Source organism: Arachis ipaensis, chromosome B9, assembly GCF_059453495.1.
Source record: "Arachis ipaensis isolate K30076 ecotype BB chromosome B9, ASM5945349v1, whole genome shotgun sequence".
Taxonomy (NCBI): domain Eukaryota; kingdom Viridiplantae; phylum Streptophyta; class Magnoliopsida; order Fabales; family Fabaceae; genus Arachis; species Arachis ipaensis.
Window position 1 is genome coordinate 37,324,980 of NC_142444.1, and position 72,089 is coordinate 37,397,068.

Genomic DNA, 72,089 nt, shown 5'->3' on the forward strand with positions numbered 1-72,089 from the left:
GACAAAGGATCAGCAGCATAGCCAGTCCAACAAGTCGGACACCACAGCTCCGGCCGCCACTCACTAGCCGGACACGTCAGCTCCGACCAAGTACAGAAGATATCGTTCGAAATCGACCTACAGTTTCAGGTAACCCTCGGAACAGAACCGCATGAGGAATTTTTGGGACAAGTCGTCGAAGCTAGTGACCGACCTTGGGGGGAGGCTGTCGAACCACTTCATCACTACTTTAGTAAGGGTTGTCGGGAAAGCCTTGCAGCGTGTAGCATCAGAAAGCGTCGGACAAGTACATCTGACTTTTAAAATTGCTTAAGTGATGCTTTGGATCAGTAGTTCCGTCGTAGAGGTCCATATCAGGGCTTTTAGGTAGCGTTTATTTTGAGGTATTGAGACTGAGACTGAGAGACTGAGACTCAGTATCGTGTTTGTTAGTTCAAAGACTGGTACTAAAATTTCTGTCTCTGTCTCTAAAATTTCAGTATTTCAGTTCCTCCAAAAAGTAGGGACACAGGGGACTGAAATTTTTAGAGATGGAGACTGAAACTTTAATAACATTTTATACCTAAAATACTTTCATTTCAATTAATTAATTCTAATTTTACCCTTTGTGCAAATTAAATTAGAGTTTCATTCTTGTTTCAATTCTTGTCTCCTATTTTGCACCAAACAGAATACTGAGATTTATTTCAATCCCTGTCTCTTAGTCTCTGTCTCTCAGTCTCAATCTTTTCGTCTCTGTCTTTCCACCAAACGCTACCTTAAAGTTCTTTGGAACTTTTGCCCTCATTATCTCCTTGCTGAACGGATCTGTGCCCCCCAGAGGTGAATCCTCTCGGTCGCTGCGAAAGCTTCGACCTTTGAGAAAAGATTCTAACTTCAGGAGCTTTTCTTCAAGCTCCTTTCATTGTTCTATCTCATTCGTCAAGTTTCTCTCCGCCTCCCGTTGTCGTTCCAGTTCTTGCTCCAGCTGCTCCAGGCGCCCTTGGTGGCCATTGAACAATCCCATGAAATCGGCTGCATGGGGTTGTCCTTCTTTTCCTGATTCGCGCCCTTCAGAAGAGTTTGCCTTTAGGTCTTTCAACCCAGAAGTACCCTCTCTATGCTGGTTGATCACCCCTTGGTGGGTGGCTATGTCTGCGTCGTTGTTCCCAATGCCTAGATTCTCTTGCTCAGAATCAGACGTCGCGTGGCCATCTTCGGGTGAATTGTCCGCCATTACTGGTTAATCTCTCGGGTCCCCGGCAATGGCGCCAATGATACGTTGGGTACCCAGATTTTACTGGGCTGGACTTGTAGAGTTGGCCCAATCGTATGAAAAAGGAGGATTTCGGACTTGGTACGTGTTCCGAGGGTTACCTGAAACTGTAGGTCGATCTCGGTCGAGATCTTCTGTATTGGTCAGAGATGACGTATCCGGCTGAGGGTAGCGGCCGAAGCTGTCGTGTCCGACTTGTTGGACTGGCTGCACTGCTGATCCTTTGTCACCGGAGGGTGGGGGGTACCTGCAAGAGACTCCGATGCTTAAGTTAGCATGGGTATTAAATAGGTTTTTAGTAGAATCAGAGTATGAGTTATACCTGGGTGCTCCAGTGTATTTATAATAGCGTGGGATGACCTTCTTAGATAGATAAGTTAGTTATCTTATCTTATCTTATCTTTTGGCGAGGTCAATTTATCTTCAATGAAACCGCCCTTATCTCTATAGGCTTGGGCTGCCTTTGGATCTGGGTCGTATTCCTTGAGTTGGGCCCTTTTTTGGGCTTTTCTGTCGATTTGGCCGACCTCTTTTAGGAAGAGGTCGGATAGTCTGACCTGAAGAGGTCGGTCGCTTTGTCGCCAATCATACCGGGTCGGATAGCTCGACCCAGGGTATGAACAGTACGCGTCTGGGGACCACTGTCTGACTTGTGTGTATAGATGAATGGGGGGTGGTACCTGCAAAGACACTCCGATGCCTAAGTCAGCAAAGGGTTTTAGCAGGTTTAGAGAGTATTGGAACTTAGAGATACTTGAGGGGTGTCAGTGTATTTATAGTGGTGAACCAATAACCACCGTTGGAGTAGTTTCACCTTTTAAGGAGGATAACCGTCCCTTTATCTTAGAGAAGTTGAGATATGGCTCCTGAAAGTGGGTTGAGATATTTTAGGGGGAGTTACTTATTCAAATTAGTGTTATCTGTCAGCTATCCATCAAGCCCGACTTCTTTGAGTGGAATTGGTGTCGACTCCGACCTCTTCTAGGGAGGTCGGTTACATGCGAGGGCCAACCTATGGGTTGGGCCTTTCCAGCTTATTTGGACCTGGGCCCTAGCATTGGGCCTGGGTATGAACACTTATAATACAAGGAAATTTTAAAATATAAATAGAAAAGAAAAAAGATGGGATAAATTGGATGACAAAAAGTCCATCAAATACTTTGAACTGAAACTCGAAGAAAGACGAAAATTAAATTAAGTCTTTGTCTCTCATAGGGATGTCAATGGAGCAGGGCGGGAGCGTGGGATGCCTCCCTTCTCCCCATCCCCGCCCCCAGATTTGCTCTCCGTTCCTGCCCCCATTCCCTGCCATGGGGAATATTGCTCCCCATAGAGCCCCATTTCCCGCGGGGACCACATTTCCTATCTATCTGATAGTTCTAACAAATTATTAATTTTTATATGAATAGAACTACAAGTATCCATCCTATACAAAAATAGTAAGATTTTATACAAAAAGTCTAAACAACAAGACAGACTTCTTTCGAAATGACGCAGTGGGGGGACGCAACGGCGAGTCAGAGGACAAAGCAATGGACGAGGTGGGATACGTGAGAATAGAAAGGAGAATGGACACAACGACAAAGTTACGAAAAGGAACACCACAAATAGAGAGCACGACGCAGTGAGGATGATGGCATGCTGAGGTGTGACAATGCGGCGAGGAGAGAGAGTGGTGAGGGGGTGGCTGCAGAGAGGTTGGATGGAGTATGGACAGCGGTAGGAATCTCTAAATTGAAAAAGGGTTATGCAAATGATAATTAGGATAATTTAACTATTAAGGGCAATTTATGAATTTCGGGGATTAACGGGGACGGAGCGGGGATCCCCGCTCGAGTCCCCACGCCTACCTTGGGGGAATTGTGTCCCCCGTCTCCATTCTCGCAGGAAAAATTCTCCACAGTCGGATCCCTATTCTGGACAGTCCCCGCAGGGATCCCTGTGTCCCGGAGAATTTTGCCATCCCTAGACTCTCTCAGTCTCTAAAGGGATTAACACGTACTTTTTATGTAAAAAGTTTTATTCACTTAGTTTTATTCTAAAAAGTTTTATTCTAAAGGGATTAACACGTATTTTTGCCTCAATTTTGCAGCTTTTGCTAGCGTATTGAGATATAATATTTTTGTAACTGAAACAAACTTTTGAAATTCCTTTTTCATAAGAAGTTTGGAGCTAAAGTTAATCAATGATTGAAAAAGGAGGCCATAAAATTTTACAACTAGGTGGAAAAATTCATCTATATTGATTTATTTAGTCTTATTTTTATTCTTTGTTAATTTTTATTTATTCATTATTTAAAATTAGTTATTATATATTTATGTATAAATACATATATTATTTAATAAGGGACTATCAACTTTAGATTCTCTGATTTAAAGATTTGATAAAAATAAATTTTTTGGTGAATCTTTTATCAATAAAGGAGTTAGGTTTACAAATTGCCTTCTATTTTAGTATTTCTGTTCTAATAATTTTCTGAATTATTCGTCGACATATATTCTCTCTTTATTTTTGAATGTTATATTATGGCAACTATTGGTTAAAGAATAATATATAGCATATGTGATGAAAAATGGTTCATCATTTTGTTCCATAAGATCTATTCTATGACATTTATAAACTAAACTTATTGATCTTCCTGTATTCTCTGTTGAAGTGGTATATCCGAGTTGGACATTAAATTTTACATTTATATTTGCTAAATTTTCATGAACAATTCCTATTATCTAGTCCATTGAATCTATAATTCTTTTATTACAAATTACTAAGTTTATTGGTGAATTAATATCTTTCATATATGTTATTTAATTAGTACTTGTATCATGTTAGTATGAATCCATCCAATTTTAGATATTTTTCTCAAGATCTTTGATTTTTTTAAATTTTTTTACTAATTTTTTTACTAATTTTTTAAGGATTTTTTCACTGAAATAAAATAAAAAATTTTATTATTATTATTATTATTTTTATCAAAGAAAGGATTTTATTGATTTGTTGAAATAAACAGTCCAAAATAGGACAACAAAAGATGGTTCCACCAATTACATTGATTAACATGAGAGAAAGTTAACTTTAAGAAAGAAATAACCAAATAGGAAATAACATTAAGGAAGAGGGAATTAGAAACGAGGGTTCCTGCTGTAGAAGAAATCCTCCATAAGCTTCCTGGCCTCTTTAACAACTTCAACACAGGGGATCGTTTTATGTTCGAAGACTTGCATGTTACGCGCCAACCAAATCTTCCATAAGGTGATTGCAGCAAGGCTCCATCGCTGTTTTTCATGGATTCCACCACCGCATCGGATTACTATCTCCCTCCACCATTTCCATAACTCTGTGGTATTTTCAAGTAAGCCAAAATTATTAATTTTTCTCCATACTTAGTCAGCCTGAGGGCAATAAATTAAACAATGAATAATTGATTCAGGTTCATTTGTGCATCTAGGACACTGGGGATCCACATTCGAAAACCTGGACTGCAGCTTGAGCTTAACTGGGAGTCCTCCATGAATAGCTTTCCACAAAAATATCTTCACCTTTGCTGGAGAATGTAAGGACCAGATCAATTGCCACACATCTTTTTACTTGAAGACTTTCGGGAGGAACTCTATTAGCGAGTGAAAAAATTGGAATGCAATTCGGTATCCTGAGTTCACTTTGTAAGAACCACTTCTGTCTTTTACCCAAATCAGTTTATCTTGTTGCTCTGTTCTTTGAGTCTGGGTAATCTGCTGAGCTATATTGGGGGAAAAATTATCGTTGATGAGTTGTATATTCTAATTCCCATATGAAACCAGCAATTGGTTCACCCAGTGTAGGTTGTGATTGGGATTAATTAATTGTGATCTCTGAATCTTTTCTTTGTTATCGCCCCAAGGCTCTTCAAAGATAGGAATTATACTGCCACTCCCCACTCGCCATTTAACACCCTTTTCAATAATCTTCCTGCCTTCTATCATACTTCTCCAGGCCCAAGAAGGGTTGTTACCTGGTAAGGCTTTTAAGAAATTGGAGAAAGGAAAATATCTACTTTTAAATACCTTGTAAACTAGAGAATTTGTCTTAGAGAGTAACCGCCAGCCTTGTTTGCCTAGCATAGCTAGATTGAAAGCTTTGAGATCTTTGAATCCCTAGTCCCCCATGACTTTTGTCTCAACATACAGTGTCCCAACTCAGCCATTGCGACTTTCTTTCTTCACCTCTTTGGCCCTACCAAAACAACATCATCTTTCTTTGAATATTCTCTAGGAGAGAGTCTGGCATCTTAAAGCAGCTTAATGTGTAAATAGGAATCGCAGTCTTCACTGCCTTAATCAGCACTTCCCTCCCACTCACTGATAATAGCGATCGTTTCCACAAGCTCAATTTCTTCGCAGTCTTATCTTCTATGTATTTAAATATTTCCCGTTTTGATCGTGACATAATTGCAGGTAGACCCAGATATTTATCTTGGGCTCCAACGTGTGGAACCTGAAGGAGTTGTGCAAGCTCTGCCCAGATCTGTTGAGGAGTATTTTGACTAAAAAAGACTGATGACTTATTCAGGTTAACATTCTGGCCTCTTACTCTGGTGTAGTCTTGTAGGATTTACATTAATCTTTGGCATGTTTGAACATTTGCTTTACTAAAGAGGATGGTGTCGTCTGTGAAAAAGAGATGACTGATTGTAGGGCACCTCCGGTTTAATTTAAGTCTAGAAAATTGTTGTCTCTGTTATCCTCTGTGGAGCAGATAAGATAAACCCTCTGCACAGACTAGGAATAGATAGGGGGGAAGAGGATCTCCTTGCCGGAGTCCCCTTGTTGGCTTAAACAAGCCGTGAGAGTGTCCTTCCACAGTAACAGAGTAAGAAACCGTCGTAACACATTCCTTCATCCAGTCTATCCATTTTTTGCAAAAACCAAGCCTCTTCACAACCTCCCACACAAAACTCTATTCAACCCGGTCATAGGCTTTGCTCATGTCAAGTTTAAGAGCTAAGTCGTACTCGCCGTACTTCTTATTCTTCAAGTAATGCATGTATTCGTGGGCTATTAATATATTATCACTAATTAATTGCCCTGTGATAAATGCACTTTGGTTCCCACTAATTACTTTATCCATCACTCTTTGCATCCGATGCACCAGAATTTTGGCTATTATCTTGTAAAATACCGTGCTCAAACTGATTGGTCTGATCTGCCCTATAGTATCTGCCCTGGAACCTTTGGAATCAAACAAATTTGGGTGTGATTGAGGGAGCACAGCATCTTTCCCTCTGAGAAAAAACTTCTGACAGCCATGTTTACATCTTCTTTAATAATACTCTAGTAAAATTGATAAAACTTCGCCGTGAACCCATCCTCTCCTGGTGCTGAGAATGGGTTAATAGAGAAGACTGCACGCTTGATTTCCATATCACAGATCGGCCTTGTGAGAATTCTGTTCTCCCTTCTATCCACTTTAACCTCTATACCTTCCAGAGTCTCCTCCAGGTCAATCGGATTCGAAGTTGTGAACAAATTTTCAAAGAATTCTTGGGCTATTCTGCCAATTTCTTCCGTCTCTGATTGGTACTGACCGCTTCTATCTTGGAGCTTTTCAATCTTGTTGTGTTTATTTCTTGAACAAAATTTAGAATGAAAAAATTTTGTATTTTGATCTTCCCATTGTAACCAGTTGACTCTAGATTTCTCCTTCCCAGAACTAAGAATAATTCCTCTCCCGAGTTGAGAATTTGGAGTAGCTTATCAAACTGTCCACTCCGTTGATTCTCTTTACTATGCAGGTGCACTGTGATCACATTCCAAAATTAGTTTCTGCTAGCATCCAGAACTTTGAAATGGATAAAGAAGTTTGCTGACTCCATGATATTAATCTGCACCTTAGTCCGCCATGCCAGCACCAAACCTCCAGCAACTCCTATAGGATTCACGCAAAAAATGTTCGGAAACCCCAACCTCTCACACTGCCTTGTAACAAACGAAGAGTTATTCTTTGTTTCACATAAGAACATCACTTCGGGGGAATGAGATATGTTGATCCCCTTGTATGTTGTGAATTGTAAGGGTCTTCTCCAAACCCCTACAATTCCAGATCAACATCTTCATTGACCCTTGGGTGCCAATTATGGGTTGGCACCCTCTCCCGTTTTAGCTACCTCAATATCCTCATGCTCTACCTCTGTTTCAATCTCGCTACTTCTCCTCTTAATTCCAACAACAGAACTCTTCCCCGGCTCCACTTTCCTAGCGAAGTGTTTCAGCTTTTGTTTTTTGTTGCCAAGTTTGTTGATATTAAACACCCCATCATCTTGGTTAGCTCTTATTTCTGTAACTGAAATTGTTGTCGTGTCTTTTGTTATAATAGCCTTCTCAATAGCATTAGTTGAATCTGAAGTAGCTTCTTTAACATTCTGCATTAATACCACACCCAATGTTTCTCCTTGACTCAATTGACTAGAATTCTCATTTTCTTCTATTGAAAGACCAGCGAAACTTCTCAGCAGACTAACTGGGGTTGGTTTTTTGCGCCAATCATTACTCTGCCAGCTGCCTTTTGTTGATTAAAATTGGTGTTCTCCTTCATTTCCTCTATCTTTCTCCCCACCTGGTCCGCCCTCAACCATTCCCCCCACTTCTCCTCCTTATCCCCCTCATAGTTATCCATACTTAGGTTACTTGAACAGTTCCTGAGTTCATGACCTAGATGGCCGCAAAGAAAACAGAAACTTCCAATTCTTTCATATTTCAGTGGAATCTCCATAATCTTCTTATTTGGCCCTGCAATTTTTATCACCTATTTTAGCTTCTTTGTAACGTCTAGATCGACTCTGACTTTAACAATTCTGGTCTCCCTTCCTCTCATCAGAAACAGCCCTACCTCTAGCACCTCTCCCATCAAGTCACCAATATTCCTTCCCAATTCTTTCATTTTATAATATTATGGTAGTCCCTATAATTGGATCCAAATCGGGACAATTAAGAAATCTTCTGTTGCAACTTCTATATCTGAATGCCACCATTTGATATTGAATATATAATTTTTGAACAACCAAGGAACCTCTTTCTCTATTCGGAGTAAGTGTTGTTCCTTCTCAAAAAAGAACTGAAAAACATTTTCACCATGATCTATCACTCTCATTCCCTCCGGCTGTCTCCATATAGCTGTCATGGAAGGTTCTATTGTACCAATAGTGAACAAACGATCCGCAAGCAATCTTTCCACTAGGCTTCTCCTACATTCCTCAAAACCCCCTTCAACATCGATCGAGTCAAATAGGATTACTCCCTCCCTCCGTAGCCTATCATTATCCTCCTCACTAGCCATCTCAATCACTTCCCCTCCCAACTATAATAACGATCCAAGAGATTTTCACTAAGATGAGAATTTTAAAATTCTCACAAAAACCTCAGTTGGCAGCCTAACACCCTAACAGAGTAGCTAAATCCTAGCAGAGCACTGAGATGAGGAATTTTAAATTCCCATTTATTAAGTTAAGGCCCACTAAAAATTTTTTTTATTATTTACTCAAACCCTACTTTTTAACTTTAATTCTCTAAATACGATTTTTTGTTGTGGATTTAGGGAGAGTTCGTCACACCTCCGACGAACTCTATAATTTTTGTCTGTGTATTTTTGTGTACTCCTATGTACTCTTGGATACCATGATAATGACTTAAAAATTTTAATTTCGTATATTTTGGAAATAATTGAAGTGGAGTTCGCCCGGGTTAGGCAAACTCTATAAAAATTATAGAGTTCACCGGGATGCGACGAACTCTCTCTAAATAAAAAAAAAATCGTATTTAGAAAATTAAAGTTGAAAAATAAGATCTGAGTAAATAATAAATTTTTTTATTTTATTTAGAAAGAAAAAACCAATTTTTTTACTATTTGTTAGTGTTATTTCTAACTCTTAATTAGCACATCGTATTTTTATAGGTATTTTTAACTGAATTTTTTCATAATATATTATGTTTTTTGTATTAAATAATTTTTTTAATAAAGTTTATTTATCAAATTTTTTCTTTTGCTTTTAAATCTAATTCAAATTTTAAAATTATTTGTTTTTATTGTCCATTAATACAATTATCTTGTAATAACCAAATTTTTTTGTTATCTCCAAATTTTCAAAATAATATTTAATATCATAGATATAAATTTAAAATAACAGAGATAAAGTTTTAGAATATCTTTTTTAAAAAAATTATTTTATTCTTTAAATATATCTTACATAAGGATGTTAAATAGGACTATTTATTTCTAGAAGGAAGATTCTATTTTATTATTTTCAAAAGGGAGATTCTTTTAAATATTTTTTCTCTAAAAAATTCTTGATTCAAACTATAAAATTGCTTCGACAATTTTCTCTATGCTTCTCGAAGTTTTTGAGTACTCTCTGCCTTTTTTCTTTTTTGTCTCTAAATGTTGGCTAAGGCCTTATTTATAATAGTTGGTTTTGATGAACAAATCTCATTCTTACCCTCTATTATTAATTTTATTATCATTATTTACATCATTTTTCGTTAATTTCATCGTCTACATTATTCGTGCTATATAACCTAAACACTTACATCATTTTATAATAATATTGAGTGATTCTGTGATGTGGGTGGACTCTCTTTTTTTTTTTTTTGCTTTTTTTAGACATTTTTACAATACATACTTGACATTTGTGGTCTTCTTTTTCTTTGTTAAAAAACAAATATTCTTTTTTATCCTTTCAAAGAGCTTTTTTAATAATCCAAAGATTGTTTCTAAGAAGAAATAAAATTGAAGAGAGATAAATATCCCCATTAATTTGAGTTAGTATTTTACAAATTTGTCTGGATTATTGCAAAAGCTTTCGAAGGAATTAAAAGGAATATTTGGTTTTTAATCAAAGAAAGAGAAAACCACAGATGTCAAGTATTATAAATTTTGGTTAATTAATAAATAATTAACTAATAAATTGGTATGAGCTAAAGGAATTAAGAAATTAAAATTTATATTTTGGAGAATTGAAAATAATTAGAATACGAATTAAAATCTAATCTTAAGAATTTTGATCTAAAATTGAGCCAACAGGTTAAAAAAGAGTGAATCGGGACCAAATTAGACCCAAAACCCACACTTATAACACTCTATTAGTTACACTTCAGCCACATCCCCCCTTCCATTAAAAAACATAAACTTGTCCTAGGAGAGAAGGGAGGAGAAGAGAAGCTTGTTCACTATTTATCACTATCTTTGAAACTCCCTAACTTTTGATCCAGAGCTCCGATTGATGAGTCATTTATAGCCACGTGTTCATTTCGGATCCTCTTCGATTCTATCTAAAAAAATTGGTTAGAAACTTGAAATTTCTCACCTAGTTTTTCTTCTATTCAATTTTACATTTTTGGTTTGGGATTTTGATGAAATCTTAAATTTTTTATGTTTACGAGAGGCTCAATTGTGAGTTCTAGCAGGATTTTGACCCAAGATTATGAAGAATAAGGTAAAGAATCTTTCTCCTTTGATTTTGCACAAATTTGGATTATGGACTTAGTATGAATTATGTGAAATATTATGATTAGATGGAATAGAGTTTATTTGGATTGATTTTGGGGTGAAGTGGAGTGATGAGCGGATAATTTATACGCTTTTTGGCACTGTTTTTAGTATGTTTTTAGTATATTTTAGTTAGTTTTTATTATATTTTTATTAGTTTTTATTTAAAATTCACTTTTCTGGACTTTACTATGAGTTTGTGTGTTTTTCTGTGATTTCAAGTATTTTCTGGCTGAAATTGAGGGACCTGAGCAAAAATCTGATTCAGAGGCTGAAAAAGGACTGCAGATGCTGTTGGATTCTGACCTCCTTGCACTCGAAGTGGATTTCCTGAAGCTACAGAAGCCCAATTGGTGCGCTCTCAACTGCGTTGGAAAGTAGACATCCTGGGCTTTCCAGCAATATATAATAGTCCATACTTTGCCCAAGATTTGATGGCCCAAACCAGCATTCCAAGTCAGCTTAAGAATTCTGGCGTTTAACGCCAGAACTGGCATAAAAGCTGGAGTTAAACGTCCAAACTGGCACAAAAGCTGGCGTTTAACTCCAAGAAAAGTCTCTACACATGAAAGCTTCAATGCTCAACCCAAGCACACACCAAGTGGGCCCCGGAAGTGGATTTTTTACACTAAACACCCTAGCTTACTCATTTTCTGTAACCCTAGGTCACTAGTTTACTATAAAAACTATTTTTAGTAATTCATCTTGTACCTCATGAAACTTTACACGTTTTATATTGTATCTTCTACGGCATGAGTCTCTGAATCCCGTTTTCGGGGGTGAGGAGCTCTGCTGTGTTTCGATGAATTAATACAATTACTACTGTTTTCCATTCTATCATGCTTGCTTCTATTCTAAGATATTCATTCGCACTTCAACCTGATGAATGTGATGATCCGTGACACTCATCATCATTCTAACCTATGAACGCGTGCCTGACAACCAATTCCGTTCTACATGCAATCAAGCTTGAATGTGTATCTCTTGGGTTTCTAATCTAAGATTGAAACCTTTGTGGTATAGGCTAGAATTATTGACGGTTATTCTTGAGATCCGGAAAGTCTAAACCTTGTCTGTGGTATTCCGAGTAGGATTTGGGAAGGGATGACTGTGACGAGCTTCAAACTCGCGATTGTTGGGCGTGTGACAGACGCAAAAGGATCAATGGATCCTATTCCAACATGATCGAGAACCGACAGATGATTAGCCGTGCGGTGACAGCGCATTTGGAACATTTTCACTAAGAGGACGGAAAGTAGCCATTGACAACAGTGATGCCCAACATAAAGCTTGCCATGGAAGGAGCCTTGCGTGTGAAAAGAAGAAGATAGTAGGAAAGCAGAGATTCAGGAGACGGAGCATCTCCAAAACCTCAACCTGTTATCCATTACTGCAAAACAAGTATTTATTTCATATTCTTTTACTTTTTACAATTAAATCTGAGAATTATTGATATCTTGACTAAGAGTTACAAGATAACTATAGCTTGCTTCAAGCCAACAATCTCCGTGGGATCAACCCTTACTCACGTAAGGTATTACTTGGACAACCCAGTGTACTTGCTGGTTAGTTGTGCAGAATTACAAAAGTGTGATTGTGATTTCGTGCACCATGGAGCTAGCTCGGTAAATTTTGGTGCGAAATTGACTTAAGGATCGTTTTGGTGGTGTTTGAGTGCAGATGAGAAGGATTTGGCAAATTGGAACCGCCATCTAAGAAGTGCAGATTTTAGTTTCAAGTAGGTATTATGTAAGATTATGTGAATGTCTAGGTTAATTGTCCCTAGGATAAGATTGGATGGAAATTGGTTGTTGTTGTAATTAGTTGGATGGATGTATGTATGAGTATGCATGATTTAAATTCTTGTGGTGTTCTTGATTATGATGGTGATTTAATTGCCTATTGAGGCATTGGTATGAAAATTGGGCCTGGGTCCGTGATAGGGTGAGGTATCCCCTATGAGGTAAGCTATGGTAAGTTGCATAATTATTATGTTGGGAATGATTGTGAAATGATGTAGTTTGGTTGAATGATTATATTGTTGATAATGGTTTGTTGGTGGAAGTTGGAAAGTTAGATTGTTGTGTTAAAGCTTGTTGGTTATGTGTTGAATGGATAGAGAGTGATGGATGAATGTTGAAAGGTTTAGAAAAGGCTTTGGAGAGGGTTGAAATTGAATTGGATTGAATTTTGGTGGAAATTGACAATTGGAAATTTTGATGGATTGTGATATATAAATTATAATTGGGTTGATTTGGTTTAGAATGATTATAGATTGGTAATAAGTTGTGGAGGAATATTTTGAGGGGCTATTTTGGTAGGAATTGGGTAAAGGAGTAGGGGAAATTGTTGATTTCATGAGAATTGGTAAAAATAGATTTTTAACTAACTTCGACGTGCCGTAACTTGGTTATTAGACCTTCAAATTTTATGAAACTTATTTCAAATGAAAATTGGGTTTAACTAGTTTATGACATTCAAAGAATGGACGGAAAATAATTTTTAACAAAAAAGTTATGTGCGTTTGAAGTTTAGGGTTAAAAACTAAATTCTGCAGAAGTTGCAGAAAATTGAGGTCATGCCATGCATATGCATGAGGGGTGTTACACAAGTGAAAGAGTTTTGTGCGCATATTATGCGCATGCACAAAAGCAAGGTCATGCGTACACATGATCCATGCATACACACAACTTGCATTTCCAAAATGAATCTTTTTCGTGCGCGTTTCGCGCGTACGCACAAAAGGGGAGTTCATGCGTACGCATGAGGCATGCGTATGCATGATTATCCTATTTTTCAAGAAATGCTATTTTCAACTGGTTTTGTCTATCCAGCCTACTCTTTTACCTCTGTAACTCATGTTTAAGGTCTGATAACTCATTTTAAGCTTGAGAATGAGTGTGAGCATAGTTAGGGAATGAATTTGATTAATGCGAAAAAGAATGTGAATTGGAGTGTCAAAGATAATGATGGGTTGATGAGAGCTTATGGATAATGAATTAACAGAATATGAAATTGACTTGAGAAATGATTGGCAATGTTTGGGTGATATGCCACTCATGATATGTTTGATCATGATTATTCTTGATCTTGACTATGTTAAAGATGAGTTTGAGGAGGATAATGATTATGACTGAAAAGTGTATCAGGCACTATATCTTAAGTGGGTACTATATCCCTGATAGATGGTGATTATGATATGGCGAGGTTGATTGAGGAATGATTATATTGCGTTGCGATTTTGCTCGTGATCTTGGTTGTGTATGATTTTTTTTCCTTTTGTTGCATTGTATTCTCTCTATTTGTAAAGTGTATCGGGCACTATAGCCCAAAAGTGTGGTGGACACTATATCCCAAGAGTGTGGGAGCACTTTGCCCTGAGAAGTGTGACGGACACTATATCCCATGAGTGTGATGGATACTTTATCCTAAGAGTGTGACAGACACTATATCCTAAGAGTGTGGGAGCATTTTTTTCTGGAAAATGCGGCGGGCACTATATCCCAAGAGTGTGGATGCATGTCAGAGAGATGATATCCGGGTTAGATACCGGATGTGTTGGGCTATGGTGATTTAACCGACACGTGAGCTCATTGCCAGTAGGACAGGTATGCATTGTTTGCATTTGTGTGTATTGATTGGTGTGCATCTTATTTGGTTTGCCTTCTTGATTAATTGTACTTATATGTTATTTGATCTACTTGCTATATATGTCCTCCTTATCTGTGTATTCCTTGTATTATTTTGTCTGTGCTTGAATAAGTGAGAGATCCCTCATGTAACACCCTAATATTCAAATCCTTATGCTCGAATCGTAAGTCAATTATAATAGGGTGGTACGACTCTCAAATTAGATTTATAACACACACACACACACACACACATATAATTAAAAGGAAGTATTAAACAAAAAGTCTGAAAAGGAGTAAAATAAAATCGTGAATCGAGAACACTCCCGTATCGATGAAAAGGAAAGATAAAGCGCATTCAGATGAATCACAACTCATTGCTGAGTACCAGAACTTGCATCTGAAAAATAAGATATATATACAGAATGAGAACCCCCGACCCATGGGTTCCTAGTACAATAAAAGTACCAAATAAATACGGCATAAGGCAACACGAACTCACTAAGAAATCTTAAACTCCATACCTCATCATATCCATCATAAGTTCTTACTAGTCCATATTTAGGCAACTATCATAAGGGAGTCTAATTCTAATTCAACATTTCTCATACTTCCACCACTCTCCAACAGAATAAATCCAAAACCAGAACCAGCCCTAAGATAATTCGACTTAGTAACCCTATCTCAACACATTAACTTTCCGCTCTTAGCAAGTGGAATCACTCCCCTGCATCAACCAAGGAGGCTCAATCATCCCATTCAATATTTACCTTTATTATTCAACCATTTTGTCATTCTATCTCAACAAGGACAGTCCTCAGCGTCAACCGACACTAGCATGAGGGACCTCTTAGTTATGCAGACACAAGCAATGCAAATAAGGACATATGTAAATGCTGTATGTCTGTCCTATGGCTGATGATACCATCTATCGTTTATATAGCCAAACCCGACATGTCCGGAGCAAGTGAAATCACTCCACTGCATCCACCTAGACAGGTATATCTGGCGAACGGAATCACTCTGCTGCGGTAAGTAAATCACTCCACTACAACTAAATCATTCTCATAGGCAAGTAGAATCACTCTACTGCTGATGCCAGGGCATTTTGGCCAGTTTTACTGACCTTTTCTTTACTGTTTTAGGGTAGTTTCATGTATTTTCTTAGTAAATAAGCAAGTTTTGGGTAGATATTCACTTACATCTTGATTCAAGCAATCATTGTGAACTTTACATGATTTTATGAGAATTATGCATGAATTGAATGATAAAATAGATGATGCATGATCTCATGATTTAGAACCAAGCTTTGATGCACTTTATTTGCTTGATTTCAGGATAAAGGAAGCAAGGAAGAGCCACGTTAGTAGCCACGTTAGTCTAACTAACGTGACCACTAACGTGGAATGGGAGCTAGCTTGCAATGTTAATGGAAAAAGTGATCACCAATAACGCCTTCGAAAGCCATCATAGCCCACGTTAATTACATTAACGTGGAAGCTAACATGGAGGAAAAGGGAAGCTCCAACGTTAGTGGTAAAAGTGAATACCACTAACATTCCAAAAGGGCACAATTGGCCACGTTAAGAGTCACGTTAATTATATTAACGTGAACTCTAACGTGGGAGGAGCAAGGAATCGCCAACGTTAGTGACACTCACCTTTGTCACTAACGTTGGACTAAGCCAATATGCCCACGTTAGTTGCCACATTAATTACATTAACGTGGAAGCTAACGTGTAGGAAAGAAATGATGGGCCAACGTTAGTGACACTCACCTTTGTCACTAACGTTGGAGATGGCAATCACCACCACGTTAGTAGTCACGTTAATGCAATTAACGTGAGGCACTAACGTGGGAAGAAGGGGCGTTTGAAACGTTAGTGACAAAGGTAAGTGTCACTAACGCTCTCGAAGCTTAGGCATGCCCACGTTAAGGGTCACGTTAGTTATACTAACGTGAACTCTAACATGGGGAAAATGGGAAATAAGCAACGTTATTGGAAAAGCTGAATGCCAATAACGTTTGTGAAGGACCAAGAGGCAACGTTAGTGGTCACGTTAGTGCCACTAACGTTGAAGTTAACGTGGATCATTTTTGGCTTGGAACGTTAGTGAAAAAGGTGATCGTCACTAACGTTCTCGAACCCACATTTTCACTTAAGGTTAACACCTCTAACGTCCTAACTAACGTCCATGCCTAACTCACACTTTTTCTGCAAGCAAAGCTGAGCCCACTGAAGACTGTAACTGCTTCAACTAAAGATCCAAAGGCCCATATCCAAGACCTGAAGAGCCAACTAGAAGATCAGAAGAGTAGTATATATAGGAGTAGTTTTGAACTAGTAGAGAGCTTTTGGGCATTTTGGAGAACTACACTCTGTATATTTTACTTTCTCTGCAACTTCTAGTTTTATTTTGAAAATGTACTTTTCATTTATGCTTTCCATTTCCAGAGCTATGAACAACTAAATCCTTTTCATTGGGTTAGGGAGCTCTGTTGTAATTTGATAGATCAATAATAGTTTTCATTATTCTTCTTCTTTCTTTTCTCTTGATTTTACTAGAAAGCTTTCAATCTTCATCCTATTGGGTAGTTGTCTTGGAAAAGAAGCTATTCATACTTGGATCTCTTTGGAACCTTGGAAGAGGAATGAAGAGATCATGCTAGAAATGCTTTCTCATGTTGGACCAAATTAGGGTTTGGATGGATATAGTGACATATAATCCTACCAACACTTTGATTTAGGAATACATGTGGTATAATCAGTGACCATACTTCATCTCTTTTCATGAGCAATTAGACCAAGGAATTGGCTATTGATCAAGATTTGAGAGATTGGGTTGCCAAGGAATTGGAATCCAATCACTTAAGATTGCCAAGGAGATGAATGAATGCATTGATTGAGGAAGAGATGAGAATGAACTTGATCCAGAGAATACAACATCTCCTGAGCCCAATGAATCCCTCATTTCTGATCTTACCCATTCTCTTTACTTTCTGCCATTTACTTTTATGTTCATTTCCCCAAATTCCCATTTAAGATTCTGTAATTTACTTTCTGCCATTTACATTTTGCTCTTTATTTCTAGCATTTACACTTTCTGTTATTTACTTTCCCGCCATTTATGTTTCTGTAAATATCAACTCAATTTCTGCTTAGCTCAACTAGAACATTCCTCTGATTAAAGTTGCTTGACCAATCAATCCCTAGGGATTCGACCTCACTCTATTGTGAGTTTTTACTTGACGACAATTCGGTATACTTGCCGAGGAAAATTTGTTGAGAGACAAGTTTCCATGCATCAACTGCAGCAAGTGGAATCACTCCACTACAAGTAAATCATTTTCACAGGCAACTAGAATCACTCTACTGTGACAAATAGAATCACTCTACTGCAATTCATAAGTAGGTAGAATCACTCTACTGCGGCAAGTAAAATCACTCCACTGTAATTCATAAGCAAGTAGAGTAACTCTACTACGGCAAATGGAATCACTCGACTGCAAGTAAATCATTTTCGTAGGCAAGTAGAATCCCTATATTGCAACAAGTGGAATCACTCCACTGTCAAGTAAATCATTTTCAAAAGCAAGTAGAATCACTCTACTGCAGCAAGTGGAATTACTCCACTGCAAGTGAATCATTTTCAAAATCATTCTCTTTATAGCTTAATCATAATCAATCGTTCATCACATTTTAATATCATAATCACTCCCATCATATCTTAATCAAATTCATTCATCCTCGTCTCTCAATATCGTTCAACCATTTACCATTCATCATCTTATTATCCCTTATCATCAATTACTTCACAATTTGTTCATCTCTTATCAATTCACCAACTCATCTCTTTAATTCTCATTTCTAACTCCTCTATCATAAAAATATATTTGCAAAATTTCCATCTCCGATGACCGAGTTACAGTCCACCGAAGTTGGCCGAAAATCAGTTTTAACTAAAAACAGCATTCGCCAACTTTTCCAAAAATTCATAAGTCAAAACAATTTTTAACATCAACAAAATGACCCCAAACCAAATCAATTCACATATTCACACTCAACCAAATCTCACAAAAAAGTTTCACAAGCTAATTGCATGTTCCTAATGTGTACCCAATATCACAACACTCTAATATACACAATTTCATACATACATCAACCTAGGGTTCATGAAACTTCATAAATCACAAGGGTTTGAGGATCTCTTACCTTAACTCATGGAAATAGTTGATGAAACTCACCAATAACTCATACTAGAGCACCCATAAACACCAAAAATCACAAGATTTTCTCAAAATCCAAACCAAAACATGAATTGAAAGGAAAAAAAACTAGGCAGAGGACTTCGAGATACTCACCACAATACCTAGATAGAATCGAAGAGCTCAACAAGAGCTTCGCGTGGCCGTAAATGGCTCATCAATCGGAGCTGCAGATCAAATGTTATGGAGCTTTGAAGATCAAAGGGGGTTAGGGTTTGTATTCTTCTTTTCTCTCTTCTCTCTCACCATTTTCTTCATTGAAAGGGGAAAAGAATGGTGTGTTTTGTGGACTTGGGCCACTTGGACCCGGTTCACTCGGTTTCACCCGTTGGCCAAATTTGGGGCCAAAACCTTTAATATTGGTATTTTAATTTGTATTTTAATTATTTTTACTTTTCCAAATTATCAATTCTACTTTCTTAATCTTTCTGGCTCATAATTTATTTTCTCACTCACAGTATCGGACATTCTAAGCCGGTACTACCAGTTAAATTTTCAATCCGCGTCCTAACACATTTTTTTGCAAAGAAATACATTTTTTCACTCGAAAAAATCTTTTGAATCCAAATATCACGTTTAAATTTTTAAATTATGATTCTAAATTTTTCCATCCCGTTGGTCTGTATTTAATTAATTATTTATTTACTTTTTGTTTAATCGGGGTTTTACATCCTACTCACCTAATTAGAAATTTTGTCCTCAAAATTTAGTTGCCCTAAATTCATTTTCAAGCCACGATGCATTTTTGTTGCTCATAGGATTAGTCAACAATCCACAACTGAGTTGATAGTTCTCTCTCCCATATCGTGCAATCTAAATTAGCTCAGTTTCCAACACCAAGTCTACCTCAAGATTACTCTCCCTCGCCATACGGATTGGGTCTAAACCTTATTTGTCATTTAATCAATTTAAATCTTTTGTATTCCTCTACACTACACATCATCAATATTGAATTCAACTACTCCCACACTACTTGTTATACCTTCCTTCAGCATTACTTCAAACGCCAATCTACACTCCTCATTCCTACTTACAATGTCATAACTTAAACCAAACTCAAGCCTACGCCATACTCATCGGTTTCACTCTTAGCTTTTTCTAGGTCTTTCTCAATAGCTACTCCGATATCAAGTTCACCTCACTTTTATAAAACTTTTCCAAAGACCGAAGTTCACCACCCTTCACGGGTTTCCTCAATTTAATCTTAACATGAACTCAGCATTTTAATTCAACATTTTTGAATTCATTGTTCAAAACCGATCGTTACTAATTTCAATCTAAACCAAATCCAGCATATTCAACACACACTTATCATACAATCCATTTAACTACCTACAATCAATTCCACAATCTATTCAAAATCAATCTAATCTTGCAGTCATAATCAAACTTAATTACCTAGAAATCACAGTTTACATTAAATGACTAAATCCTTCGAGTATTCAAACCTAAGATATTTCTAATCACCTCCTACTACTCCTCATTGCCATTATCCTATGTCAACGCTTCCACAAGCTTCTGCTGCGTCACTCTAATTCGTTTGTCTTTAAGAATTTAATTATTCGTCCATGCCAACCATAAATCTCCTTAAGCTTTGCCAGCTCTAACGGTAGTACTCTACACGGCACAATTTTGTTCGGTCCTAAGTTCGGCACTCTCGGTCCTAAATTCTCATCTTTGCCATAAACCACGAATAAACACAGTGCTCCCGTATCCTATATTGCAATTAGAGTTCATTTATCACCTTTGCAATTACCTCAACCTTGCTGTTGCAATTGATCAGTATCTAGAGTCCTTCCACATGGACAATCCTTGGACATATGCCCCGGTAAGCCACATCGATGACATAGACTTAACCCAACTCTGTGCGGCTCATCTGGAACAGTCTCATCATGACCTTCTAACGTCAAGGCCTACTTCATGGAACAATCTTCTACGAGCTAACTCTTACTAACTGACTCTGCCAAACTCCCTATCCTCTGTGGGTTCACATAGTTGAATATCTCCTTCTTAAATCCCCTTTTGTACTGGGCGCATGCCCATTCTTTATAATCAGCTGGATTGTCTTGGCAGGTCTTAGAGAAATGACACAACTATTAAATTTCTGGGTATATTCAGCAACAGACATATCCTTCTGCTTTATCTATATTAGCTTTAACCCCTTCGCCATCCGAATTGCTGAAAAGAAATATTTCTCGTAAAACTCCATCTTGAACTTATCCCAAAGAATATTAGTGACTTCCACTTGCAAGGTGTAACACACCTCTTACCACCAACGCTGAGCATCTTTCTTTTACATATGGGTCACTATCTCTACATACTGCACGTTGAGAACACATTGGGTTTGTAAAAATTTCTCCACATTGTGAAACCACCCATCAGCCTCCAAAGCATTAATAATTCCCTTAAATCGAGGCGGACCAACCTTAAGGAAGTCAACAAGAGCAATGGACCTATAGTTTTGAACCATTGGTATGCGAAATTGTTACTCAGGTTGTAAAATTTGTTGTTCGTTCTCTCCCTGGCAATGGCGCTAACAAACTGGTGCACAATACCATGGTCCAAACATAACTTCACAACTTCGCACAACTAACCAGCAAGTGCACTGGGTCGTCCAAGTAATAAACCTTACGTGAGTAAGGGTCGATCCCACGGAGATTGTCGGCTTGAAGCAAGCTATGGTCACCTTGTAAATCTCAGTCAGGCGGATATTAAATGGTTATGGAGTTTTCGAATAATAATAATAAATAAACAGAAAATAAAGATAAAGATACTTATGTATATCATTGGTGAGAATTTCAGATAATGTTATAGAGATGCTTTCGTTCCTCTAATCTCTGCTTTCCTGCTGTCTTCATCCAATCAGTCTTACTCCTTTCCATGGAAAGCTTTATGTAAGGGCATCACCGTTGTCAATGGCTACTTCCCATCCTCTCTGTGAAAAAGGTCCAAATACTCTGTCACGGCACGGCTAATCATCTGGAGGTTTTCGATCATATTGGAATAGGATTCACCCTCCTTTTACGTCTGTCACTACGCCCAGCATTCGCGAGTTTGAAGTTTGTCACAGCCATCCCTTCCCAGATCCTACTCGGAATACCACAGACAAGGTTTAGACTTTTCGGATCTCAGGAATGGCCATCCATGGGTTCTAACTTATACCACGAAGATACTAATAACTTGGACTCGGTCCCCTGTCTTAGATATCTAAGAGATATTCATTCTAGCTTGTTTGCATGTAGAACAGAAGTGTTTGTCAGGCACGCGTTCATGAGTGAGAATGATGATGAGCGTCACATAATCATCACATTCATCATGTTCTTGGGAACGAATGGATATCTTAGAAGCGGAATAAGTTGAATTGAATAGAAAAACAGTAGTACTTTGCATTAATTCATGAGGAACAGCAGAGCTCCACACCTTAATCTATGGAGTGTAGAAACTCTACCGTTGAAAATATATAAGTGATAATGGAGTTCATTGGTCTCGGCCCCAAAGGGGAACCGGAGTAACCAAGACTAAAAATGATCCGAAGATGTAACTCAGGATGTTAATACAATAGTAAAAAGTCCTATTTATACTAAACTAGCTACTAGGGTTTACAGAAGTAAGTAATTGATGCATAAATCCACTTCCGGGGCCCACTTGGTGTGTGCTTGGACTGAACTTGAAGTTTACACGTGCAGAGGCTTCTTCTGGAGTTGAACGCCAAGTTGTAACGTATTTTTGGCATTCAACTCTGGTTCGTGACGTGTTTCTGGCGTTTAACTCCAGACTGCAGCGTAGAACTGGCGTTCAATGCCCTTTTGCGTCATCTAAACTCGGCCAAAGTATGAACTATTATATATTGCTGGAAAGCCCTGGATGTCTACTTTCCAACGCAATTGAAAGCGCGCCATTTTGAGTTTTGTAGCTCCAGAAAATCTATTTTGAGTTTAGGGAGGTCAGAATCCAACAACATCAGCAGTCCTTCTTCAACCTCTTAATCTGATTTTTGCTCAAGTCCCTCAATTTCAGCCAGAAAATACCTGAAATCACAGAAAAACACAAAATTCATAGTAACGTCCAGAAATGTGAATTTAACATAAAAACTAATAAAAACATCCCTAAAAGTAACTAGATCCTACTAAAAACATACTAAAAATAATGCCAAAAAGCGTTTAAATTATCCGCTCATCACAATACCAAACTTAAATTGTTGCTTGTCCCCAAGCAACTAAAAATCAATTAGGATAAAAAGAAGAGAATATAATATAAATTCCAAACTATCAATGAAACATAGCTCCAATCAGATGAGCGGGACTTGTGGCTTTTTGCCTCTTGAATAGTTTTGGCATCTCACTTTATCCATTGAAGTTCAGAATGATTGGCATCTATAGGAACTTAGAGTTTAGATAGTGTTATTGATTCTCCTAGTTCAGTATGTTGATTCTTGAACACAGCTACTTTATGAGTCTTGGCCGTGGCCCTAAGCACTTTGTTTTTCAGTATTACCACCGGATACATAAATGCCACAGACACATAACTGGGTGAACCTTTTCAGATTGTGACTCAACTTTGCTAAGGTCCCCAATTAGAGGTGTCCAGGGTTCTTAAGCACACTCTTCTTTTGCTTTGGACCTTGACTTTAACCGCTCAGTCTCAAGTTTTCACTTGACACCTTCATGCCACAAGCACATGGTTAGGGACAGCTTGGTTTAGCCACTTAGGCCAGGATTTTATTCCATTAGGCCCTCCTATCCACTGATGCTCAAAGCCTTGGGATCCTTTTTATTTACCCTTGCCTTTTGGTTTTAAGGGTTATTGGCTTTTTTGCTCTTGCCTTTTGGTTTTAAGAGCTTTTGGCTTTTTCTGCTTGCTTTTTCTCCTTTTTTTTTCGCTATTTTTTTCTGCAAGCTTTGTATTCACTACTTTTTCTTACTTCAAGAATCATTTTTATGATTTTTCAGATTATCAAATAACATGTCTCCTGTTCATCATTCTTTCAAGAGCCAACATATTTAACATTCATAAACATCAACTTCAAAAGACATATGCACTGTTCAAGCATTCATTCAGAAAACAAAAAGTATTGTCACCACATCAATATAATTAAACTAAGTTCAAGGATAAATTCAAAACTCATGTATTTCTTGTTCTTTTGAATTAAAACATTTTTTATTTAAGAGAGGTGATGGATTCATAGGACATTCATAACTTTAAGACATAGTTACTAAATACTAATGATCATGTAATAAGACACAAACATAGATAAGCATTTAACATAAAGAAAACGAAAAACAGAAAATTTAAGAACAAGAAATGAGTCCACCTTAGTGATGGTGGTGTTTCCTTCTTGAGGAACCAATGATGTCCTTGAGCTCTTCTATGTCTCTTCCTTGTCTTTGTTGCTCCTCCCTCATTGCTCTTTGATCTTCTCTAATTTCATGGAGGATGATAGAGTGCTCTTGGTGCTCCTATCCTTAGTTGCTCCCAATAATTGTGTGGAGGAAAATGTATCCCCTGAGATATCTTAGGGATCTCTTGATTTGCAGTCAAATGTTCTACCACTGAGCTATAGACCCTTGATGGAAGCTTTTGTCTTCCCTTTCCTCTTTCTAGAGGTTTCTCTAGCCTTAGGTGCCATAAATGGTTATGGAAAAACAAAAAAGAACTATGCTTTTACCACACCAAACTTAGAATGTTGCTCGCCCTCGAGCAAAAGAAGAAAGAATAGAAGAAGAAGAAATGGATGTGAGTGGTGAAGGGGTGATGGGGAAGAGAGATATAGGATTATGAGGAGGGAAGGTAGGGATCCTGTGGGGTCCACAGATCCTGAGGTGTCAAGGATTTACATCTCTGCACTAATTAGGCATGTAAAATGCCTTTGCATGCAATTCTGGCGTTTAAACGCCGAATTGATGCTTGTTCTGGGCGTTCAGCGCCCAGATGCAGCATATTTCTGGCGTTGAACACCAGTTCTATGCTTGTTTCTGGCGTTCAGCGCCAGCTTTCCTCAGTGTGCATTCCTGGCGTCTGAACGCCAGGATGCTGCTTGTTTTGGGCGTTCAACGCCAAATCTATGCTCTGTTCTGGCGTTGAACGCCAGCCAGATGCTCCTTACTGGCGTTTAAACGCCAATAAGCCCTTCCTCCAGGGTGTGATTTTTCTTCTACTGTTTTTGATTTTGTTTTTAATTTTTTTGATTTATTTTATGACTCCACATGATCATGAACCTAATAAAACATGAAAGAACAATAAGAATGAAAATAAAATTAGATAAATAAAAATTGGGTTGCCTCCCAACAAGTGCTTCTTTAATGTCAATAGCTTGACAGTGGGCTCTCATGGAGCCTTACAGATGTTCAGAGCATTTTTGAGACTCCCCAACACCAAACTTAGAGTTTGGATATGGGAGTTCAACACCAAACTTAGAGTTTGGTTGTGGCCTCCCAACACCAAACTTAGAGTTTGACTGTGGGGGCTCTGTATGACTCTGTTTTGAGAGAAGCTTACTGTGCCTCTTTTCCATGTTTACAGAAGGAGAACCTTGAGTTTTAAACATAAGGGAGTCCTTATTCAATTAAAGGACTAGTTCACCTCTGTCAACATCAATCACAGCTCTTGCTATGGCTAGGAAGGGTCTTCCAAGGATGATGGATTCATCCTCATCCTTTCCAGTATCTAGGATTATGAAATCAGCAGGGATGTAAAGGCCTTCAACCTTTACTAACATGTCCTCTACTTGTCCATAAGCCTATTTTCTGGAATTGTCTGCCATCTCTAATGAGATTTTAGCAACTTGTACCTCAAAGATTCCCAGTTTCTCCATTACAGAGAGTGGCATGAGGTTTATTCCTGACCCAAGGTCACATAGAGCCTTCTCAAAGGTCATGGTGCCTATGGTACAAGATATTAGGAACTTTCCAGGATCTTGTTTCTTCTGAGGCAATCTCAGTTGATCCAATGCATTTAGTTCATTGGTGAACAGGGGAGGTTCATCTCCCCAAGTCTCTTTACCAAATAAATTGGCATTCAGCTTCATGATTGCACCAAGGAACTTGGCAACTTGCTCTTCAGTAACATCTTCATTCTCTTCAGAAGAAGAATACTCATCAGAGCTCATGAATGGCATAAGAAGGTTTAATGGAATCTCTATGGCCTCCAGATGAGCCTCAGATTCCTTTGGTTCCTCAGAGGGAAACTCCTTATTGATCACTGGACGTCCCAGGAAGTCTTCCTCCTTGGGATTCACGTCCTCCCCTTCCTCCTTGGATTCTGCCATGATGGTTATATCAATGGCCTTGCAATCTCTCTTTGGATTCTCTTCTGTATTGCTTGGGAGAGTACTAGGAGGGGTTTCAGTGATCTTCTTACTCAGCTGGCCTACTTGTGCTTCCAAATTTCTAATGGATGACCTTATTTCATTCATGAAACTCAGAGTGGCCTTAGATAGATCAGAGACTAAATTTGCTAAGCTAGATGGATTCTGCTCAGAAGTCTCTGTCTGTTGCTGAGTGGATGATGGAAAAGGTTTACTACTGTTAAACCTATTTTTTCCACCATTATTAAAGCCTTGTTGAGGCTTTTGTTGATCCTTCCATGAGAAATTTGGGTGATTTCTCCATGAGGGGTTATAGGCATTTCCATAAGGTTCACCCATGTAATTCACCTCTGCTATTGCAGGGTTCTCAGGATCATAAGCTTCTTCTTCAGAAGATGCCTCTTGAGTACTGTTGGATGCAGCTTGCATTCCATTCAGACTCTGAGAAATCATATTGACTTGCTGAGTCAATATTTTATTCTGAGCTAATATGGCATTCAGAGTATCAATTTCAAGAACTCCCTTCTTCTGAGGCGTCCCATTACTCACAGGATTCTTCTCAGAAGTGTACATGAACTGGTTATTAGCAACCATGTTAATGAGTTCTTGAGCTTCTGTAGGCATTTTCTTTAGGTGAATGGATCCACCTGCAGAAGTATCCAATGACATCTTAGCTAATTCAGACAGACCATCATAGAATATATCCAGGACGGTCCATTCTGAAAGCATGTCAGAAGGACACTTTTTGGTCAGTTGCTTATATCTCTCCCAAGCTTCATAGAGGGATTCACCTTCTTTCTGTCTGAAGGTTTGAACATCCACTCTAAGCTTGCTCAGCTTTTGAAGAGGAAAGAACTTGGCTAAGAAAGTCGTGACCAGCTTATCCCAAGAGTTCAGGCTTTCTTTGGGTTGAGAGTCCAACTACACTCTAGCTCTGTCTCTTACAGCAAACGGGAAAAGCATAAGCCTGTAGACCTCGGGATCAACCCCATTGGTCTTAACAGTATCACAGATCTGCAAGAATTCAGTTAAGAACTGAAAAAGATCTTCAGATGGAAGTCCATGAAACTTGCAGTTCTGCTGCATCAGAGAAACTAATTGAGGTTTCAGCTCAAAATTGTTTGCTCCAATGGCAGGAATGGAGATGCTTCTTCCATGTAAATTGGGATTAGGTGCAGTAAAGTCACCAAGCATCCTCCTTGCATTATTATTATTTTCGGCTGCCATCTTCTCTTCCTGTTCGAAAATTCCTGTAAGGTTGTCTCTGGATTGTTGTATTTTAGCTTCTCTTAGTTTCCTTTTCAGAGTCCTTTCAGGTTCAGGGTCTGATTCAACAAGAATATTCTTGTCCTTGCTCCTGCTCATATGACAAAGAAGGGAATAAACAGATAATAATAGGGATCCTCTTTGCCTCAGTAGAGAGAGGTTCCTTTGTGTGAGTAGAAGAAGAAAAGAATGTAATGTAAAGAAGGGAAGAGGGAAAACTCGAACACAGAGAGGGTGGTGGTGTTCGAATTTTTGGATGGAAGAGAAGTGTTAGTAGATGAATAAATAAATAGGAGGAGATGAGAGAGAGAATTTCGAATTTTAATTAAAATAAAAATTAAAATTGAAAGTCAAATTTCGAAAATTAAGTTTGAAATTAAATTAAAATTAAAATTTAAAACAATTAGTTAATTAAAAAGGAATTTTAAAAAAGAAGAGACGAAATTTTTCAAAATTAAGAGAGATATGATTAGTTAGGTAGTTTTGAAAAAGATATGATTGAAACAAAAAGATAAGATTGATTGAAAAAGAATTGAAATTTGTTTTTGAAAAAGATATGATTGAAATTTGAAAAGATATGATTGAAATTAGTTTTGAAAAAGATTTGAATTTTAAAATCAATATTAATGACTTGACTCACAAGTAATCACAAGATATGATTCTAGAACTTAAAGTTTGAATCTTTCTTAACAAGCAAGTGACAAACTTGGAATTTTTGAATCAAAACATTAATTGTTGATAATATTTTCGAAAATTATGAACTAAAATTAAGAAAAAGATTTTTGAAATTAATTTGAAAAATTTTCGAAAATATTAGAAAGGAATTTTGAAAAAGATTTGATTTTTGAAAAAGATTTTGAAAAAAGATAAGATTTTTAAATGGAAAATTTGATTTGACTCATAAGAAACAACTAGATTTTTTTTTAAAAATTTTTTTGAAAAAGTCAACTCAAATTTTCGAAAATTTATGAGTGAAAAAGGGAAAGATATTTTTTTTTATTTTTGAATTTTTAATGAAGAAAGAGAAAAACATGAAAAAGACTCATAACATAAAAATTATGAATCAAGACACACAATGCATGCAAGAACACTATGAATGTCAAGATGAACACTTTGAAGATCAAGATGAACATCAAGACTTATTTTTGAAAATTTTTTTAATGAAAGAAAAACATGCAAGACATCAAACTTAGAGATTTTCAATAATCAGACTCTAACAAGTTAAAAATGCATATGAAAAACAAGAAAAGACACAAAATAAGAAAATATCAAGATCAAACAAGAAGACTTACCAAGAACAACTTGAAGATCATGAAGAACACTATGAATGCATGATTTTTTTCGAAAAATGCAAGATGAGTATGCAATTGACACCAAACTTAAAATCTGACTCAAGACTCAAACAAAAAACACAAAAGTATTTTTTTTTTGATTTTATGATTTTATTAAGTTTTTTGGATTTTTGTAAATTACTTGAAAAAGAAAATAAGGATTTCAAAATTTTTAATATGAATTCCAGTAATCTTGCACTCTTAGTCTAAAGCTTCAGTCCAGGAATTAGACATGGCTCACTAGCCAGCCAAGCTTTCAGTGAAAGCTCCGGTCTAAAACACTAGACATGGCCAATAGCCAGCTAAGCTTCAGAATACAAATCAATCATACAACAACAAATTTTATTAGCAACAACTAGCTTGTTCTTGTGATGATGGTTTGGAAGCCTTAGTCCAAATGAATTTAGACATGGCTTTACAGCCAGCCAGGCTTCAACATGCTTCATGAAATACTAGAATTCATTCTTAAAAATTCTGAAGAAAAATATATTTTATTTAAATTTTTTTTCGAATATTAATTGAAAAAAAAACAAAAAAGAAGAAAATATTTTTGAAAACTTTTTGAAAACAAAATAAGAAGAAAATTACCTAATCTGAGCAACAGGATGAATCGTCAGTTGTCCAAACTCGAACAATCCCCGGCAACGGCGCCAAAAACTTGGTATGAGAAATTGTGATCCCTGGTTGTAAAATTTGTTGTTCGTTCTCTCCCTAGCAATGGCGCCAACAAACTGGTGCACAATACCATGGTCCAAACATAACTTCACAACTTTGCACAACTAACCAGCAAGTGCACTGGGTCGTCCAAGTAATAAACCTTACGTGAGTAAGGGTCGATCCCACGGAGATTGTCGGCTTGAAGCAAGCTATGGTCACCTTATAAATCTCAGTCAAGCAGATATTAAATGGTTATGGAGTTTTCGAATAATAATAATAAATAAATAAAAAATAAAGATAAAGATACTTATGTATATCATTGGTGAGAATTTCAGATAAACGTATAGAGATGCTTTCGTTCCTCTGATCTCTGCTTTCCTGCTGTCTTCATCCAATCAGTCTTACTCCTTTCCATGGCAAGCTTTATGTAAGGGCATCACCGTTGTCAATGGCTACTTCCCATCCTCTCTGTGAAAAAGGTCCAAATGCTCTGTCACGGCACGGCTAATCATCTGGAGGTTCTCGATCATACTGGAATAGGATTCACCCTCCTTTTGCGTCTGTCACTACGCCCAGCACTCGCAAGTTTGAAGTTTGTCACAGCCATCCCTTCCCAGATCCTACTCGGAATACCACAGACAAGGTTTAGACTTTCTGGATCTCAGGAATGGCCATCCATGGGTTCTAACTTATACCACGAAGATACTAATAACTCAGACTCGGTCCCCTGTATTAGATATCTAAGAGATATTCATTCTAGCTTGTTTGCATGTAGAACGGAAGTGTTTGTCAGGCACGCGTTCATGAGTGAGAATGATAATGAGCGTCACATAATCATCACATTCATTATGTTCTTGGGAACGAATGGATATCTTAGAATGGGAATAAGTTGAATTGAATAGAAAAACAGTAGTACTTTGCATTAATTCATGAGGAACAGTAGAGCTCCACACCTTAATCTATGGAGTGTAGAAACTCTACCGTTGAAAATAAATAAGTGATAATGGAGTTCATTGGTTTCAGCGCCAGAGGGGAACCGGAGTAACCAAGACTAAAAATGATCCAAAGATGTAACTCAGGATGTCAATACAATAGTAAAAAGTCCTATTTATACTAAACTAGCTACTAGGGTTTACAGAAGTAAGTAATTGATGCATAAATCCACTTCCGGGGCCCACTTGGTGTATGCTTGGGCTGAGCTTGAAGTTTACACTTGCAGAGGCTTCTTCTGGAGTTGAACGCCAAGTTGTAACGTGTTTTTGGCGTTCAACTCTGGTTCGTGACGTGTTTCTGGCGTTTAACTCCAGACTGCAGCGTAGAACTGGCGTTCAACGCCCTTTTGCATCCTCTAAACTCGGCCAAAGTATAAACTATTATATATTGATGGAAAGCCCTGGATGTCTACTTTCCAACGCAATTAGAAGCGTGCCGTTTTGAGTTTTGTAGCTCTAGAAAATCCATTTTGAGTGCAGGGAGGTCAGAATCCAATAGCATCAGCAGTCCTTCTTCAACCTCTGAATCTGATTTTTGCTCAAGTCCCTCAATTTCAGCCAGAAAATACCTGAAATCACAGAAAAACACACAAACTCATAGTAACATCCAGAAATATGAATTTAACATAAAAACTAATAAAAACATCCCTAAAAGTAACTAGATCATACTAAAAACATACTAAAAATAATGCCAAAAAGCGTATAAATTATCCGCTCATCAACCACGTTGCTTGTACCAATGCGAAGATTCTTATCTTGTCATCCTCGCATCGGTTCGTACATGGAAATTCCTCCCCGAGTACCTCGCTCATGTCCATGAGACGCCATTCAGGTCTTGTCCACACTAAATAAGCGATATCAAGGTGATCAGTCTCAATATCTCAAGTTAAGTGCTTCAATTTTCCAAAAGTATGCTCATAAACTTCATGCTAAACATATCTCTTAGATATCCTAAATAGCACAGGCACAAACTCAGAGTATGTATTAAAGCATAAGCAGTCCATCCTTCAGCCTCACGAAGACGAACTGCTGTGACACCATAATGTAACACCCCAATATTCAAATCTTTATGCTCAAGTCATAAGTCAATGATAATAGGGTGGTACAAATCTCAAGGTGGATTTATAATACATATATATAATTGAAAAAAAGTATTGAACATGAAGCCTGAAAAGGAGTAAAATAAATTTGCAAATAGGGAACACTCACGTACCGATCAAAAAGAAAAGATAAAGTGCGTTTGGAAAGCAATATTAAGTAAAACATTAAGGAATAATATAATAAAGACAAGATATATATATATATATATATATATATACACACACACACATAAGTATAATAGCCACTAGTCACGACCTGCGAAATTTATGCCAGCAAGGGTACAAAAATAAAATCAGTTGAGAATAGTATTTTCCCTATCTCTCCCAAACGATACATCAAGGCCTCTATAGGCAAGTTCCAAAAGAAATAAATACATACATACTATGAAGCACGGAAACTTTATTGAGTTGTCATGTCCACATGTCGGACACATTTTGGACACGACACTCACCGACACTCATCCGACAAGCGTGTCTGTGATGCATTTGCATCTTAGCTAGTTTAGTTAGCTAATTTTGTTAATTTATAGTTTAGTTTCATACTATTTTTAGTTTATAAATAAGTGATTTCATGGAATATCTCTGCATGTAATGGATCATCAAACGTGAATTAAAAATTGTGACTACTTCATGAAAATACAAGATTCAATTGATGCATTAAATGATGCTCAAAGAATGTATTGTTAAGAGGATTATGTTGCACTGAAATATGGTAATATATCTTGCATTAATTCATGAAATATCAAGCTTTGATGCATTTGATTTGTTTGATGATGGGTGAAGCAGAACATGTATGGAAGCTAACTTGGAGTGTTGGCAACGCCCATAACAAGGGGCGTTGCCTCATGGAATGCCAACCCCAAAGAAGCAGGGCATTGGCAACGCCTAATATAGGGGTGTTACTTCAAAACACGCCAACCCTAGAGGATGCTGGGCGTTGGCAATGCCTATTACAAGTGAGTTACTTTCAAACAAGGCCAACACCATATAGAGTCTCCCTAGAAGGAATTTTTGGGCGTTGGTAATGCCTAACATAATTGGCGTTACCTTCAAGTAATGCCTGCGATGTTGGATATGCAAGAATTAGCAAGTGCGCGTACGCCATAGTTATTAAAATCAGACCGGACCAGCCGGTTTGACCGAAAAACTGAACCTAATACCGGTTCGACCAAAAAACTGAACCTAATACCGGTTCGGTTCAAGCTTAAGATCGTTTAAGGTAGAGAACCGGTCAAACCTAGAGCAAACCGGCAAAAACCGTTGAAAACCGAACTAAACCGAGCCGCTCGGTCAAAGTTGAAGGTAAATCTACCACGGATCAGCGTTCTGGGAGTCCGCCATGCTCCATGTGCTCCAGCACTGCCAAGTGTCAAGAGTTGTAATTGTTGGAAAATTTTTCACACTGCATCACATGAGGTTCAAACTCCTTCCTCCAGGATGCAACAAGCATGGTTTTACCACCAGGCTGCAATGCTTCTCGTTAATATATATATGCAAATTATATTATATATATATAGCAATCTTTCTGGAAGTCCTTTTTTCAATTTATTTTAAGATGAAAGTCACTCATTTTTAAATTAGTTATATTTTATTTAACTATAAATTTTATTAAATATATACAAATGAAAAGATAAACAAAAAAAATTTATTAATCATAATTTATTTTTTTTCATGATTATATGATATCTATTCATATTATTTTTTTAATAAATACTTGTAATATATAATAATAGTTAAAACTCACATGCAATTGTCTTCATATGAAGTTGATAGTTGATAATCGCTAGATGATATTTAGTCAAACTTGTCAAATCATTTAACGAAATAACAGTTCTTAAATATCAACTTCACAGGAAAACAACTGTATGTGAGTTTTTACCTATAATAATATAATAATAAAATGAATATAAAATAATTAATAAATTATTAAAATTTAAAAATGATAATTATTTTTATAAAAAAAATACTAATAATAAAGAAAAATAATTAAATTTTATATAATTATCTAATTATAACGAGTTAACTGATTCGACCAATGACCCACCGGTTGAACCAGTGACCCAGTAATCTCACCGGTTCGATCACTGGTTCAGTTTTGACAACTATGGCGTACGCACACAAACGCACAGGTGAATTAGATGACATCAATATAAAAGGGGGCATGGGTAACACCCAACATAACTGGCGTCGTGTTTGGGTAACGCCAAAGACAACCCTAAAAGTTGAAGCTGGTGTTGGCAACGCTAGGTTGAACTGGTGCAGTCTTGGGATAACGCCTGCGAAATTGGGAAGTGAAGATTTAGCAGTCGTGCATACGCATGCGTGCCTTGCCTACGCATGGTGGGAGATTTTGTAGACTTGCCTATGCATGATAACAAGTGTGCGTACGCACATTTGAGTATGCGAACGCACGGGTGTACAAGTGACAACGCCCATTACAAGGGCGCCCAATCCAAATAACACCAGCTGGGCAGTGGCAACGCCAACATAAGGGGCGCCTAAAGCAAGAGTTCTGATCCAAGCCCAAAAAGAGTCCAATCTGGAAGCACACTTCGAAGGCACTTGGAGAGTAGAGAACTAGTATAAATGGGGGAGGGTTAGAAATAGAAGGGGGGGTTTTGGAAGCTTGACTCTACTTCACTTTTTGCTTGTACTTAACTTTGAGTTTATTTTTCTAGTCTTTACTTTTCCAGCTTTAGTTTGTATTTCAGAAAGCGATGAGTCACTAAACCCCTCATTATTAGGGGGAGGAGCTCTGTTTTGATTCCAATGAATTAATGCTATTATTTTTCTTCCTAATTCAAGTATTGTTTATCTAAGAAAGAGTCTTTGTACTTCAAAGATCTAATTCTATCGAGAGAGGGATTAGATCTATTTGAATTCTATGATGAGCTTGAGAAAGGATTTATAGAATTCAGTTTGAGACTCTTGTCTCACAACTCTCATGATTGATAATTCTTAGCTTGATATGTGACATGTAATCACTTTGAATTGAGATCTTGAAGGTTTTGTAGCTTGAGATTAGAAATTAAACTTCTCCTCTTCTCATGAGCAATAGATCAAGAGATTGACAATTGATTATGTTGAGTGAAATTGAATTACCAAGAGATTGGAATTCAATTACTTATAATCTTCCATGGATCTACTTTACATAATTGAGAAGGAATTGAGAATCATTAATTCAAAAAAAATTAAAACATCTCCAATCCCTAATGATTTCACCCATGATCATTTCTTCACTTATTTCAATTTTCCATTCTAATTGCTCACTTTAGTTTTCTCTCTAAATTACTAGTCTTTATTTGATGGCCATTATTACCAATTTCCTTTATATTCCAGCACTTTAAATTCATCGTCATTTATTCTTCCGCATTTATCTTCTTGCAATTTAAATTTATGCACTTTACATTTCTAGTTATTTACATTCTCGTTCTTACTTTCAGCCTTTTATTTCTTTGGCATTTAATTTTTTGTAATTTACTTTACTGTCAAGTAATCTAAAATTCAATCAACCTCATCAATTCGCTTGTTTAACTAGAATAGCTGATTGATTAAAATTGCTTAATCTATCAATCCTTGTGGGATCGACCTTACTCAGAATGAGTTATTACTTGATTACGACCCGGTGCACTTTTTGGTGGATATTGATTATCAAAATTTGTATCAAATTTTTGGAGTCGTTGACGGGGATTGATTATGATTGACAATGATTAAGTTAGTTGGCTACCTAGATTAAAAATTTTTCTTTTATTTTGTTACTTAGCTTAACTTTGGTTACATATTTTGTCCTTGCATTTGATATCATTCACCTGATCATTGTATATATATTCATTTTAGTTTTAGCATATTAACTGTTTGATACATTGCATTATCTAACTCTAATTACACTCTGTGATAGCGTGGCCCGTTCTACTTGTTTCTTTTGATTGTTTTTGCGTATGCTAGGTGGTAAAAGAGGTAAATCAACCTCCTTTGATTTAGAATCCAAGCGAACTTTCTTGAGATTGAGAAAAGAAGCAAGGGGCAAAAGAGTGGATGGAGAAGAGGAAGAAGAAGATTCAGACCCAGTCATGGAGGAAGAAATTTATAATCACAATGAAGAAGTTGGTAACAATCATGTTCACCCAATTAGAAGGACATTAGGGTCTTACATTAATGCCAATCCTGATAATTATGGGAGTACCATTTTGACTCTCAATATACATGCCAACAACTTTAAACTCAAACCCCAACTAATCACTCTGATCCAACAAAATTTCCAATATAGAGGAGGTACCTAAGAAGATCCCAATCAATATTTGTCAACTTTTCTGAGAATATGTGATACTGTCAAGACAAATAGGGTGCATCAAGACATTTACAGATTGCTTTTGTTCCCTTTCTCCCTAAGAGATAAAGCATATCAATGGCTAGAGACTTTTCCTAAGGAGAGCATCACCACTTGGGATGATTTGGTCAATAAGTTCTTGACTAAGTTCTTCCTCTCACAAAGAATCATCAAGCTTAGTATTCATACATCGGTTCAAGCTATAAAGGACCGGGTTGGCCGACTTCTTAGAAGGTTGGCCCATGACCGACCTCTTAGAAGGTTGGTGATGCACGGAAAACTTGTCTCATAACAAATTTCCTTCGGCAAGTGTACCGAATTTGTCGTCAAGTAAAAACTCACAATAGAGTGAGGTCGAATCCCACAGGGATTGATTGATCAAGCAACTTTAACTAGAGGAATGTTCTAGTTGAGAATCAGAATTTGAGTTGAGAATTGCAAAAAATTAAATGGCGGAAAAGTAAATAATAGAAAAGTAAATGCTGGAAATAAAGAGCTGAATGTAGATGACGGAAAGTAAATTGCAGAATCTTAAATGGGAATGGGGTAATTGCTCATAAAAGTAAATGATAGAAATTAAAGAGAATGGGTAAGATCAGAAATGGGGAGTTCATTGGGCTTAGGAGATGTTGCATTCTCCGGATCAATTTTATTTTCATCTCTTGCTCAATCAATGCACTCATTGATCTCCTTGGCAATCTTAAGTGATCGAATTACAATTCCTTGTAATTCAATCTCTCAAATCTTGATCAATAGCCAATTCCTTGGTCAATTGCTCATGAGAAGAGATGAAGTATGGTCACTGATTATACCACATGCATTTCCCAAATCAAGTGTTGAGAGGATTATAGTCACATATCCATCCAAACCCAATTTGGTCCAGCATGAGAAAGCATTTCTAGCATGATCTCTTCATTCCTCTTTCAAGGTTCAGAAGAGATCCAAGTTTGAATAGATTCTTTTCCAAGATAACTACCCAATTGGATGAAGATCGAAAGCTTTCAAGTAAAATCAAGAGAAAAGATAGAAGAAGAATAATGAAAACTAGTATTGATCCATCAAATTACAACAGAGCTCCCTAACCCAATGAAAGGGGTTTAGTTGTTCATAGCTCTGGAAAATGAAAACAAAGATGGAGAATACATTCTGATACTAGAAGTGCAGAGAAAGTAAAATACAGAGAGTAGTTCTATGCCAAGAGGCTCCCTATAATTTCCAACTCTCCTCTTTTCAATTCAAAGCTACTCCTATATATACTACTCTTCTGATCTTCTAGTTGGCTCTTCAAGTCTTGGGTATGGGCCTTTGGATCTTGAGTTTGAAGCAGTTATCTTCTTCATTGGGCTTGGCTTTACTTGCAGAGAGAAAGTGTGAAGTGGGCAGAGACTTTAGCTCAGGACGTTAGTGGTGTTAACGTTCAGTAAAAATATGGGTTCGAGAACGTTAGTGACAATTACCTTTTTCACTAACGTTCCTCACCAAAGTAAGAGCCACGTTAACTTCAATGTTAGTGGCACAAACGTTACCACTAACGTTGCCTCTATGTCCTTCGCACACGTTATTGGGACTCACCTTTCCCAGTAACGTTGAGAAGTCTCCCCCTTCCTTACGTTAGAGTCCACGTTAACTTAGTTAACGTGGCTCTTTTAACGTAGGCTTGCCAACCTTCGAGAACGTTAGTAACACTTACCTTTGTCACTAACGTTCCAATGTGCCCTTAGCTCCCACGTTAGAGTCCACGTTAACTAGGTTAACGTGGCCTCTAACGTGGCTGTGCTAGCCATCTCCAACGTTAGTGACAAAGGTGAATGTCACTAATGTTGGCTTATCATCTCTCCTCCTCACGTTAACTTCCTCACGTGGGAGTTAACGTGGCTCATTGTGGCTTGTGTGGGCTCCTTCCAACCTTAGTGACAATGTTAGGTGTCACTAACGTTGGCGATCACCTTCCTTCTTCACGTTAGCTTCCACGTTAACTAGGTTAACGTGGGAGTTAACATGGCTTATTGGGGCTTGTGTGGGTTAATCCCAATGTTAGTGACAATATGTTTGGTGTCACTAACATTGTCGACCACCTACTTTCTTCACGTTAGCTTTTAACGTGGGAGTTAACGTGGCTTATTGTGACTTGGCCAACGTTAGTGACAAAGTTGAATGTCACTAATGTTGGCTTCCCCTTTACTTCTTAACGTTAGAGGCCACGTTAACTAAGTTAACATGGCTCTTAACGTGGCCACTTATGAGCTTGGTCCAACGTTAGTGATAATGTTAAGTGTTACTAACATTGGCTCCCTTTCCTTTCTTCCACGTTAGAGTCCACGTTAACTTAGTTAACGTGACTCTTAACGTGGGCAATGATGGCTTCGAGAGCATTATTGGCGATTACTTTTCTCATTAACTTTGCAAGTTACTCCCATTCCACGTTAGTGCCCACGTTAGTGTAACTAACGTAGCCACTAATGTGGTTCTTCTTTGCTTCCTTTGTCCTGAAATCAAGCAATCAAGTGCATCAAAGTTTTGGTCCAAGTCATGGGAAATGCAACATCAAATTTGTTATAAAATTCATGCAAAATCCTCATGAAATCATGTAAAGTGCACAATGTATGATTGAATCAAGATGTAAGTGAATATCTACCCAAAACTAGCTTATTTTCTAAGGAAATGCATGAAACTACCCTAAAAACAGTAAAGAAAAGGTCAGTAAAACTGGCCAAAATGCCCTGGCATCACAACACCAAACTTAAAGCTTGCTTGTCCCTAAGCAAGTACTGGAATAAGAGAATGATGAATGGAATGCCAAGAGAAATGAGTCATTCTTGTGGAGGTCATGCCCCTGGTTTTATGGTGGTTTCATGCGTAGCAACTTAGGTTCATTCCTGGCTTTCAGACCTTTATCATGTCCTAGAATACTCACTGTGATTGCATCCCATGAGACTTTTATTCATTGATCCTGTTATTGTTATTTCAGGGCTTATTTGTGTTCTTAGGCTAAGTGCTCTGTAAGGGGGCGACTCTTTAAGAATAAGCTTTCAGCCAACACTCCCGAACCAGTTGGTTCAAGGTGCTAGGTGTTAAGACACCCCTAAGGACTTACTCCCTCAAGTCTCTTTCCCCCATACATACATACCACAGGCATATGGTTTGTTTATTTTCTTTTCTTGAGACCTTGGTGTCCAGCACCTCTTTGGGTTACTAAATGCTCTGTAGTGAGGGTTACTCTTGATAGTGGACTTTCAGCTGATAATCCCGAGTTAGTTAACCCAAGTTACCAAGTGATAAGGCACCCCTAAGAGCTTATTCATCCAAGTAGATCCCTCACACAGGAGCACCACAGACACATGCCTCAAGATTAAAACCATTGGTGCCTAGCCTTATTGCTTACTCTTTTTCTTTTATTTTTCAACCTTTATTGTTCTTTCCCTTTTTCTTATTAGGATCTTCTTATTTAGCTAGTCTCATGGGGTGTATTCAAAGCATATGATTCAGGACAGATAGTTGTCTTCCCACCTTATGGTTGAACCAACTTAGCTAACTTATGACTATACCATAAACTCATGAACTTACTCCATAGTATGAACTCCTCTCTGGTCTTTTGAAACACTCATTCTCTTTTTCATTTGTTTCAAAGGGACAAGCATACAAGTAAGCAAAGTACGGATGCAGTGACATAAAGACTAGCAAACATAGACCTTTTCAACCAAAAACTTAAAAGACAAAATAAAAATAATTCAAACTAACATGGAAGCAAGTTCCATTTCATACAAGATCTTCCTTATTTAAAGCATAGAGAAAGATGGACCAAAGAAGGAACTCCATCACCTTTTACTCTTGTGGATGCCCATGCTTTCCTCCTTGTTTGTCTTCTTTGTGTCCTCTTGCATTCCCTCGCATCCGTGCCAATCTTGCTTGCTTCCAATCCTCAAGTGCCTTCCTCACTGATTCATGACTCTCTTCCACCTTTTGTCTTTCTTCCCGTGCTAATTCATCCCTTATTTCTTCATACCTTGTGATTCCTGATGCAATATAGGCAGCTGTCCTACCAAGTAACCGAGCCTGGCTTGAGTATTTATATGATGCCCAGTCTCGCTCAGGTAAACTCCTTCTGCGAATGCCCTTTGCTCGTCCAATAGTTTTGCCTGTTCTATTTGACTTTGATGCATCTCATGTATATGTGCACCTTGATGTGCTTGGATGTTGATTAGCCTCTGGATGGATTCTTGTTGCTCATTTTGCCTTTGTTCCATCCTGTGGAATATTTCACTCCATTGTTGTCCTTGACTCAGTTGTTGATCTAGCATTTGCTTTTGCCACTCCCCTTGTTGAGTCATCCATCTTGAGAGTGACTCCTCTTGCTGCCCCATCATCTGTAGTTGAAGCTCTCTCTGTGCTCCTTGGCTTTCCACATATTGTCGAGATAGCCCATCAATGGCTTCCTGCAATTAGTGCATATCCAAGGTGGCTGGTGCTTGCCCCTCTACGACTTCTCCTTCTACTACTTGAGGGGCCGGCCTCTTCCTTTGCTTCCGTTGAGGCAGGGGGGATGCGGTAGCATGCATTCGTCGAACGGTTATTGGAATGCCCTCTTTTATCCACACTGGGTCCTCATCTTTAAACACCACCCCAGCTTTCTTACACAGTCGGTAAATAGTGCTGGGGTAACCTAACGTTCCCCTTGAGTCGCTTTTCTCTGCCATTTTTCTAATGCCTTCTGCTATGAGTTCATGAACCTTGATCTCTCCTCCTTTGAGTATACAGTGCACCAGTGTGGCTCTCTTGAGATTCACCTCCGAGTTGTTCGCTGCTGGGAGGATGGACCTCCTTACAATTTCGAACCACCCTTTTGCTTCCGGGGTGAGATCTGCTCTCTTGATGAACCTTGGTCTCTTATCTGCATATCTTTTCCAGTCAGCTCCTGGTACACAAATGTCTTGCACAATCTGGTCATGATTAGGGTTGTTGTCCATTCTTGAATGATAACTCTCTTCTTCAAACGGTATGGACCGCAACTTTAATGCCCTCATGACACTCATGGGACCAAAATCCACAATCTTTCCTCTCACAAAGCTTGTATATGACTCATATGCCTTATCATATCGGACCGCATTTGCATAAAACTCTCTTATAAGATTTGCATTCACCTTAATGACCGGATCAGTGAGGAGCTCCCATCTTCTCTTTTCTACTTTTTTTTTGTGATTTCGGGACACTCAGTTTTCCTAACTTGAAATCCCAGCTCATAAATGATCTCCTTATCCACCATCCACCCGTATTGCAATGCATGGTGCAAGCTTCTAAATCTCTTTTCATCATACGGGTGTTGCTTCACAGGTTCCTTTTCCTTCCTTCTTTTAGAGCTCGAAGATGCCATGAATGAGGGTTAATGTGTGAAGTTGGCAAGGGTGAGGAGACTTTCAGTTGTTTAGGGTTGAGTGCAATGGATGGAGTGAGGGAGAATATTTTTTTAAAAGGTTAGGAAATGCTTTATTCCGAAATGGATATGTGTGAAGAGTGGGTGTGGAGTGTGAAGCTAGGGCACGGAACAAGGATTACTTATATAGAGAGGTTGTGAGTGAATGGAGGGTGTGGATTGATGGAGTGGTTGCTTTGATGGTCGGTTGGGGTTGTGCATGGAGCAGGGACAAGGATCATCACTTTATGAGGGTTATTGGTTCGGTCTTCAAGGGTCTCTTTTTTTCAATGTTGCATGGTAACATTTTCCAATGTGTTCCCTTTTGAGAACAAGTGTGTAGTCCCTCTTCATGAAGTGGCCGAACCCTTCTCATTTAGTTGTCCAATCAATCTCCTTCAATGTTCCTCTCCTTTTCCTTATAAAGATAAAATAAGAAAAGTAAGAATTAACATAAAAAAAACAATTTAAACTTTACGGCTAGAATAATAAAAAGAAGAAAAGATTTTTTTTATTCATGAATTCCAACTAACTAACTAACTGTGTATCCTTATATGCACATTGGTGGCACCATGGGGTGACACCAAACTTAGTTTGGATCACTGTGATGAAAAGTTCTGTTCAAAGCTCCAAGACTAGCATGCTCTCAGTTGCATTCATGCTTTCTTGGCATGCTTTGAACACCAAACTTGTTGTTCACTATATACTGCTTATTACGGATTTCACCAAGTGTTTGTCAAGTCTGGGTTGGAATTCATGAATATTTACTTATTCACAATTTTCTAAAAGCATATAAAACATGGGTTGCCTCCCATGAAGCGCTTCTTTAGCGTCACTAGCTTGACGTTTCTCCCTCATCAGGGTGGTTGGTAATGCTTAAAGTCCTCCCCTCTTGTTGTGGACTTATATCCATTGGTTGTATCAATGATCTCTACATGTTCCAAGGAGAGAACTCTGTTGATAGTGAAGACCTTAGGTAAATGAGATGGTACAGTGGGGAGATTAGGGGGGATATCTGGGAAGTAAGCTGAGATCACTTTATCCCCTGGAGAGAAGTCTTCCATAGGGATCTTCTTGTTCCTCCACCCCCTTGGTACCTTCTTCTTTGTCCCTTTTGATGTTGCCTTGCTCTTTGTGACTTCTTCTTCTAAGGGAATTTTGTTGTTGTCTTCATATGTCTCTAGTGGTTTAGGTTCCTCCAGCTTTTCCTTGAGCTGTGACAACTGCTTATTTCCTTGTTCATCAACCAAGGGCTTTTCCAGGTGGGCTGGTTGTGCTTCAGTGCTTGTTTCCTCTTTCAGCATCTCATTATGATCTTTGCTTGGTTCTTTATTCTCTTGGTCTGCTTCTTGTGAAAGTTTGAAGACATTAAAGCTGAGTTGTTCATCATGGATCCTTAATATTAGCTCCCCTCGCTCCACATCTATAAGTGCTCTGGCTGTAGCTAGGAATGGTCTTCCCAATATAATTGGGTGAGTGTGACTCTCTTCCATGTCCAAGATGACAAAGTCTGTGGGAAGAAAGTATTTCCCAACCTTTACCAACACATATTCCACCACTCCTATTGCTTGTTTTTGAGTTTTGTCTGCCAGCCTGATGACTACATCTGTGGGTATTATCTCATTGATCTTCAGCCTCTTCACCAGGGATAAGGGCATTAAGTTGATGCTTGCTCCCAAATCGCAGAGTGCTTTATCAAACATTGTTTCTCCTATGGCACAGGGGACATGAAAACTCCCTGGATCTTTTCTTTTTGTAGGCAAATGTGGTTGAATGAGGGCACTGCACTCCTTGTTCATCACTATAGTTTGGCCTCCCTTGAGTGAGCTTTTCCTGGGAAGCAGCTCCTTCATATACTTGATGTATGCAGGTATTTGTTGAATAGTCTTGATGAATGGTATGTTGACATGCAGAGATGCAAACAAATCTAGAAACCTTGAGTATATTCTCTTCTCCACAGCACCATTGAGCAGTTGGGGAAAAGGTGCATAGAATCTCAGCAGCTCCTGTTGTGAGATTTCTGGTTCTTGATGATCTTTTTTCTTCTTCTCTACTGAGGTATCTTTAGGTTGTTCTGACAGCTTGCTTGGCTTGTCCTCAGTCTCCTTATCACTTATAGTGACCATCTTGCAATCTTCCCATCTTACTTTCTTTGTTTCACCTCTTGGATTCTTCTCTGTGTCACTTGGAAATCCATCTGTGGGTTTGGGAATTTGCTCAGAGAGATACCCCACTTGAGATTCCAACCTCTTGATTGTGTCTCCCTGGTTCTTGAAACTGGCTCGCACTTCCTCCTTGAACACCTTGTTGTCTTGAATCTCCTTGCCTATGCCTTCAAGTAGATTCTCAATCCTTGAGAGTCTGTCATCAAATGATTGTAGATCGGGATTAGAGGTGGAAGGATGAGGTAAGTTATTTTGGTTTTGATGTGGATGTGGAGAAGTGTTGTTATGGGGGTGTTGATATGGTCTAGATGTGAAATGTTGGTGGCTTGCATTGTTGGGATTTGAGCATCTTTGATTAAGGCTTTGGTCTTGTTGATTTCCCCACCCAAAGTTTGGGTGATTCCTCCATCCAAGATTATAGGTCTTGGAGTATGGATCATGGTTTTGCCTAGGTGAATTCCCAATGTAGTTGACTTGCTCCTGACTTCCCTCTGCTTCTTCATTCACTCCTTCTTGGGTTGTTGATGAAGTGGTGATTGCTGCTACTTGGTTCCTCTCCATCTTCTTGGTTAGGTCAGCCAGCTGCTTGGTAAAGAGCTTGTTCTGAGCCAGCAGAGCATCTACATTGTTTAGCTCCATCACTCCTCTAGTGTTCCCTCTTTCGGAAGCATAGAAGTAGTCATTCTCTGCTACAGTTTCAATGACATCTATGGCCTCCTCAATGGTCTTCTTCTTGTTCAAAGATCCTCCGGATGAATGGTCTACGGCCTTCTTTGACTCATAAGAGATCCCTTCATAGAAAATGTGCAGCTGCACCCATTCGTTGAACATGTCAGGTGGACACCTCCTTGTCAGGTCCTTAAACCTCTCCCATGCTTCATACAGAGTCTCACCATCTTGTTGCCTGAAAGTTTGGACCTCAGCTCTCAGCCTATTGATTCGTTGAGGGGGATAAAATGTTGCTAAGAATTTATTCACCACATCTTCCCAAGTTGTCAAGCTCTCCTTTGGGAAAGACTCCAGCCACTTAGCTACCTTATCCTTGAGTGAGAATGGAAATAAGAGCAGTCTATAGGCGTTAGGATGAACACCATTAGACTTCACTGTGTCACAAATTCTCAGGAAGGTGGTTAGATGTTGATTGAGGTCTTCTTGGACACTTCCTCCGAACGAACAGTTGTTCTGAACAAGGGTGATGAGCTGTGGCTTCAGTTCAAAATTATTGGCGTGGATAGTTGGCTTTTGAATGCTACTTCCACAGTTTCCTGGGTTTGGATTGATGTAAGAGCCTAAAACTCTTCTATCCTCCCCAGCATGATTTGCTCGACCTCCTCCGCCATGGTTGTGAGTCTCTTCTTCATGATGGTTTTCCATGTTTTCTTCCATGTTTGGTTCAAAGTATTCCTCCTCTTCCTCAGCACCAACTACTCTTTTTCCTCTTGCTTCCCTCCTTAATCTCAAGAAGGTCCTCTCAGGTTCAGAATCAAAAGAAGTTGAAGCCCCGCTTCTTCTCCCTGTCATACAACCAACAAGTACAAGCAAGGAAAATAGATGCAGAAAGTATTTCTGTCAGAATTACTGTTAGTATGAGTGATGCAATATATCAAACAGTTAGTGGGTTAGTGAAATGAATGGTAAATAACTAAAAACGAAAAAGTAGGGGGAATGGAAGAAATTAACTAAAACTGAAAGTAAATTACTCAAACGGAAAATTAAATCAAACAAAAATAAAATGTTCAATCTAGTGATCCTCCAATTTAATCATTGTTGATGCACAATCAATCCTTGGCAACGGCGCCATAAACTTGATGCACGGAAAACTTGTCTCATAACAAATTTCCTTCGGCAAGTGTACCGAATTTTTCGTCAAGTAAAAACTCACAATAGAGTGAGGTCGAATCCCACAGGGATTGATTGATCAAGCAACTTTAACTAGAGGAATGTTCTAGTTGAGCGAATCAGAATTTGAGTTGAGAATTGCAGAAAATTAAATGGTGAAAAAGTAAATAACAGAAAAGTAAATGCTGGAAATAAAGAGCTGAATGTAGATGACGGAAAGTAAATTGTAGAATCTTAAATGGGAATGGGGTAATTGCTCATAAAAGTAAATGACAGAAATTAAAGAGAATGGGTAAGATCAAAAATGGGGAGTTCATTGGGCTCAAGAGATGTTGCATTCTCCGGATCAATTTCATTTTCATCTCTTCCTCAATCGATGCACTCATGATATCCTTGGCAATTTTAAGTGATCGAATTACAATTCCTTGTAATTCAATCTCTTAAATCTTGATCAATAGCCAATTCCTTGGTCAATTGCTCATGAGAAGAGATGAAGTATGGTCACTGATTATACCACATGCATTTCCCAAATTAAGTGTTGAGAGGATTATAGTCACATATCCATCCAAACCCAATTTGGTCCAGCATGAGAAAGCATTTCTAGCATGATCTCTTCATTCCTCTTTCAAGGTTCAGAAGAGATCCAAGTTTGAATAGCTTCTTTTCCAAGATAACTACCCAATTGGATGAAGATCGAAAGCTTTCAAGTAAAATCAAGAGAAAAGATAGAAGAAGAATAATGAAAACTAGTATTGATCCATCAAATTACAACAGAGCTCCCTAACCCAATGAAAGGGGTTTAGTTGTTCATAGCTCTGGAAAATGAAAACAAAGATGGAGAATACATTCTGAAACTAGAAGTGCAGAGAAAGTAAAATACAGAGAGTAGTTCTATGCCAAGAGGCTCCCTATAATTTCCAACTCTCCTCTTTTCAATTCAAAGCTACTCCTATATATACTACTCTTCTGATCTTCTAGTTGGCTCTTCAAGTCTTGGGTATGGGCCTTTGGATCTTGAGTTTGAAGCAGTTATCTTCTTCATTGGGCTTGGCTTTACTTGCAGAGAGAAAGTGTGAAGTGGGCAGAGACGTTAGCTCAGGACGTTAGTAGTGTTAACGTTCAGTGAAAATATGGGTTCGAGAACGTTAGTGACAATTACCTTTTTCACTAACGTTCCTCACCAAAGTAAGAGCCACGTTAACTTCAACGTTAGTGGCACAAACGTTGCCACTAACGTTGCCTCTATGTCCTTCGCACACGTTATTGGGACTCACCTTTCCCAGTAATGTTGAGAAGTCTCCCCCTTCCTTACGTTAGAGTCCACGTTAACTTAGTTAATGTGGCTCTTTTAACGTAGGCTTGCCAACCTTCGAGAACGTTAGTGACACTTACCTTTGTCACTAACGTTCTAATATGCCCTTAGCTCCCACGTTAGAGTCCACGTTAACTAGGTTAATGTGGCCTCTAACGTGGCTGTGCTAGCCATCTCCAACGTTAGTGACAAAGGTGAATGTCACTAACGTTGGCTTATCATCTCTCCTCCTCACGTTAGCTTCCACGTTAACTAAATTAACGTGGGAGTTAACGTAGCTCATTGTGGCTTGTGTGGGCTCCTTCCAACGTTAGTGACAATGTAACGTGGGAGTTAACGTGGCTTATTGGGGCTTGTGTGGGTTAATCCCAACGTTAGTGACAATGTTTGGTGTCACTAACGTTGTCGACCACCTACTTTCTTTACGTTAGCTTCCACGTTAACTAGGTTAACGTGGGAGTTAACGTGGCTTATTGTGACTTGGTCAACGTTAGTGACAAAGTTGAATGTCACTAACGTTGGCTTCCCCTTTACTTCTCAACGTTAGAGGCCACGTTAACTAAGTTAACGTGGCTCTTAACGTGGCCACTTATGAGCTTGGTCCAACGTTAGTGATAATGTTAAGTGTTACTAACGTTGGCTCCCTTTCCTTTCTTCCACATTAGAGTCCACGTTAACTTAGTTAACGTGACTCTTAACGTGGGCAATGATGGCTTCGAGAGCGTTATTGGCGATTACTTTTCTCATTAACTTTGCAAGTTACTCCCATTCCACGTTAGTGTAACTAACGTAGCCACTAATGTGGTTCTTCTTTGCTTCCTTTGTCCTGAAATCAAGTAATCAAGTGCATCAAAGTTCTGGTCCAAGTCATGGGAAATGCAACATTAAATTTGTCATAAAATTCATGTAAAATCCTCATGAAATCATGTAAAGTGCACAATGTATGCTTGAATCAAGATGTAAGTGAATATCTACCCAAAACTAGCTTATTTTCTAAGGAAATGCATGAAACTACCCTAAAAACAGTAAAGAAAAAGTCAGTGAAACTGGCCAAAATGCCCTGGCATCAGTTGGCCCATGACCGACATCTTAGAGGGTTGGCCCATGACCGACCTCTTGGAAGGTTGGCCCATTACCGACCTCTTCACAAAGAGTTCGGCCAAATCGCCAGAAGAGCCCAAAGCAGGCCCAAACGAAGAAATACAGCCCAAATCTAAAGGCAGCCAAAGCCTAGAAAGATAAGGCGGTTCCCCTAAAAAGGTAAGATGATTTCACTCAAAGATAAGATAAGATAACTATCTTATCTCCAGAAAGGTCATTCCACACTACTATAAATACACTGGAGCACCCAGGTATAACTCATACTCTGATTCTACTAAAAACCTGTTTAAAGCCCGTGCTAACTTAAGCATCGGAGTCTCTTGTAGGTACCACCACCCTCCGGTGATGAAGGATCAGCAGCACCACCAAGTCCAACAAGTCAGACACAACAGCTCCGATCCAATAAGTCGGACACGACAGCTCCGGCCACCAAATCCAACAAGTCGGACGCAACAACTCCGGCCGCCACCGCAGATCTCGTCTGAGATCGACCTACAGTTTCAGGTAACCCTCGGAATATTGGCACCGTTGCCGGGGAACCTTGAAGTCATCCCATCATCATGGCGGACAACATTGACAACGATCACAACTCTGATTTGGAAAATAGAACACGGCACAAGAACGCGGACATCACACCCAAAGATACACCTCAACCAAACAGAGACAAGCATTCTCCAAATACAGAAATCTAAGAAGCCCTCTGAGAACAGTAGAGTCATCTCAAGTAGCTCGAATAGGAGGCCGAATACTAGTGTGAGGCCGAAAGAAACCTCCGGAGAGAAATTAGACGACGCCAAGAGTTGGAAGACAAACTCCTAAAACTCGAGGCCAACCTTGAAACCAAAACCATTCAGCTTGGTCACGAGGACATCTCTCACAAGGATCAAGATCCCTTCACAAAAGAGATCATGAAAGCTAAAGTTCCAAAGGATTTTAAAGCTCCCGACATGACCCCATACGACGGTACCTCCGATCCAAGCCATCACCTCAGCAATTTCAGATGCAAAATGTATCTCACTGATGCCTCAGACGCTATTCAATGCAAAGCCTTTCCGACTACTCTAACAAAGACAGCAATTAAGTGGTTCGATAGTTTGCCTCCTAGATCCATCACAAGTTTTGACGACTTAGCCAAAAAGTTCCTCGCCAGATTTTCCATCCAGAAGGATAAAACCAAACACGCCCCGAGCTTACTAGGGATTAAGCATGGAGATTGGGAAAGTCTTCACAACTACATGGAAAGATTCAACAAAGCATGTCTGGACGTACAAAGTCTTCCAACAGAAGCGGCCATCATGGGACTCATCAATAGCCTAAGAGAAGGACCTTTCAGCCAATCTATATCCAAGAAGTACCCAACATCTCTAAACGAGGTTCAAGAAAGGGCGGAAAAATATATCAATATGGAGGAGAACTCCCGATTGAGAGACAGCTCAAAAACCAGATTCTCCTAACCCACCACAGGACAAGGATAAAGAATCCAGGAAGAAAGAAGACCAACCCACTGAGAAACCTATCTCTTGTGGATGTTTACCGAGAAATATGCCACATTGAGAAGATCCCACCATCTCGCCCAATCAAAAGCAAAAAAGGAAGAGGAAATCGGACAGAGTACTGTGAGTACCACCGAATCTACGGACATCCTACTAACGAGTGTTTCGACCTAAAGAATGTCATAGAGAAATTGGCAAGAGAAGGATGATTAGATCAGTACTTAGCCAACAAAACGGATGAACCAAGAAAAAAAAGAGAAGACAAAGAGGTTGGACGAGTTGAACGTCCACCTCACACTCCTGAGAGACATGTTCATATGATAAATGGAGGATTCACAGGAGGAGAGATCTCTAAAATCATCTCACAAAAAGACACCTCAAAGAGGTATATTAAGGAAGGGAGAGAGATTTGAATAGACAACGGAGTGTGAACAAGCCTTCCGAGATTTCAAAAAATTCTTGGGGCAACCACCCATTCTTACCCGACCACTGGAAAGTGAAGAACTCATATTATACCTCGCAGTGGGAAGTCGGGCAATAGCCTCAGCACTAGTCAGAGAAGACGAAAGTGGGCAACAACACATCTACTTCATCAGCAAAGCTCTACAAGGGGCTGAACTAAACTATCAAAAGATAGAAAAGTTTGCCTACGCTCTCATACTCACGTGTCGACGACTCTGCCCATACTTTCAAGCTCACACTATCAGAGTTCGGACCAACCAGCCCATAAAAGGCATCCTACAGAAAACAGACTTAGCTGGAAGAATCCTACAGTGGGCAGTCGAGTTATCCGAATTCGATCTTCGATATGAAGCTCAGACAACCATCAATCACAGTATCTGGCCAACTTTATTAACCCCGGGAACTCCCACAAAATGGAATCTCTACATGGACGACTCTTCAAACAAAACTGGGAGTTGCGCAGGTATAATTATAAAAAGTAATCAGGGAACCCAAATCGAGCTAAATAACCAAGCTGAATACAAGGCACTACTGGCTGGTTTAAGGCTGGCTAAGGAGGTAGGAGTTCAAAAGCTTACCGTGTTCAGTGATTCACAAGTAATCACCTCACAAATAGAAGGGAGCTACCAAGCTAAGGATTCCATCATAAAAAATATATACCTGGACAAAATCAGAGAATAGCTCGGATAATTCGGGGGATATGAGGTCCTACAAATACCTCGGGAACAGAATGCCCGAGCTGATGCACTTTTAAAAACCAGCCAGCACCAACAGCTCGGACAATTTGGGGGATGTGAGGTCCGACATATACCTCGGAAACAGAATGGACCTAAGGTCGGTCAGGAAAAGGGAAGCTAGCAGCCAACTGGAAAGGACCATACCAAGTTGTTCAGAAGTTCTTGGGAAAGGTCACCACAAAGTGTCCGACCTCGAGGGGCGAGAGCTACCAAGGTTATGGCATGCCTACAATCTAAGAAGGGTGCCAGGCCGAGATAAAAAATTGCCCGACCTAGAAGGGTAAGCACTAACATATACACACTCTTATACATATCTTTATTTTATTGTTTAAAAGTTTGCAGATTTCCTAAAAAGTTTCCAACCAAGACGCATTAATCTGAGCGCAAAGATTCATCGTCCGATTACAAAGCTACAGGTCAGAAAGATGAAAACCAAATTCATCATCCGATTATAAAGTTATAAGTCGGCAAAATAAAAACCAAATTCATCATCCGATTACAAAGTTACAGGTCAGCAAGATGAAAACCAAATTCATCGTCCGATTTCGACAAGGTCGGCAAGGTGAAAACCAAATTCACCGTCCAATTTCGACAAGGTCGGCAAGGTGAAAACCAAATTCACCGTCCGATTTCAACAAGGTCGGCAAGGTGAAAACCAAACTCACCACCCGATTTCTACAAGGCCGACAAGATGAAGTCGGACCAAGCCGATCAAAGCTACAAAATTATAAAAAGTAATCCATAGAAAGAGGCCTAACGAGCTTTGAGTAAAAATGGATTACTAAAAATAACTTAAGAAGGACCGACAAGAAGAAGTCGGGCCAAATCGATCAAAAGCAACAAAGTTATAAAAAGTAATCCATAGAAAGAGGCCTGACGAGGACTGAGTAAAAATAGATTACTTAAAACAACTTAAGAAGGACCGACAAGAAGAAGTCGGGCCAACCCGATCAACGCAAAAAGTTATAAAAAGTAACCCATAAAAAGAGGCCTGACGAGGTCTGAGTAAAAATGGATTACTAAAAATAACTTAAGAAGAATCGACAAGAGAAGCCGGACCAACGAAAAGTGTGCGCTAAAAGGGACATAGCTTTTCCCAAAAAGCCACGACTCCACGACAAGGCTATCAAAATTGTTCGAACTAACTAAAAAGGTTCTACGAGAACACTAAAAAGTTGTCGGACAAGATAGCTCCAAGGATCATCTCACCCAAATAAGAAGATAGACAAAACAAGAAGTGATAAAAAAGAGGTCGGACAACAAAGTACCAACACTCTATAAAGATCCACAAAAGGGACAAAGACATCACACAACGGCCAGAGGAAGGCCAGGAATGCTTTGCTGAAAGGTACGAAGTCTTGTAAAAACACACTATTTAAAAGGTGTTCATACCCTGCGCCGAACTGTCCGACCTGGGATGTTTAAACGACAAGTCGACCGACCTCTTCAAGTTAGGACCATCCGACCTCTTCTCAAAGAGCTCGGCCAAATCACCAGGAAAGTCCAATAAGGGCCTAGACAGAGGAACATGACCCAAATCCAAAGGCAGCCCAAGCCTATAGAGATAAGGGCGGTTCCCTTGAAGATAAGATGACTTCACTCAAAGATAAGATAAGATAAGACAACTATCTTATCCCAAGGTCATCCCACACCATTATAAATACACTGGAGCACCCAGGTATAACTCATACTCTGATTCTACACAATACATGTTTAATACCCTTGCTAACTTAAGCATCGGAGTCCCTTGCAGGTACCACCACCCTCTGGTGACAAAGGATCAACAGCATAACTAATTCAACAAGTCGGACACGACAACTCCGGCCGCCACCCCCAGCCAGACACGTTATCTCCGACCAGTACAGAAGATCTCGTCCGAGATCGACCCACAGTTTCAGGTAACCCTCGGAACATTGGTGCCGTTGCCGGGGAACCTGGAAGTCATCCCATCATCATGGCGAACAACCTTGACAACGACCACAACTCTGATTTGGAGAACAGAACGCCACATAAGAATGCGAAGGTCACAATAGACGACACTTCTCAACCTAACAAAGACAAGAATTCACCAAACACGGGAACCATGGAGGCACTTCAAGACCGCCTAAAATAACTGGAAAAAGAGGTCGAGTATCAACAGGAAGCTGAAAGAGGCCTACGAAGGGAAGCTAGGTAACGCCGCGAGTTAGAGGACAAACTCCTAAAACTCAAAGTAGATCTCAAGGCCAAAACTACTCAATCCGGCCACGAAGGTAGTTCTCATACGGATCAAGATCCGTTCACCAAAGAGATAATGAAAGCCAAAATCCCGAAAGATTTCAAACCTCCCAACATGACTCTATATGATGGCACATCAGATCCTAGTCATCACCTCAGTAATTTCAGAAGTAGAATGTACCTCACTGATGCCTCAGATGCAGTCCACTGTAAATCCTTTCTGACTACCTTAACAAAGACAACAATTAGATGGTTTGACAACCTGCCTCCTAGGTCCATCTCAAGTTTTGACGATTTAGCCAAAAAGTTTCTAGCCAGATTCTCTATCCAGAAGGACAAAACTAAACATGCCCCATGTCTACTAGGAATCAAGCATGGAGATCGAGAAAGTCTCCGCAGCTACATGGAAAGATTCAACAAAGCATGTTTGGATATACAAAGTCTGCCAACTGAAGCCGCCATTATGGGTCTCATTAACGGCTTACGAGAGGGATCTTTTAGCCATTCAATATAAAAAAAACATCCCACATCCCTGAATGAAGTGCAAGAACGAGCAGAGAAATACATCAACATGGAGGAAAACTCTCAATTAGGAGAGACCTGAAAATCAAGATTCTCCTATTCCTCCCGAGATAACGACAAAGAGTCTAAGAAGAAAGAAGATCAGCATGGAGAAAAAATCAAGAAATACCACAATTACACCCCTCTTCGGGTGTTTCTTGTAGATGTCTATCGAGAAGTGTGTCATACTAAAAAGATACCCCCAGCTCGACCACTCAAAAGCAAAAAAGGAGGAGGAAATCGGGCTGAATATTGTGAATACCATCACATCTATGGACACTCCACCAACGAATGTTTTGACTTAAAAAATGTCATAGAAAAACTGGTAAGAGAGGGAAAATTAGGTCGGTACTTAGCCAGCCGAGCAGACGAACCAAGAAAAAGAAGAAGGGACGAAGATGTCGGACGGACTGAACGACCACCTCGTACACCAGAGAGACATGTCCACATGATACACGGAGGATTTACGGGAGGAGGAATCTCTAAATCATCTCACAAAAGACATCTTAAAGAGGTATATCATGTTGAGGGAGGAGAAGAAGCACCCGACATCCCCACTATCACTTTCACTAAAGAGGACGCAGCCGGCATCATCTCGGGGCATGACGATCCCATGGTCATCACTATCATATTGGCCAACGCTAATCTCCACCGCACGCTGGTAGACCAGGGAAGCTCAGCTGATATCTTATTCAAAACCGCCTTCGACAAACTTGGCTTGGAAGAAAAAGAACTCAAAGCATATCCGAACAGCCTATTCGGGCTGGGAGACACTCCAATCCAACCATTTGGATACATCTCACTACACACAACCTTTGGAAAAAGAAACCGGTCAAAAACACTCAATATAGACTACATCGTGGTCGACGTGAGTTCAGCCTACAATGCCCTAATAGGTCGGACAACGTTAAATCAGCTCGGCGCAGTAGTCTCGACTCCACACCTGTGCATGAAGTTCCCAACCACAGAAGGAATAGCTACGATAAAAGCAGATTAGAAGACAGCGCGCCACTGTTACAATGAAAGTCTAAACCTTAGAGGCAGAGGAGAAGAATTCCATACCATTAAACTCTGGAGAGTTCAAGGGCGGGAAGAACTTCGTCCACAACCCGAAGGCGAAATAGAAAAAGTCCAGATCGGAGATGTCCCAGACAAAACCACTAATATCGGGACAATCCTAAAAGGAGACATAAAGGAGTCACTCATACAGTTCTTAAGAGACAACGTCAACCTCTTTGCATGGAAGGCCGCAGACATGCCAGGTATAGACCCTAAGTTAATGTGCCACAAGTTGGCAGTTTATCCAGGATCTCGGCCAGTACAGCAGAGACGCAAAAAGCTCGGACCCGAACGATCCCAAGCCGTGGAAGAGCAAGTACAAGCTCTACTGGAGGCAGGATTCATAAGAGAAGTTAAGTACCCACTATGGCTAGCTAACATCGTCTTGATGAAAAAATCAAATGGGAAGTGGCGGATGTGCACCGACTACACTGATCTCAACAAAGCCTGCCCAAAAGATCCTTATCCACTCCCAACTATCGACGCTCTGGTGGATGTCTCCTCCGGATACAATTACCTCTCGTTTATGGACGCATGTTCAGGATATAATCAAATCCCGATGTACCCACCTGATCAAGAAAAAACCTCATTTTTAACCCCGAAAGCAAACTACTGCTACATCGTCATGTCATTCGGACTCAAAAATGTAGGAGCCACTTATCAAAGATTAATGAATAAAGTCTTCACAGATCACATCGGGAAAATCATGGAAGTATACGTGGATGACATGTTAATAAAAACCCAAAGCGAAGAGTCGTTACTATCCGACCTCACCCAAGTATTCGACACTATAAGAAGGCATAGTATGCGACTTAACCCTGCAAAATGCACCTTCGCAGTAGAAGCTGGCAAATTCTTGGGTTTTATGCTGACACAAAGAGGAATCGAGGCAAATCCGGATAAATGCCAGGCCATACTCAACATGAAGAGTCCAACCAGCGTTAAAGAGGTACAACAACTCAATGGAAGATTGGCAGTCCTGTCCAGATTTCTAGCTGGATCGGCAATAAGATCTCTCCCCTTCTACGCTATTCTAAGGAAGGGAAAGAGGTTTGAATGGACAACAGAGTGCGAGTAGGCCTCCAGGACTTCAAAAGGTTCCTGGGATGACCACCTATCCTAACTCAGCCACGAGAAGGAGAACCACTTGTATTATACCTCGCGGTGGAAAATCGGGCAATAGCCTCAGTACTAGTCCGAGAAGATGACAGTGGACAACAACCCATATACTTCATCAGTAAAGCACTACAAGGGTCCAAATTGAACTATCAAAAGATAGAAAAATTCGCTTATGTTCTCATACTAACATCTCGACGACTTCGCCCATATTTCCAAGCCCACATCATCAAGGTTCGGACCAACCAGCCCATAAAAGGCATCCTGTAGAAAACAGATCTAGCAGGAAGAATTCTGCAATGGGCAGTCAAGTTGTCCGAATTTGACCTTCAATATGAAGCTCGGACAGCCATCAAATCACAATATTTGGCCGACTTCATTGCAGAATTTACAGACACCCCGGAAATCCCTACAGAGTGGAATTTCTACGTAGATGGTTCCACAAACAAAACTGGAAGTGGCGCGGGTATGATAATTGAAAGCGACCAGGGAACCCAAATCGAACTTTCCCTCAAATTCGAGTTCCCTGCCTCAAACAACCAAGCTGAGTATGAGGCACTACTAGCTAGTTTGAAGCTGGCTAAGGAGGTTGGAGCTCAAAAGCTTATCATCTTCAGCGACTCACAGGTAGTCACTTCACAAATAGCGGGGAGTTACCAAGCCAAGGATCCCACCATGAAAAAGTACTTGGACAAAACAAGGAACAGCTCAGACAACTCGAGGAATATGAGGTCCGCCACATACCCCGAGAACAGAATACTCGAGCTGATGCACTCTCAAAATTAGCCAGCACCAAACCAGGGGCCAACAATAGAACCTCATCCAAGAGATGCTGCAGAACCCGTCAATCTCAGAAGAAGAAAAGGTCCTAGCCATAACAGGTCTAGACCAAGGATGGATGGCTCCCATAATTAATTACCTCAAAACAGAAACAGTCCCTACAGATAAGAAGGAGGTAAAGAGGTTAAAACGGGAAGCACAATACTACACCATCATAAATAATACTCTATACAAGAGAGGGATTTCAACATCACTATTAAAATGCGTGCTGACTTCCAACACAAAAGACGTTTTAGAAGAAGTACACAGTGGCATCTGTGGCAACCATCTCGGAGCACAGGCACTTACCAAAAAAGAACTCCGAGCCAGATTTTATTGGCCGACTTTACAAAAAGAAGTAACAGAATTCGTGAAGACATGTCCACCATGTCAGAAACATGCCAACTTTCACATCACCCCGCCAGAGGAGCTCATCAGCGTAACCTCACCCTGGCCATTCGCAAAATGGGGACTCGATCTTCTCGGACCCTTTCCTCAAGGATCAGGACAAGTCAAATTCCTTATAGTAGGGGTAGACTATTTCACAAAATGGATCGAGGTGGAACCCCTAGCTAACGCCACTGCTCAAAGAAGTCGAAAATTCCTATATAGAAACATTGTCACAAGGTTTGGGGTTCCATACTCTATAACCACAGACAATGGCACTCAATTTACAGATGCAGGCTTCAAAAAGTTGGTGGCTGATCTAAACATAAAACACCAATTCACATCCGTAGAACACCCCCAGGCCAATGGACAAGCAGAAGCTGCTAACAAAGTCATATTAGCCGGGTTAAAATAGAGATTACAGGACGCAAAGGGAGCTTGGGCTGAAGAGCTCCCGCAAGTCCTATGGGCATATCGGACAACTCCACACTCCACCACAAAGGAATCACCTTTCCGATTAGCTTACCGAATGGAGGCAATGATCCCAGTGGAGGTCGAAGAAGGATCACCTAGAGTGATCCACTATAGTGAAGAGGCTAACTCCCAACTTCAAAGGGAATAACTCGACCTACTTCCAGAAATCCGAGAAAGAGCTCGGATCAGGGAAGAGGCATAAAAACGTCGAATGGCTTCAAGATACAATCAAAAGGTAGTGCCGCGAGGTTTTGCTGAGAACGACCTCATCCTAATCCGAAATGATATCGGAATAACTCGACTTGGAGAAGGAAAGCTGGTAGCAAACTGGAAAGAACCCTACTGAGTCATAGAAGTACATGGAAAGGGCTACTACAGACTGTCCGAACTTGAAGGGTGAGAGCTTCCCAGGTCATGGCACGTTTGCAACTTACAAAGGTATTATAGTTAGAGGTAATAAGGATCTTAGGATAAGGTGCACTCTTTTTCCTGAAATGGTTTCTTAATGAGGCGCCAAGCCAAGATCTACAAACCGCCCGACTTAGAGGGAAAAACACCAGCATGTATATATTTGCATATTTTCTATCTTGAACAAAGTTTTTTCAGATTCTCTACAAATCCTCTTTTACAAAATGCATTAATCTAAAATGCAAAAAAATCATCGCCCGATTATAAAGCTACAGATCGGCAGAAAGTGAAAATCAAATTCACTGCATGATCATGGTAAAGACCAACAAAGATGAAAACCAAATTCATCAAAAGGTCGACCAACAGGGATCAAACCCAATTTCTACGAAATCGGCAAAGTTGAAAAGACAAAAAAAATAGAATAATGCAAGAAGTTATCGAAAGTGATCCATAGAAAGGACCTGACGAGGTCTTAATAAAAATGGGTTGCTAAAAATTACTTAAAGACCGACCGACGTAGAGAAGTCGGACCAGTCGACCATAATAACCAAAGTTATAAAAAGTAAATCCCTGGAAAGAGGCTTGGCTAGCCCTAAAAAAGAGGATTACTAGAAATAACTTAGAAGGGACCGACGTGATGAAGTCGGCCCAAAATAAAAAGTTATAAAAAGTAAATCCCAAAAGAGACCTGACAAAGGTCCAATAGAGAGGATTACTAGAAATAACTTAGAAGGGACCGACGTGATGAAGTCGGCCCAAAACAAAAAAGTTATAAAAAGTAATCCCTAAAAGAGACCTGACAAAGGTCCAAAAAAGAGGATTACTAGAAATAACTTAGAAAGGACCGACGTGAAAAAGTCGGCCCAAAATAAAAAAGTTATAAATAGTAATCCATAAAAGAAACCTGACCAGGGTTCAAGAAAATGGATTACTAGAAATAATTTAGAAGGGACCAGCATGATAAAGTTGGCCTGACCAAGATACCAAGAAAAGGTAAACCCATAGAAGAGACCTAATAAAGGTCCAAACAAAATGGATTACTGGAGATAACTTCAGACCGAGATGAAGAAGTCAACCAACAGAAGGCATTCAAGTTGGACCCAGAAATCCACGACATCAAAAGAATCAAGCTACAAGTAAGAAAGCACGAAGGCAATCAAAAGAGGTCGGACAACAAGATCCCAATACCCTGAAGATGCATGAAAAAATATTAAGCAAAGCAATAAATAAGCAGGAGCAAAGTTGCCATAATAAACAAGACTTAAGAGGCCACCTGAAGTCGACCTCAATAGGCTTAACCGTTGATGGTTCAAATTAAAGTTGCTAAAAAAGCAACTAAAAAGAGTATTCAGAAGTCAGAACCACAAAACTACAAGATAAAAAGAGTTCAAAGCCCACAAGTCGGGCTATACATAAAACACCAAAATAATCATAGAGGATCCAAAGTTTTCTCAGTTGTAGCATCACGGGGTGAAGGAGGACGAGTCTGAAGAGGCACCGCATCTACCGTCCCATCATCCCGGTTCAGGATCTGACAATCAGGATCCGACTCGAGATGACCAACTGCAGGAGTTGAAGAAGTCGGCGCAATAGAGACTTTGGCAGCAAGCACAGGAGGAGGCTCGACATCGTCATCATTATCAGGGTCATCAGGGACAATTTTACCATCCTTCACAATGTTGTCCAAGCTGAAGAGAGTAAGGTCAAGCTCGGGCGCAAGAACTCGAACCTGCTCCTTCAAATTCTCATAAGCAGCACTAACACTGCCTACAAGATGACCTTGGAGTTCGGCATAATCAGCTCGGACAAACTCTAAGCTCTCCCTGAGACCCATCATTTCCCTATAAGTGGTGACATAGCTTTCCTTATGCTTCAACGCCGTATCCTCAGCCAACTTTGCAGAAGCCGCCAAAGCAATAGCTCTAGTCTTTTCACCCTCCAACTCTTTCTCCAACCTGGTCACTTTCACCTCGAGCTCCTCCTTCAAACCCTTAATCCGGTCAAACTATGATTTAGCCTCCTCCATAAAGGCCTTCATGGCATGGATAGGAAGATCCTGGGTGGTTCGATACAGAGCTGCCCCCATATGTGCCATCTTGATGCTACTCCGAGTAATAAAATCCAAATGACGAAGAAGAGAGACATCGTCAGTAGGGATGACACCATAAGGAGCAATCTGCTGGTCAACAAACCCAACAGCATCGAAATCAAGAGCATCTAAATTAAAGGGCTCAATAGTCCGAGATCTTTTTGAAGGAAGAACGGCCGTAGGAGAGGAGACAGCAGCAGAAGCCTGGGGAGGATCGAGCACATGGACCCGAGGGGTAGGGATCATCCTTCTCGGGCCAGGAGAGCTCAGCACAGGCTATTTGGGAGGAACACGAGAAGACCCTTCCCCAGCCACTTTAGCCGAGATGTTTTAGGCCGTAGTAGCCTTCCTCACCTTTTTAAAGGTTTTCATAGAGTCATTATTCTTGGCCATCTCTGAAAAACAAAATCAACCATAGAAGCAGATTACAAGCTGCTAAAGGAAGGAAGCAAAGTAAAAACAAAGCAAACCATATTAATTAATACCCAACGCAGTTTGGACAAGGGATGGGTCCCCCAAAAATTTCTTGGTGTCAAGATGAGGAGGTTCCCCCCAAATATCTCCAAAACATTTACAAAGGCCTGCACGACTTCGTCAAGCATCTCCCACGTGTATCGAGACACCACCACATTCTGTTGCCAACACAAGGAGAAGGCAGGTTCATCATTTGCTTCTAAGAAAAACGGTCGAGCTCCCTCAACAGCTCGGACCTTAAAAAAGTAGTTCTTGAAGTCCCTAAAGGACTCGTCATACATAGCAAAAACTTTATGTCCTTGGGCAGATCTAAAGGAAATCCAAGAGGCTTTCTTTTTTGAAGAAATATCGGGCTTAGTTAAAACAAAAAGGTAAAGAAAGAGAGTCTAAGAAGGTATGACGTCTAACTCTTGGCAAAGCAGCTGATAGATTTTGATAAAACCCCAGGAGTTCGGATGGAGCTGGGACGGAGCTACGTTACACGACCACAACAAACCGGTCTCAAAAGAAGTGAAAGAAAAAGTAATATTCAACTGGATGAAAAAATAGTCATAAGCATAAAAGAAAGGGCGTTCCCCCCAGGTCAGAGCGGGAAAGCAAACCCTCTCCTTAGAATCAGGCACTACCAATTCATAGTTCTTTTCCTGATCTTTATTCTTACAGAGTCGGTGATGTTTTCTAAGCTCTGCATAGAATTCAGAATTAACTACAGAGACGCACATCAAGACAAGGGAGTCCAGCCAATCAGACATGCCCTCGGGGACTTTGGAGGAAGTCTCGACAATATTTTTGCGAGAAGACATGGTCAACTAATCCTACAGCAAAGAAAACAGAGAGGAATTACTAAATAAACAGCTCGGACACAACAAAGAAAATAGCTTAGACAAAACAAATATAACTCGATCTAAGGCACACATGATAAAACGAAATCCCAGGACACAACCCACTGGTCCAGGGACATCCTTTGGGGGCAATAATAGAGCAAGGACTTAAGGAAATCATCAAAGTCATCCCAGTAAAACAACCTTCTTTCAATTAACATTCTGGTGCACGAATTATGAATCACACTTTTCACAACTCGTACCACTGACCAGCAAGTGCACTGGGTCGTCCAAGTAATACCTCACGTGAGTAAGGGTCGAATCCCACGGAGATTGTTGGTTTGAAGCAATCTATGGTTATCTTGTAAATCTTAGTCAGGAAGTCAATTATGTTTATCAGTTGAATTGCAAATAAACAATAGAGCATGGATTAAAGGTTACTTGTTATGCAGTAATGGAGAATATGTTGGAGTTTTGGAGATGCTTTGTCTTCTGAATCTCTGCTTTCCTCTGTCTTCTTGTTCACGCACACACGTCCTCCTATGGCAAGCTGTGTGTTGGTGGATCACCGTTGTCAATGGCTACCTTCCATCCTTCCAGTGAAAACTACGCTCACGCGCTCTGTCACAGCACGGCTAATCACCGGTTGGTTCTCGATCAGGTTGGAATAGGATTTACTATGCTTTTGCGTCTGTCACTAACGCCCAGCCTTCAGGAGTTTGAAGCTCGTCACAGTCATTCAATCCTTGAATCCTACTCGGAATACCACAGACAAGGTTTAGACTTTCCGGATTCTCATGAATGCCGCCATCAGTTCTAGCTTATACCATGGAGATTCTGATTAAGGAATCTAAGAGATACTCATTCAATCGTATATAGAACGGAGGTGGTTGTCAGGCACACGTTCATGATTTGAGGAAGGTGATGAGTGTCACAGATCATCACCTCCATCACAGTTAAGCGCGAATGAACATCTTAGATAGGAACAAGCGTGTTTGAATGGAAAACAAAAATACTTGCATTAATTCATCGAGACACAGCAGAGCTCCTCACCCCGAACAATGGGATTTAGAGACTCATGCCGTCAGAGAATACAAGGGTTTGATCTAAAATGTCATGAGATACAAAATAAGTCTCTAAAAGTTGTTTAAATACTAAACTAGTAGCCTAGGGTTACAAAAAGTGAGTAGACTATGCTGGATGATGCAGAGATCCACTTCTGGGGCCCACTTGGTGTGTGCTGGGGCTGAGATTTAAGCAAGTCACGTGCATAGGCCATTTGTGGAGTTGAACGCCAGTTTTTGTGCCAGTTTGGGCGTTCAACTCCAGCTTTTGATCCTTTTCTGGCGCTGGACGCCAGAATTGGGCAGAGAACTGGCGTTGAACGCCAGTTTATGTCGTTTATTCTTGTGCAAAGTATGGACTATTATATATTGCTGGAAAGCCCTGGATGTCTACTTTCCAACGCAATTGAAATCATGCCATTTCGAGTTCTGTAGCTCCAGAAAATCTACTCTGAGTGAAGGGAGGTCAGAATCCAACAGCATCAGCAGTCCTTTTTCAGCCTGAATCAGATTTTTGCTCAGCTCCTTCAATTTCAGCCAGAAAAATACCTGAAATTATAGAAAAACACACAACTCATAGTAAAGTCCAGAAATATAAATTTTTCCTAAAAACTAATGAAAATAGACTAAAAACTAACTAGAACATACTTAAAACTATATGAAATTAACCCCAAAAAGCGTATAAAATATCCGCTCATCACAACACCAAACTTAAACTGTTGCTTGTCCTCAAGTAACTAGACAAATAAAATAGAAGACTAATAGGTTGAGAAGCAATAATATCTCAGAGTTTTTGAGTGAAGCTCAGATTCTAATTAGATGAGCGGGACTAGTAGCTTTTTGCTTCTGAACAGTTTTGGCATCTCACTTTATCCATTGAAGCTCAGAGTGATTGGCATCTATAGGAACTTAGAATTCAGATAGTGTTATTGATTCTCCTATTTCAGTGTGATGATTCTTGAACACAGCTTCTTTATGAGTCTTGGTCGTGGCCCTAAGCACTTTGTTTTCCAATATTACCACCGGATACATAAATGCCACAGACACATAACTGGGTGAACCTTTTCAGATTGTGACTCAGCTTTGCTAAAGTCCCCAATTAGAGGTGTCCAGAGTTCTTAAGCACACTCTTCTTTTTGCCTTGGACCTTGACTTTAACCGCTCAGTCTCAAGTTTTCACTTGACACCTTCACGCCACAAGCACATGGTTAGGGACAGCTTGGTTTAGCCGCTTAGACCAGGATTTCAGTCCTTTAGGCCCTCCTATCCACTGATGCTCAAAGCCTTGGGATCCTTTTTATTTGCCCTTGCCTTTTGGTTTTAAGGGTTATTGGCTTTTTTTGTTTGCTTTTTTTTTTCTGCAAGCTTTGTTCTTTGTTGCTTTTTCTTGCTTCAAGAATCATTTTTATGATTTTTCAGATTATCAATAACATGTCTCATGTTCATCATTCTTTCAAGAGCCAACATATTTAACAGTCTTAAACAACAAATTCAAAAGACATATGCACTGTTCAAGCATTCATTCAGAAGACAGAAAGCATTGCCACCACATTTAACTAATCAGAATTTCTCTTATTAAAACTCGAAATTTTATTGCCTCTTATTCAAAAGATCTACTACTTTATTCATGTTTGCTGATGATGAGAAAAATAAACTATAGCTTAATTGGAGATAAAATCAAAATAGATACTAATTACTATTATATGACTCCTAAGGTAAACTTCTATAAGGACACTGTCACAGAGTTAAGGCAGAAATTGGAAATTAACAACCTTTATTCTGGGGGCACGGGGGTTCCTCTGATCCTTGGGGTGCTTGGTCCTACAAGAGAAGACTTTTGGCGCTTCAATTCCCTTAAGTCACGTCCTTGCTCCTCTTGTTCTTTAAACATATAGGTCAGCATTTGACTGTGTTCCTTCTGTTCTTTTATTATTTGCTCCATAGCTTCCCGTATCTTGGTAACAGACGTCTCGAGATACTCCCAGTATTCAGATTGAGGGATCTCTAGGAGGAATTCATGTGCTCTCTTCTTCATGGGATCCTCCTGTGCTTGTTGTTTTTCCATTGATGCTTTGGTGATTGGCTTCTCAATTGGAATATACTCAGTTATTCCCATCCTTACCCCAGCGTCCTTGCAGAGCAGAGAAATCACGCTCGGATAAGCCAACCTGGCCTCTTTAGAATTTTTGTTAGCAATTTTGTAGAGTTCAGTTGAAATCAGCTGATGAACCTCTACTTCCTTTCCCATCATGATGTAATGGATCATCACTGCTCTTTTAACTGTGACTTCAGAACGGTTGCTAGTAGGCAACAGAGAATGCCCAATGAAGTCTAGCCATCCTCTGGCGACTGGTTTGAGATCCTCTCTCTTGAGTTGATTTGGGACACCCTTTGTGTTGGTGGTCCACCTGGCTCCAGGGATACATATGTCCTCTAGGATCTTATCCAGGTCAATGTCTGCTCTCATCATCCTCCTGTTGAAGGAGTCTGGATCATCCTTTAGCTGAGGTAGCTTTAAGATCTCTCTGATATTGTCAGGGGTGGTATGAACAATCTTTCCTCTGACCATGGTCCGAAATTCATAGAAGGCAGTTCCAGATAGTTTTTGCTTGTCAGTCTGCCACATATTAGCATAGAACTCCTGGACCATGTTCCTTCCTACTTTCGTTTCAGGATTAGCTAGGACTTCCCAGTTCCTGATTCGAATTTTCTCCTGGATCTCCGGATATTCATCTTCTTTCAGATCGAATCTAACTTCCGGGATCACTGATCTCAGACCCATTACTTTAAGATAATGGTCTGAATGTTCTTTAGATAAGAACTTTCCTTGATTCCAAAGTGGTTTTGGAACGCTCTCTTTCTTGCCTCTTGGAGTGGGTTGTTTTCCTTTAGGAGCCATGATCTTAGTGATCTCGGATAAACACACCAAACTTAGAGGTTTGCTTGTCCTCAAGCAAAAGAAAAGAAAGGAGACGGATAGAAGGAGAGCTAGGTGCAATTGTTGATGGAGGAGGAGGGAGGCCGAACCCAAATTTAAAGGGATGGGGGGTGGGTTTTCGAAAAATTTGGAAAAGATAAGATAAAAAGATTGATAGATTTTTGAAAAAGATAAATCTGAATTTTGAAAAAGATAATATGGAGATTTGAAAAAGATATGGATTAGTTGAAAAGATTTTTGAGTGAAAAAGATAGATTTGTTTTCAGAAAAGATTTGAAAAGAGTTTGGATTGAATTTGGAAAGAGGGATTTTTAGAAATTAAGGATTTTAGAAATCAGGGTTCTTAACATGTTCATGTAAAAATCATGCATTGAAACATAAAATTTGAAATTAAAATGGAAATACGTGTGGAAAAATGAATTTGGCTCCTCCCTGCTGTCCTGGCGTTTGAACGTCCAAACACTGCCTGTTTTGGGCGTTCAGCGCCCAAATGCTGCTCTCCTGGGCGTTCAACGCCCCAGCTGCTGCCATTACTGGCGTTCAACGCCCAGTGGGTGCCCCTTTCTGGCGTTGAACGCCCATATTGCTACCATTACTGGCGTTGAACGCCCAGTGGATGCCCATTTTGGGCGTTGAACGCCCAAAATATACTTTTACTGGCGTTTTCTTGCCAGTGAGCTCTTTCTCTCTGTTTTATGTGCCGAGGTCTTCTGTAAAAGATTATTTACCTTGTTGCCAATAAACTCTATATAAACAAATAAGAATAAAAATAGAAATAGGGCAAAATGCTTAGAGGATTGTTGCCCCATGGCTGGGTTGCCTCCTAGCAAGCGCTTCTTTATTGTCTTTAGCTGGACCTCGCTGAGCTTTTAATCTAGCTTCAGCCTTGAGCATTCTTGCTCAATGTTGCCTTCAAGATAATGCTTGATTCTCTGTCCATTGACAATGAACTTTTTATCAGAATCAATATCTTGAAGCTCCACATAACCATATGGTGATACACTTGTAATCACGTATGGTCCCCTCCACCGGGATTTCAGTTTCCTGGGGAATAGCCTGAGTCTAGAGTTAAACAACAGGACCTTCTGTCCTGGTTCAAAGATTCTAGATGACAGCTTTCTGTCATGCCATTTTTTTTATTTTTCTTTATAAAGCTTGGCATTTTCGAAAGCTGTGAATCTGAATTCCTCTAGCTCATTTAGCTGGAGCAATCGTTTTTCTCCTGCTAATTTGGCATCAAAGTTTAGGAATCTGGTTGCCCAGTAGGCCATATGTTCCAGTTCCACGGGCAGGTGACATGCCTTACCATACACGAGTTGGTATGGAGAGGTCCCTATAGGGGTCTTGAATGCTGTTCTGTAAGCCCACAGAGCATCATCCAAGCTCCGTGCCCAATCCTTTCTACGGGTATTTACTGTCCGTTCCAGGATTCTCTTTAATTCTCTATTAGAGACTTCAGCTTGCCCATTGGTTTGTGGATGATATGGAGTGGCCACCTTATGGCGAATTCCATACCGAACCATGGCAGAGTAAAGCTGTTTATTGCAGAAGTGAGTGCCCCCATCACTGATTAGTACTCTAGGGACACCAAACCTGCTAAAGATATGTTTCTGGAGGAACTTCAGCACTGTTTTAGTATCATTGGTGGGTGTGGCAATAGCCTCAATCCATTTTGATACATAGTCAACTGCCACCAGAATATAAGTGTTTGAGTATGATGGTGGGAAAGGTCCCATGAAGTCAATTCCCCATACGTCAAACAACTCAATTTCCAAGATTCCTTGTTGAGGCATGGCGTAACCATGAGGCAGATTACCAGCTCTTTGGCAACTGTCACAATTACGTACAAACTCTCGGGAATCTTTATAGAGTGTGGGCTAATAGAAGCCACATTGGAGGACCTTGGTGGTTGTTTGCTCACCTCCGAAATGGCCTCCATATTGAGATCTGTGGCAATGCCACAGGATCCTCTGTGCTTCTTCTCTAGGCACACACCTATGGATAATTCCGTCTGCACATCTCTTAAAGAGATAAGGTTCATCCCACAAGTAGTACTTTGCATCAGTAATTAATTTCTTCTTTTGTATCCTGTTGTACTCCTTGGGTATGAACCTTGCAGCTTTATAGTTTGCAATATCGGCAAACCATGGTGCTTCCTGAATGGCAAATAAATGCTCATCAGGAAACGTCTCAGAGATCTCAAGAAAGGGGAGGGACGTCCCTTCCACTGGCTCTATCCGGGACAGATGATCAGCCACTTGATTCTCTGTCCCTTTTCTGTCTCTTATTTCTATATCAAACTCTTGCAGAAGCAGTATCCATCTGATGAGCTTGGGTTTTGAATCCTGCTTTGTGAGTAGATATTTAAGAGCAGCATGGTCACTATACACAATCACTTTTGATCCAACTAAGTATGATCTGAACTTGTCAATGGCGTAAACCACTGCAAGTAATTCTTTTTCTGTGGTTGTGTAATTTTTCTGGGCATCATTTAGAACGCGACTGCCGTAATAAATGACATGCAGAAGCTTATCATGCCTCTGTCCCAAAACTGCACCAATGGCGTGATCACTGGCATCACACATCAGCTCAAATGGTAATGTCCAGTCTGGTGCAGAAATGACTGGTGCTGTGACCAGCTTAGCTTTCAGCATTTCGAACGCCTGCAGGCACTCTGTGTCAAACACAAATGGCGTGTTCACAGCTAGCAGATTGCTTAGAGGTTTTGCAATTTTTGAAAAATCCTTTATAAACCTCCTATAGAATCCTGCGTGCCCTAGAAAGTTTCTGATTGCCTTAACATTGGCAGGTGGTGGTAATTTTTCAATTACCTCTATTTTTGCTTGATCCACCTCTATTCCCTTGTTTGAGATTTTATGCCCAAGAACAATTCCTTCAGTCACCATGAAGTGACACTTTTCCCAGTTCAAAACTAGGTTGGTCTCTTGGCATCTTTTCAGAACAAGTTTCAGGTGATCAAGACAGGAGCTGAATGAGTCTCCATATACTGAGAAGTCGTCCATGAAGACTTCCAGAAAATTTTCCACCATATCAGAGAAAATAGAGAGCATGCATCTCTGGAAGGTTGCAGGCGCATTACACAGCCCAAATGGCATCCTTCTATAAGCAAACACTCCAGAGGGACATGTGAATGCTGTTTTCTCTTGATCCTGAGGATCTACTGCAATCTGGTTATAGCCTGAGTAGCCATCCAAAAAGCAGTAATAATCATGACCTGCTAGTCTTTCTAGCATCTGGTCTATGAATGGTAAAGGAAAATGATCCTTTCTGGTGGCTGTATTGAGCCTTCTGTAGTCAATACACATGCGCCACCCTGTAACTGTTCTTGTAGGAACCAGTTCATTTTTTTCATTATGAATCACTGTCATGCCTCCCTTTTTTGGGACGACTTGAACAGGGCTCACCCAGGGGCTATCAGAAATAGGATAAATAATCCCAGCCTCCAGTAATTTGGTGACCTCTTTCTGCACCACTTCTTTCATGGCTGGATTTAGCCGCCTCTGTGGTTGCACCACTGGTTTGGCATTATCCTCTAATAAGATTTTGTGCATGCATCTAGCTGGGCTTATGCCCTTAAGGTCACCTATGGACCACCCAAGAGCTGTCTTGTGTGTCCTTAGCACTTGAATAAGTGCCTCCTCTTCCTGTGAATTTAAAGCAAAGCTTATGATCACTGGAAAAGTATCACCTTCTCCCAGAAACGCATATTTCAAGGATGGTGGTAGTGGCTTGAGCTCGGGTTTAGGAGGTTTTTCCTCTTTCAGAAGAAAGTTCAGAGGCTCTTTCATGTCCTCTGAATCCTCCAAATCAGGCTGAACATCTTTAAAGATGTCTTCCAACTCTGATTCGAGACTCTCAGCCATGTTGATCTCTTCTACCAAAGAGTCAATAAGATCAACTTTCATGCAGTCTGTTGATGTGTCTGGATGCTGCATGGCTTTGACAGCGTTCAACTTAAACTCATCATCATTGGCTCTCAGGCTTATTTCCCCCTGTTGGACGTCAATGAGGGATCGTCCAGTTGCTAGGAAGGGTCTTCCTATAATGAGAGTAGCACTCTTGTGCTCCTCCATTTCCAGCACAACAAAGTCAGTGGGAAAGGCGAATGGCCCAACTCTGACAATCATGTCTTCAATCACGCCTGATGGGTATTTAGTAGAACCATCAGCAAGTTGGAGACATATCCGGGTTGGTTTAACTTCTTCAGTTAAGCCAAGCTTTCTGATAGTGGATGCAGGTATTAGGTTGATGCTTGCCCCAAGATCGCATCAAGCTATCTTGGTGCAATTACCTTCTAATATGCATGGTATCAGAAAACTCCCAGGGTCTTTAAGCTTTTCAGGAAAGCTTTTCAGAATGACTGCACTGCATTCTTCAGTGAGGAGAACTCTTTCTGTTTCTCTCCAATCCTTCTTATGACTCAAGATCTCTTTCATGAACTTGGCATAAGAAGGTATTTGCTCAAGTGCTTCTGCAAATGGAATCTTTATTTCAAGAGTCCTGAGATAATCTGCAAAGCGAGCAAATTGCTTATCCTGCTCCTCTTTCCGGAGTTTTTGAGGATAAGGTATCTTGGCTTTATATTCTTCAACCTTAGTTGCTGCAGGTTTATTGCCTACAGAAGTGGTTGAAGAAGCCGTTTTAGAGGGGTTGTTATCAGCATTTGTGTGTGTTTGATCCCTCACTGGCAATTGAGTGCCAGAGTTAGAAGCTGGAGTGAAACTGGACGCCAGCTCCTTGTCTGCTCCTGGCGTCTGAACGCCAGAATTGTGCCCATTTTGGGCGTTCAGCGCCAGATCTTGCCCATTTTGGGCGTTCAACGCCAGATCCTTGCCCATTTCTGGCGTTGAACGCCAGTCCTGCTTTGTTTCTGGCGTTGAACGCCAGTTTTGGCCATGGTCTGGGTGTTCAGCGCCAGCCTTCCACCAATTTTCTGGCGTTTTAGCGCCAGAATTATTGTTCCCTGGGCTCTTACTGTCGTCAGGTGAATTTTGGGTGGTTTGCTCATTTCTTAGCTTTTTGCTGTCTTGAGGTGGGGTAATTAATGTTTTCCCACTTCTTAGTTGAACTGCTTGGCATTCTTCTGCTATTTGCCTTAACAGCTGCTGCTTTGTTTGCTTAAACTGTTCGTCCATATGTATATTAGCCATCCTTGTCTCTTATAACCTGTCTTTAAATTCGGCTAGCTGCTTTGTTAGAAAGTCCAATTGCTGATTGAATTCAGCAGCTTATTTTATAGGACTGAGTTCAGCAGTTACTGTTTTAACCTCTTCATTCATGGAAGGGTTGCTGCTTAGGTACAGGTGCTGATTCCTGGCAACTGTATCAATGAGCTCTTGAGCCTCTTCAATTGTCTTTCTCATGTGGATAGATCCACCAGCTGAGTAATCTAGAGACATCTGAGCTCCTTCTGCAAGTCCATAGTAGAAGATGTCTAACTGAACCCACTCTGAAAACATTTCAGAGGGGCATTTTCGTAGCATCTCTCTGTATCTCTCCCAGGCATCATAAAGAGATTCATTATCTCCTTGTTTAAAGCCTTGGATGTCCAGCCTTAGCTGTGTCATCCTTTTTGGAGGGAAATATTGATTCAGGAATTTTTCTGTCAGCTGTTTCCATCTCTTTATGCTGGCCTTAGGTTGGTTATTTAACCACCTCTTAGCTTGATCTTTTACAGCAAATGGAAACAGTAATAGTCTGTAGACATCCTGATCTATTTCCTTATCATGTACTGTGTCAGTAATTTGTAAAAATTGTGCCAGAAATTCTGTAGGTTCTTCCTGTGGAAGACCGGAATACTGGTAGCTTTGCTGCACCATGATAATGAGCTGAGGATTCAACTCAAAGCTACTGACTCCAATGGAGGGTGTGCAGATACTACTCCCATATGAAGCAGTAGAGGGGTTAGAATATGACCCCAGAGTCCTCCTGGACTGTTCATTTCCACTTAGGTCCATGATGGAGAAAGGGGAGATGATGTAAAATAGAGAAAATATTTTTATTTATTTATTTATTAATTTATTTCGAAAATAAAATAAGTCAAAATAAAATAAATAAAAATGAGTAAAAGATTTTCGAAAAAGTGAGGAGAGAGAAAGTGGTTAGGAGATTTTGAAAAAGATATGATGATTTTTGAAAAAGGTTTTAAATTTTGAAATAAAAATCTAAATTTTAGAAATATATTTCGAAAATTTGTTTTTAAAATAGACAAAAAAGATATTTTTGATTTTTAAGAGGAAAGAGAAAAACAATAAGATAGCACAAGATTTAAAAATTTTTGGATCTAATGCTCCTTATTTTCGAAAATTTTGGAGGGAAAACACCAAGGAACACCAAATTAAAATTTTTAGAAAACCAAACCACAATTTTTGAAAATCAAGGGAAATCAACAGGAGAACACCAAACTTAAAGTTTGGCACAAAATTTAATAGAGAAAATATTATTTTTGAAAAAGATTTTAAAAAGAGTGTACCAAACTGCCACGGACTTAGACTAACGCTCTAGCCAATTGGGCAGTAAATGTAACACTTGTTTTAAAGAAGGATATTTTTAACCAAGAACAATAATAAGAGACTCTAAACCAAAAAAGAAAAATTTTCCTAATCTAAGCAACAAAATAATCCGTCAGTTGTTCAAACACGAACAATCCCCGGCAACGGCGCCAAAAACTTGGTGCACGAATTATGAATCACACTTTTCACAACTCGTACCACTGACCAGCAAGTGCACTGGGTCGTCCAAGTAATACCTCACGTGAGTAAGGGTCAAATCCCACGGAGATTGTTGGTTTGAAGCAATCTATGGTTATCTTGTAAATCTTAGTCAGGAAGTCAATTATGTTTATCAGTTGAATTGCAAATAAACAATAGAGCATGGATTAAAGGTTACTTGTTATGTAGTAATGGAGAATATGTTGGAGTTTTGGAGATGCTTTGTCTTCTGAATCTCTGCTTTCCTCTGTCTTCTTGTTCACGCACGCACGTCCTCCTATGGCAAGTTGTGTGTTGGTGGATCACCGTTGTCAATGGCTACCTTCCATCCTTCCAGTGAAAACTACGCTCACGCGCTCTGTCACAGCACGGCTAATCACCGGTTGGTTCTCGATCCGGTTGGAATAGGATTTACTATCCTTTTGCGTCTGTCACTAACGCCCAGCCTTCAGGAGTTTGCAGCTCGTCACAGTCATTCAATCCTTGAATCCTACTCTGAATACCACAGACAAGGTTTAGACTTTCCGGATTCTCATGAATGCCGCCATCAGTTCTAGCTTATACCACGGAGATTCTGATTAAGGAATCTAAGAAATACTCATTCAATCGTATATAGAACGGAGGTGGTTGTCAGGCACACGTTCATGATTTGAGGAAGGTGATGAGTGTCACAGATCATCACCTCCATCACAGTTAAGCGCGAATGAACATCTTAGATAGGAACAAGCGTGTTTGAATGGAAAACAGAAATACTTGCATTAATTCATCGAGACAC

General features: G+C 39.7%; 2 non-coding genes across 2 annotated transcripts; both read left to right on the forward strand.

Moving 5' to 3' along the window:
- Nucleotides 1-26,690: 26,690 nt before the first annotated feature.
- LOC148544328 (small nucleolar RNA R71) lies at nt 26,691-26,798 on the forward strand. Its single transcript, XR_015900960.1, has one exon. It is a non-coding gene; the product is annotated as a small nucleolar RNA R71 (small nucleolar RNA).
- A 17,243-nt stretch (nt 26,799-44,041) lies between these two features.
- Nucleotides 44,042-44,145, forward strand: LOC148544329 (small nucleolar RNA R71). The gene has a single exon (XR_015902119.1). It is a non-coding gene; the product is annotated as a small nucleolar RNA R71 (small nucleolar RNA).
- The last annotated feature ends 27,944 nt before the right edge of the window (nt 44,146-72,089 follow it).